Source organism: Coregonus lavaretus (assembly GCF_964263955.1).
Source record: "Coregonus lavaretus genome assembly, chromosome: 19".
Lineage (NCBI taxonomy): Eukaryota > Metazoa > Chordata > Actinopteri > Salmoniformes > Salmonidae > Coregonus > Coregonus lavaretus.
Genome location: NC_140006.1, coordinates 34,189,149 through 34,261,237, shown reverse-complemented (window position 1 = coordinate 34,261,237; position 72,089 = coordinate 34,189,149). Strand labels below are relative to the sequence as shown.

General features: G+C 42.0%; 4 protein-coding genes across 7 annotated transcripts in view; 1 reads left to right on the top strand and 3 right to left on the bottom strand.

Moving 5' to 3' along the window:
* Nucleotides 1-26,235: 26,235 nt before the first annotated feature.
* rwdd3 (RWD domain containing 3) lies at nt 26,236-36,614 on the bottom strand. The gene is made up of 4 exons (XM_084183153.1): nt 36,356-36,614; nt 33,660-34,126; nt 28,277-28,389; nt 26,236-28,054 (listed from the first exon to the last, which is right to left on the bottom strand). Exons 1-4 carry the CDS (start codon nt 36,438-36,440, stop codon nt 27,943-27,945), a joined length of 777 nt encoding a protein of 258 aa, XP_084039279.1. The 5' UTR covers nt 36,441-36,614; the 3' UTR covers nt 26,236-27,942.
* A 1,120-nt stretch (nt 36,615-37,734) lies between these two features.
* LOC311146584 (holocytochrome c-type synthase-like) lies at nt 37,735-41,670 on the bottom strand. Of its 3 annotated transcripts, none has more exons than XM_084183102.1 (7): nt 41,572-41,670; nt 40,025-40,176; nt 39,652-39,851; nt 39,227-39,375; nt 38,964-39,083; nt 38,712-38,798; nt 37,735-38,539 (listed from the first exon to the last, which is right to left on the bottom strand). In XM_084183102.1, the coding sequence occupies exons 2-7, from the start codon at nt 40,131-40,133 to the stop codon at nt 38,341-38,343; spliced, it is 864 nt and encodes a 287-aa protein (XP_084039228.1). In that variant the 5' UTR covers nt 40,134-40,176; nt 41,572-41,670; the 3' UTR covers nt 37,735-38,340. The 3 variants fall into 3 exon arrangements, with proteins under 3 accessions (XP_084039228.1, XP_084039227.1, XP_084039229.1); XM_084183101.1 differs by lacking the exon at nt 41,572-41,670 and adding an exon at nt 40,642-40,987; XM_084183103.1 differs by lacking the exon at nt 41,572-41,670 and adding an exon at nt 40,441-40,513.
* Nucleotides 41,671-42,072: 402 nt separating this feature from the next.
* LOC311147060 (TLC domain-containing protein 4-B-like) lies at nt 42,073-50,459 on the bottom strand. Of its 2 annotated transcripts, none has more exons than XM_084183673.1 (7): nt 50,212-50,459; nt 47,221-47,387; nt 46,881-46,970; nt 46,709-46,767; nt 46,511-46,605; nt 44,980-45,053; nt 42,073-44,022 (listed from the first exon to the last, which is right to left on the bottom strand). In XM_084183673.1, the coding sequence occupies exons 2-7, from the start codon at nt 47,373-47,375 to the stop codon at nt 43,707-43,709; spliced, it is 789 nt and encodes a 262-aa protein (XP_084039799.1). In that variant the 5' UTR covers nt 47,376-47,387; nt 50,212-50,459; the 3' UTR covers nt 42,073-43,706. The 2 variants fall into 2 exon arrangements, with proteins under 2 accessions (XP_084039799.1, XP_084039800.1); XM_084183674.1 differs by lacking the exon at nt 50,212-50,459 and adding an exon at nt 49,619-50,078.
* Nucleotides 50,460-70,352: 19,893 nt separating this feature from the next.
* LOC311146872 (calponin-3-like) overlaps nt 70,353-72,089 on the top strand; it is an 18,341-nt gene continuing 16,604 nt past the window's right edge. Inside the window, exon 1 of the mRNA XM_084183488.1 lies at nt 70,353-70,642. Coding sequence (XP_084039614.1) covers nt 70,586-70,642 — 57 coding nt within the window. The 5' untranslated portion in view covers nt 70,353-70,585. The remainder of the gene's footprint in view (nt 70,643-72,089) is intronic.

Sequence of the window (72,089 nt, the reverse complement as noted above, 5' to 3'; positions counted from 1 at the left end):
TCTTTTCTGTCTTTCTCACTTTTCTCCCCCTATTTATCGGTCATTCGTTGACTCAACCTTCTGTTAAAATAGGAGAAGGTGGGTTAAAAATATTAAGACACACAGATCCACTGAAAGAGCATTGGACAAACTTAGCTTAACACCTGACCTAAACTACACCGAACCACACAAGTTAGACACCATACGCGCCATGCGGCAAAATGTGACTGTACAGTCGAGTTTTTGAACTCCCAAGCCTTTTTTCACAAAATATTTAAAATGGTATCTTTAAAGCAAAAGCCTCAGATCCAAACACACACATTACCCATGTTTCTGTCCATCTGTAAAACACTGTTTTTTTGGGGGAGAGAGCTCACTCGATACACTTCGATAGTTGGTGGAGGGGTGGAGGGGAGGAGGCCAGGTGCCACGGTGTGGCAGCCCTGGGTTTGATGGTCTCAAACAGGTCTTCAGGACCCATTGAGAGAGGAAGTGGGGTTATATAGGGGAGGAAACACACAGCGGTTGGTGTGGACAGATATCTAACCTGCTGGGGAGAAAAGGAGGGTTTAAGCTAAATTCTCTGAGGGGGGAATAATTCAGCAGATATCAAAGATGGTTGTGATGACTGGGAGCAAAAAGCTGCCTACTGAAATCTCCACTACACCATTGTTAATTGGAAATAAAACTTTTGAATGTAAAGAAGTGCTTTTTTTATTTAGTAGTTAGGACAAATGTAACTCAAAGAGCAAGAATTGACACCATTTATTCATTTGGGAGGTAACGGTAGCTAACAAACTTTTGTACATCGCACTGTTACACCGTACAATTGACCTTATTTTAGCGCCCATAAAAACATAATACTTCCAGGTCAACTGTAATATGAATACCATTGTAAAGCACAATTTCTACCCTTTCCAGCAAAATCAATGACGAGACCTTCATGCTGCCAGTCTCTACATGATTGAAGAAGGCAATGAGCTCCGTCAGGTCTTTTTAAAAATGGCGGGTGGGGAAGCAAAACCTACTGCGTGATAGTGACAGGGGGAGATATTCCGTGTGGGGAAACTGCTTTTTTCACCCGATCTGTCCAACATATCACCTCTAAAATGTAAATAAAACACTATAAAGAGTTTATATAATGTATCATTACATACCTATTTGAAGGTTTGTGTCGAATTTGAATCAGGTTTTTAGGGCAGTGCTAAAGTTATCTTCAGAAGTAAACAGTGGCTGTCGCGGCTTTTGAGAGTCATGATGACTTGCAGTGATGACGCAATAAATGAATGCATTCAGTTGTACAATTGACTAGGTATCCCACTTACTCTGTCCCTGTCCCTTTCTTGTTTTTAATCTGCGAGAGAAGCTCTACACCTGGTGGAAAGAGGCTGTACGACACATAATGAGTTGCATAATGCATGCCGTACATTACAGCATGATACGTCACAATTTAACGTACAGCGTCAGAGGACCCATTTTTTCAACTTTTCTCCAATACTATCGGGCCAGTACCATGTCAATCAACACTTGAATAGAAACATAGTTCACACCCCGGATTTTGATGCCAACACAGACGCTACAGTCCCATTAGTTTTCATTGCAGCCTCGTTTGAATGCTGCGGTTGCACAAATTTGTACGGAATGGGGTTATCACCGTTACTTGTTCTAATTGAGTTGAAACATGATTACCTGAATAGATTTTGTCAATCTAACATAATAATTTTTTATTATTATTCCTCAGTTCAACAGTGTTTCAATAACACAATTAAATTAAGTAGATCTGTATTAATAATTTCATGTAAAAATAACCTGTTTCTATTAGGTGTAACTACTGTCTAAAATATCATTTCTGAGTGGAGTTCCCCTTTAACAGCAACCCAGGCTAACCCTCCTGAATCTAGATAGAACTTAATGGTGTAACTATGTATAAGGGAAATGCTACATTATCAATGTATCTGAGTGAGCATGTGTAGCCCTACATTTGGCGTAGTCGGCAGGATTCAATATTTATATTTATTAGTCCCCCACATTACACATGCAAACATTAAAGATCTATTCAACTCATATAGGTTTAAACAGTAAAAAGATGAGTCTGCCATATTTATGTTCTCATATATGAAGAGAGATTATTTTCTAAAGGTGGATATAGCATGTTGAAGTGAATAGGCCTCATCTTGTATTCAGGGAGAGAGGATATGTGACACTCAAATAAATCCATTGTGACAATCCATAAAAATGTGATTTAGAGGCCGAGTCAAATCCCAAATTATTAGATCATTCTGTCAAAAGGGTTACAGAGTCGGCATATAAATAATGTTAGATAATTTATTAAATTTTTTGCTGGACAGAGGATTTGAACGAATACCACAGCATTATCCAATAAGAACGGAATAAACTGATATCTTCAATACCATAGTCCATTGGTGTTAGAGAACAGCTTTATGTTAGGCTGTAGTAAAGAAGAGTTATATAGCTTGTACTGGAGAGAGAGAGAGAGAGAGAGAGAGAGAGAGAGAGAGAGAGAGAGAGAGAGAGAGAGAGAGAGAGAGAGAGAGAGAGAGAGAGAGAGAGAGAGAGAGAGAGAGAGAGAGAGAGAGAGAGAGAGAGAGAGAGAGAGAGAGAGAGAGAGAGAGAGAAAGAGAGAGAGAGAGAGAGAGCTGAAAGCTAAGGAAATTGATATGGTATATCTATGAGGCTCTGCTATGGTCCAGTCCACCTGGTTTCTCTCATCATGCATGACGGATTTCTCCGCAAGCTGCCACTTCCTGTTAAAGGTCTGTGATCGAGTGGGCAGGTCAGACTGCTGTTGTGTCTGCTTGAGTTGAGTCTCTCTCTCTCTCTCTATTTCTTTCTCCCCTCTCTCTAAAAGACAGTCTTATCCAGTCATCTCTCTGAACCTTCCACCGATCAATACCTTTCCCTAAACAAACTCTCTCTACCAAGTTTCAGATTCAGGTTGTCTGGGGATGTGAAAATCATGTTAGTCCTCTGAGCTAAAGCCCAGGCATTCGCTCTGGGACACCATCAAGACTGATAGAGACAGATGAGGATTACAGACCCACCCACTCTGTAATTATAATTTCTATAATAACCTCTAGCTACAATGCTCGTCAAAGGCTCCACTGCCTGGGCTGTAGCTCCAACTGTTTATGTGCTTTCCCTCTGTGTTTTGTATTTCTCTCCTTAATTTTCTCGCTCCCTCCGTTTTCTTTGGGGGCCTCCCACGGCTTGTTAAATCACAACATGTCACACGGCTTGATTGCAACAGTCAAACTTTAATGTATGCCACCTGTGGGTGTGCTTTAAAGCCTGTAAATTATATTAGCCCAATAAAACAAGATAAGCTGAAATAATAATGGTGTGGGTTTCATTTTTCCCATAAAGCTCCAATAAGCTATGTTTGAAGACAGGGAGATAGAGGGAGGCGGGTGGAAACAAAGCATGTAAAAGCAGGTTGATTGAGTGCAGCTGGGTTGTATTCTCTTGTGGAGACATGATGGGGTTTCTTTTTGGGAGAGGAGGGGGATAAAGAAACTGATGTGGCGTTGATGAACATGGAACTTAATTGCATGCCACTCGAATCGAGGTATATCTGGGTAACAGATTTCTTACGTCTCAGTATTTATCAAGGAGTACAGTATACTGTAAGCTAGCGCCAAACAGAAATATTGGCATCAAGTATGTAAGTGAACAGTGGAGTTGGTAAATAATGGATGTTCTGCTTCATCATTGTACAGTTATGTGTAGTATTACCTTGCACCTCATCTCCATGTGCTTGTGGAACAGACGTTTCTCCTGCTCAGGCAGGTGTTGGTTTTGGTAGCGGATGCTGGCCATGTGAAGGGACTTCCAGTGCCACTCACAATGCAAGATCTCAGAGAAACTTGGGAGGACCTGACCTAAAGTCACGCATAAAACCATTTCTTGATGTACCTCAATGCATTCTAAACATGGAATGTTGAGAAATTAACAAAAATAAGTAATGAACCAAATCCAATTAAGAATACACAGATTGATTCTTACCCCTTACCAGGTTTCCATACAAAGTTTTTATCAGAGTAAAATACATGTTGATATAAAAAATGTCACGACAGGCCAGACGGAAACAGTCTGTAAACTTTCCAAATGTAACCCCCCCCCCAAAAAAACAGTTATGATGAACTTCACAGGGTGGTGAAAGTGCACAGCGATGAGCTTGATGCTCCTTTCTAATAAATATCGAGGGTCTTATTCTGGTGACATGATGATTGATTCTTGGCTGCCGTTTTGAAAAATAAAAATAATCTTGCTCTTTTGTCCAATCATGTAGGCTATACCCGCACTGTATCTGTGAGCTGTTGGCTACAGTGCACGTGCCAAGACCAGAGTGGGAACATTCGCTACATAGCACCATTTTTTGTTGCGACAAAACCATCAGCAGAGTTGAAACCCCATTTAACTTGAACAGCAAAAGTAATTTTTATGTGCACTATGTCATCACACAGCCTTTAATCCGCAACAAGTACATTTGATGGAAACACATCTCTGGTGGGAAAATGCGCATATTGTTTTTATGCTGATTTTGTAATATTCGCATGAAAATCTGTCGCCAAATTGGGTGGAAACCTAGCTATTGATGATGATATTTGATGGTTTTACAGGAAGATACTGATGTTCCTGTGCTATCCATGGTACAGAGTGGTGAAATCGCTGGGTATTGAAGCTCATTGTCAAAATATATATAATTTTGGATAGCAGAAGCATAAACATCTAGGGTATTTCTCAAAATGCATACTACCGTGCTCCGAGCACACAAATTGGAGCACAGGAGGGTCGGAGTATGAGTCCAAATCAAATTTTTCTTGAAATCAATGGCAGACATTATTTGAGCTGAAGCGAGAGAAAATACACTCCGACTTCGGAATGAAATGTTGCCTATTCAACATATAGCTAGCTGATAGTTATGAAGTAAAACGTTTGCTTTGTGTTCAGTGCATTCGGAAAGTATTCAGACCCCTTGATTTTTCCAAATTTTGATACTTTACAGCCTTATTCTAAAATTGATTAAATTGTTTTTTTCCCCTCATCACATTACACAGTACTCCATAATGACATAGCAAAAACAAGTTTTTGAAATTTTTGCAAATGTATTAAATAGAAAAACCGGAAATATCACATTTACATAAGTATTCAGACCCTTTACTCAGTACATTGTTGAAGCACCTTTGGCAGCGATTACAGCCTCAAGTATTCTTGGGTATGACGCTACAAGCTTGGCACACCTGTATTTGGGGAGTTTCTCCCATTCTTCTCTGCAGATCCTCTCAAGCTCTGTCACGTTGGATGGGGAGCGTCGCTGCACAGCTATTTTCAGGTCTCTCCAGAGATGTTCGATCGGATTCAAGTCCGGTCTCTGGCTGGGCCACTCAAGGACATTGAGACTTGTCCTGAAGCCACTCCTGCATTGTCTTGGCTGTGTGCTTAGGGTTGTTGTCCTGTTGGAAGGTGAACCTTAGCCCCGGTCCTGAGCACTCTGGAGCAGGTTTTCATCAAGGATCTCTCTGTACTTTGCTCCGTTCATCTTTCCCTCCATCCTGACTAGTCTCCCAGTCCCTGCCACTGAAAAACATCCCCACAGCATGATGCTGCCATCACCATGCTTCACCGTAGGGATGGTGCCAGGTTTCTTCCAGATGTGACGCTTGGCATTCAGGCCAAAGAGTTCAATCTTGGTTTCATCAGACCAAAGAATCTTGTTTCTCATGATCTGAGAGTCCTTTAGGTGCCTTTTGGCAAACTGTCATGTGCCTTTTACTGAGGAGTGGCTTCCGTCTGGCCACTCTACCATAAAGGCCTGATTGGTGGAGTGCTGCAGAGATGGTTGTCCTTCTGGAAGGTTCTCCCATCTCCACATAGGAACTCTGGAGCTCTGTTAGAGTGACCATCGGGTTCTTGGTCACCTCCAAGACCAAGGCCCTTCTCCCCCGATTGCTCAGTTTGGCCGGGTGGCCAGCTCTAGGAAGAGTCTTGGGGGTTCCAAACTTCTTCCATTTAAGAATGATGGAGGTCACTGTGTTCTTGGGGACCTTCAATGCTGCAGAAATGTTTTGGTACCATTCCCCAGATCTGTGCCTTGACACAATAATGTCTCGGATCTCTACGGATAATTCCTTCGACCTCATTGCTTGTTTTTTGCTTTGACATGCACTGTCAACTGTGGGACCATATATAGACAGGCATGTGCCTTTCCAAATCATGTCCAATCAATTGAATTGACCACAGGTGGACTCCAATCAAGTTATAGAAACATCTCAAGGATGATCAATGGAAACAGGATGCACCTGAGCTCAATTTCGAGTCTCATAGCAAAGGGTCTGAATATTTATTTAAATAAAGTATTTCTGTTTTTTATTTTTAATAAATTTGCTAACCTTACTTAAATCCTGTTTTTGCTTTGTCATTTTGGGGTATTGTGTGTAGATTGATGAGGGGGAAAATAAATGTAATCCATTTTAGAATAAGGCTATAACATAACAAAATGTGGAAAAGGGGAAGGGGTATGAATACTTTCCGAATGCACTCTATATCTTGTTTCGTCTCTATTGTTGCCATTGTCCTGGCTGGAAGAAAGTTTAGTGAATGGGGAGGTGCAGCGTGAGGTAATACAGTACGGGAGTGCGAGTGCTTCTCAAGTGTAATGTTTTATGTGTTCTCCACTCTCTCGTCCTCACAAGAACGTACTCAAGAGAACGTCCTCAGAGAATGCACTTGGAGCATGAGAGTGTAGAGCACGGTAGCATGCATATTGAGAAACACCCCTAGTCTTGGGGTTGCTGCCACCAAAATGGAGTTCCAAATCAACCTTGGTGCCATATCAACCAAACATTCTAACATTCTAAATTCTACTCAAGTTGCTCTTTTCAATTGTGATATCATCATATTCCAATGTAATCAGCATGGCCATTTTTTTCACTTGATTTCAAATCAACACTGTTGCTTTTGTCAACCAAAAATTCAAAATTCAAACATTCTCCCAACTTTGCTTTGGTTGATTTTATATTTTTATGATCCAGAATTCTCATGATAATGAAAAAGAGTGAAATTAATTAATGTACTCTGTGCATAATGTTAAATCAGTTTTACATTGAACCCACACTGGCAAATTAAATTAACTTTAACACAGAAATGCACCAACCACCCAGATGTTGTGATCTCTATGCTTCATTTTAGAAGTATGACAAACTATACCAGTAAACAGTATACACACACACACACACCTTCACTATAAGGCAGCTTCTAAAGAGCCAGGTCACCTGACCATCTCCAGACCACATCCTGTTTGATCGTTGCTCCACAGAACACTTCAGGGTGCCATGGAAACAGTGGTAGGCAGCATTTAATGAACAATGGCCCCGTCGTGGGCCTCAGTGACGGTGGGTAAGGGCAGGAGAAGGGAGCTCTACAAGGAGAGTACCACTGTAACTACCAGGCCTGAGTTTGTTTGTCGCCCCGGGCGTGTGTATCCTTCAGCATCCTTCAGCACAGGCAAAATCCTAGAGGAAATCTTGGTTCAGTTTGCTTTCCAACAGACACTAGGAGACGAATTCAGCTTTCAGCAGGACTATTGCCTTAAACACAAGGCCAAATAAACACTGGAGTTGCTTACCAAGACGACATTGAATGTTCCTGAGTGGCCTAGTTACAGTTTTGACTTAAAACGGCTTGAAAATCTATGGCAACACTTGAAAGTGGCTGTCTAACAATGATCAACAACCACCTTGACAGAGCTTGAAGAATGTTTGAAAGAATATGCAAAGCTCTTAGAGACTCACAGCTGTAATCGCTGCCAAAGGTGATTCTATCATGTATTGACTCAGGGGCTTGAATACTTATCTAATCAAGATATATTAGTGTTTAATTTTCCAATAATTAAAAATAAAATGTTATACATTTTCTTTCCTTTTTGACAATATACAGTATTTTGTGTAGATCGTTGACCAAAAATGAAAAAGTCAAGGGGTGTGAATACTTTCTGAAGCCACTGTAGTATCAAAAGGGGACCATGGCTCTCTCTCCGATGCTTGGCTGGTGCGTAAAACCAACAAAAGGGGACCATGGCTCTCTCCCCGATGCTTGGCTGGTGCGTAAAACCAACAAAAGGGGACCATGGCTCTCTCCCCGATGCTTGGCTGGTGCGTAAAACCTGTGAATTCAGACAAACAAAAGGTGTGATGAGTCCGCACTAAAAAACATGTTGTTTAAAGCTTACCTTGTTTTTAATTTTATTATTTTCACTATCAGAAAGAACAGATTCGATGAGCTCTATTTCAAAATATCAAATTTTCCAATAATAACTGCTGTTCCATTTGCTCCACACATGAGCCTGCAGCGTCATATAGCCCAGGCTACTAAGCAGGTCATTCCTACAGTGCGGTGCCTTTTCTGTCCACAGGAAATATCGCTTATTTTAGTTTAAAATGCGGATTGCAAAAGGCTTTAAATCTAAGGCCAGGTGTCCTTTACCTTAAAAACACAAATATATTGATCTTTAAAGGGAATTATATGCATTTTGAACACTTTCTTTTCAGTGGATGTAGCTGTTTTTGCCATGTCCTCGAGTGTTATTCATCAACTTCCACGAGAAATATAAGCAAGACAATATTTAAAATATTTCTTATTTATTTTATAGTCCAAGTTAAATTCTCTCTCATCAATAACGTTTTTTTCATGATTATTGTATTTAAGATTTTCTGATGTCCCTGATATCACTTTCCACCATGTTAGTTTTTGGTAATTCTCCATTTAATTTCTTTGGTGGGAAAGCAATAGTTCAAATGTAAATGAATATAAAGTTTAATCAATTTTTCCATGTTTCATGTCGTTAGTCTGTATGTCCCACTCATAAATGTCCACCCTGTTAGGCAAAATTATAGAGAACGTTAACATTTTTTATTTTATTTTTATGGTAAAATATGTTTGATAGAGAAGTTAAAATCCAGTTTAAGTGTTCACCATTATGCTAGCACAATCTTGCTCACTTACAGAGCTATGGCAAACTTAGGCTCCAAATTTCTACACTGTTAAATTCCACCCTGTTAGGTTTATGCACCTAACAGGTTTGAAAATGCACCCCCAAAGAATTAAGTGCCTGAGCCAATATGTTTTTCTGAATGTCCTTTTTCTGATAGAATACAGTGGGGAAAAAAAGTATTTAGTCAGCCACCAATTGTGCAAGTTCTCCCACTTAAAAAGATGAGAGAGGCCTGTAATTTTCATCATAGGTACACGTCAACTATGACAGACAAAATGAGATTTTTTTTCTCCAGAAAATCACATTGTAGGATATTTAATACATTTATTTGCAAATTATGGTGGAAAATAAGTATTTGGTCAATAACAAAAGTTTCTCAATACTTTGTTATATACCCTTTGTTGGCAATGACACAGGTCAAACGTTTTCTGTAAGTCTTCACAAGCTTTTCACACACTGTTGCTGGTATTTTGGCCCATTCCTCCATGCAGATCTCCTCTAGAGCAGTGATGTTTTGGGGCTGTCGCTGGGCAACACGGACTTTCAACTCCCTCCAAAGATGTTCTATGGGCTTGAGATCTGGAGACTGGCTAGGCCACTCCAGGACCTTGAAATGCTTCTTACGAAGCCACTCCTTCGTTGCCCGGGCGGTGTGTTTCACACATCCCATTGTATAAAAACCAGTCACTTGTGTTTGTTGTTAGAGAGAGACTATTTCCGTATGTGAGTATGGACACTGTGGTGTCCTGTTTTTGTTTACTCACTAAGTTGCTGGTTACTCTGGTTGGTAATTTTGTTAGACTACTTTTTTGTATATGAGTAATGGATACTGTGATGTCCTGTGTTTAGAGTACTCATTAATTTGCTGGTTACTCTGTTTGGTAACTTTGTGTGTTTCTGGGAAAAGGGGAGTTTGAGCTAGCTGCCCTTGGGCATACATTTCCCGTAGAAAGAACTGTCTATAAACACTAGTTAGACCTGAGCGGACCACCCACTGTATTTTTTTATGAGTAGCAGTAGCCTAGCGGTTCTTGAGGCAGGCAAGATCAGTTTAGGGGTGTTTTACACTATTGTTTCATTTCTTGGGTCCTGCTCAGCCCTTTTTCCCAAACCTTTACCGTGTGTTCAGAAATAAACCATTTATGTTTGACGGTAGTTCATGGTTGTTGTGTAATTTTTGTTCTCACTGTTCCATGTCACACTCCTAATTTGCATGATTTATGTTACGGGTCTCATGTCCATCCACCCTAGATGTTTAGAGCCACGGGGTTCGTAACAGTGACCAAATACTTATTTTCCACCATAATTTGCAAATAAATTAATTACAAATAAAAAAAAAATCAATTTGTCTGTCATAGTTGACGTGTACCTATGATGAAAATTACAGGCCTCTCTCATCTTTTTAAGTGGGAGAACTTGTACAATTGGTGGCTGACTAAATACTTTTTTTCCCCACTGTATATATATTTTCAAATATATATTCTTTCAAATATATATTTTTTCCCCCATAGGTTATGAGGTCCAAAGGGCACCACATAGTAGGAATGAAGGCCGGTGCGGCTCCAAAAAACTGACTCGTGTAGGACTACTGAGAAGTCTTCTAAGTTATGCATTTCCTAATTTATGACTATAATGATTTGCAAGCACTTGTTAAAGCTAAATTATAAATAACTATTTAACATCCCTATCACCTCATATAGCCTACTGTAGTTATTAGTTATGAGTAGAAAATCACCTATACGGTGTTACCTATGGTAGAGTCCTGCACGGGTCAGCCTATTGGAGCCGCACCAGCCTTGCGTTGGCCACATCAATACCGATTTCTCATCGCAACCCGATCCACCTGCATAGAATTGTTCTGAGATCCGATCCTGTCAAATAACATCAATTTATTTCATTGTTTTTATGACTCCAGAGTATAGGCTATTAACCCCCTTCCCTGCCTGAATTAATTTGTCTGCATGTCTATTCAACATTTGGATAAAAGGAAACCATGTCATGAATTAAGAACAATGTATCTTTATTTTCACAATGTGTTGCGGCACATTGACAACTCAAATTGCTTTGACAAAAAGAGCCTTCTTACCTAATGAAAGCCTATAAAGTGACATAACAAAACAAGACCTTTACATTCAATATTGTTTAAATAATCAAATAGTTTAAATAAACGTATACATTCTCAGAATAGAAAATATGCTGCAAAAATAAATGTATTTAGTAGGCCGAGGCTTTTACCAGCCAGTTTAAACGTTATATGGCCTGCGTATGTTCTAAATGAAAGAAAGCCTGAATTAACACTAGAAAACCCTGGCTTTTTAAAATGTATTTAAATTGTACTACGTTACTAATCTTTCCTTAGTAGTATATGCTTCCACATGCTCACGTGTGGAGTGCATGGAACAGTGGTTATTCTTGTGTTTTGGAAATGCCTACTTTTGCAGGAAAACTGGCGCACGCATGTTTTGAGGTATATTTTGTACGTACGCAACGTTTATAAATGAGTCCCATGGACTAATAATTAATGGCTATCTGTCTGAACTCATTGCCTGACATTATCTTTGTTCACTGAGACACAGTGAGCACGGAGACCAGGCAGGCGAAGCTTGTCAGAGGAGAGAAAGGAGAATGAACATGAATTATGTAAAAGGAAGGCTTATGGCTCATAAGCAACCCATCATTGGCTGTTATCCCATTTTGATGATGTATGGCATAGAAATTACTATTGAGCCCATGGTGAAATGGAGCACACCGGCCGACTGTACTAGAAAAAGAGAGGAGGGTTAGTCTATTGTAATGTTATACATGGATATGCAGGCTATGCATTCCAATACACACACACACAGAAACTGTGGACCAATTTCTTCTCTAGAATGATAATAGTTGTCCTCAACAATCAATGCAGATGGAAAGTATACAGCGACATGGCTTCAGAAATCCAATTTGTGTTGCAGATGTAATTTGACCATGTTTGCCGAATACCCAAGTAAATCACTTGTCCTGTGTCTTACAGAGAATATTTTGTAATTAAGCGATGCCGTTGGTTGACGATAATTAAAATGTTGCTATGCATCGACGCTCCTGTCAAACATCAGCTTTCTCCGTCAAGCCTCACACACACCCTACCTGCTCTCCCACAGTCGCACTCAGAGCTATCTTTTCACTCAGTGAACCACAGCTCCCCTCTCCAAACACAAAACACACACACTGCCACAGTACAGGGGCTGGTGTGTTCGTGTATAGCTGTTGCATCTGTTATGGTTGATCTAACTTGAGCTAATCTCACATGTTCTGCATTGACTCAGCAGGTCACTGTACCTCCTCATCTCATCTCATCTCCCAGTCCTTATGAGTGTATCATGAATGACGTACAACCCTAATGTTGAACAACTGAAGAGTCCACTGATGAAAAACCTAATGAGCCAGCGGCACAACTGAATGTGATTGCTGAGATTATCATCAAAGTACTTTATGCAATGAGTTGACATTCCACTTTTCATAAAAAGTGGAACAATTATCTCTCTGGAAATATTCTGTTTGGGCAATTTTGTGAGATGGGAGGCATCACTGACTGCACTAGCTTGGTCCCAGAGCTGCATGTGTTTTAGCCAACTCCTCTGACTACTGTTGTTCTACCATCCAATCTGGCCTCATTGTAGTCTATATTCTCATCTGCAAGGCTTTTCCTGTACAGGATTCATAAGGTAAACTGAAACACTACGCTTAAAGTGGAACTGACAGCGGTTTAACTACTTTGCAGATATGAAACAAACATACAATCATAATATCAGTAAAATAATATAAAATTCCCAGTTTATGCTACAAAACCAACTTTATAAGAGATTTTAAAAATAGGTTCTATTTGCCTCAACATTCCATGACGTACACTACCCGTTCAAAGTTTGGGGTCACTTAGAAATGTCATTTTTTTTCATGAAAACATACATGAAATGAGTTTGAATAGGAAATATAGCAAATGAATAGGAAATGTAGTCATTGACAAGGTTAGAAATAATGATTTTTAATTGAAAAAATTATTGTGTCCTTCAAACTTTGCTTTCGTCAAATAATCCTCAATTTGCAGCAATTACAGCCTTGCAGACCTTTGTCATTCTAGTTGTCAATTTGTTGAGGTAATCTGAAGAGATTTCACACCATGCTTACTGAAGCACCTCCCACAAGTTGGATTGGCTTGATGTACCATACGGTCAAGCTGCTCCCACAACAGCTCAATAGTGTTGAGATCCGGTGACTGTGCTGGCCACTCCATTATAGACAGAATACCAGCTGACTGCTTCTTCCCTAAATAGTTCTTGCATAGTTTGGAGCTGTGCTTGGGTCATTGTCCTGTTGTAGGAGGAAATTGGCTCCACTCAAGTGCCGTCCACAGGGTATGGCATGGCGTTGCAAAATGGACTGAAAGCCTTCCTTCTTCAAGATCCCTTTTACCCTGTACAAATCTCCCACTTTACCACCACCAAAGCACCCCCAGACCATCACATTGCCTCCACCATGCTTGACAGATGGCATCAAGCACTCCTCCAAATCAAATCAAATCAAATTTTATTTGCCACATGCGCCGAATACAACAGGTGTAGACATTACCGTGAAATGCTTACTTACAGCCCTTAACCAACAATGCATTTATTTCTTAATAAAAAAAGTAAAATAAAACAACATCAAAAAAGTGTTGAGAAGAAAAGTGCAGAAGTAAAATAAAATAACAGTAGGGAGGCTATATACAGGGGGGTACCGGTGCAGAGTCAATGTGAGGGGGCACCGGCTAGTTGAGGTAGTTGAGGTAATATGTACATGTGGGTAGAGTTAAAGTGACTATGCATAAATACTTAACAGAGTAGCAGCAGCGTAAAAAGATGGGGTGGGGGTGCAAATAGTCTGGGTAGCCATGATTAGCTGTTCAGGAGTCTTATGGCTTGGGGGTAGAAGCTGTTGAGAAGCCTTTTGGACCTAGACTTGGCGCTCCGGTACCGTGTGGTAGCAGAGAGAACAGTCTATGACTAGGGTGGCTGGAGTCTTTGACAATTTTGAGGGCCTTCCTCCTGCATCTTTTCATTTGGTCTGCGTCTCACAAATGTTCTTCTTTGTGATCCGAACACCTCAAACTTCGATTCCTCTGTCCATAACACTTTTTCCCAATCTTCCTCTGTCCAGTGTCTGTGTTCTTTTGCGCATCTTAATCTTTTCTTTTTATTAGCCAGTCTGAGTTATGGCTTTTTCTTTGTAACTCTGCCTAGAAGGTCAGCATCCCGGAGTCGCCTCTTCACTGTTGACGTTGAGACTGGTGTTTTGCGGGTACTATTTAATGAAGCTGCCAGTTGAGGACCTGTGAGGCATCTGTTTCTCAAACTAAACACTCTACTGTATTTGTCCTCTTGGTCAGTTGTGCACTGGGGCATCCCACTCCTCTTTCTATTCTGGTTAGAGCCAGTTTGCGCTGTTCTTTGAAGGGAGTAGTACACAGCGTTGTAAAGGATCTTCAGTTTCTTGGCAATGTCTCGCATGGAATTGCCTTCATTTCTCAGAACAAGAATAGACTGACGAGTTTCAGAAGAAAGTTCTTTGTTTCTGGCCATTTTGAGCCTGTAATCGAACCCACAATTTACTGATGCTCCAGATACTCAACTAGTCTCAAGAAGGCCAGTTTTATTGCTTCTTTAATCAGCACAACAGTTTTCAGCTGTGCTAACATAATTGCAAAAGGGTTTTCTAATGATCAATTAGCCTTTTAAAATGATAAACTTGGATTAGCAAACACAACGTGCCATTGGAACACAGGACTGATGGTGGCTGATAATGGGCCTCTGTACGCCTATGTAGATATTCCATTAAAAATCAGCCGTTTCCAGCTACAATAGCCATTTACAACATTAACAATGTCTACACTGTATTTCTGATCAATTTTATGTTATTTTAATGGACAAATTTTTTTTGCTTTTCTTTTGAAAACAAGGACATTTCTAAGTGACCCCAAACATTTGAACGGTAGTGTACACTAAGGCATTGTTGACAGAATAGATGGATGCAGTTCAATGCATGATTAATATAATTCACCTATACATTTCTTGGTACTCCAAAAAATATTGCTATCAGGTTGTAAATCACAGCTGGCCTGGTACATTGTTTGCTGCCTCCATTCGGGATGCACTTTTCCAGTTTCAATGGCTCATTATTTTGGACAAAAACGGACAAGTCTGGGAATGTCAATACAATCAAACTAGCAAGGGCAATGATCACAAGTCAGTCATAACGTGGCTAATAGGCTAGCGTATCTATTTATGTAGCAAGCTAAAAAAACAGAGCCTAACATTATCTAGATAGCTAGCTAGCTGCTAGGAGGATGTCATGTCATGTCATTGGAGGAGTGGGTGAGTGACTGACCTTTTCATCTCATATCATTTTTCAGTGACTATACTGTACACAGCTAGAGATGCAGGTGTCATTTGGTTAGCTAGCGAGAACTTGAACGACTGTTATCCAGTTAGCATATCGCTTGCGTTCGCAAATTCACTCTGGCTATCTACTCCGATTTCAGAGTACTCTCGTTTGAGTGTGCCAGAGCGCAGAATAACTGATGAATTTACGACTGCGCAACACCCACTGAATATGACCAACCGGTGTCAGTAAACGTAGGCAAAGAAGGTAATAGTTTTCACGAACGCTCTAGAAAACATGTAAGCAGCCTAACCAGCTCTGCTACGGCGAGTGAAATGGTCAGAGTAAGTTGTTCTCTCATTTGTCTCTGGAAGTAGTTAGCTAGCAAGCTAGCCAACTTTAGGGTGCTTGGTTGGGACAAGCATGCATTGTTGGCAGGCAAGCTGCAGAAGGACACCTAAGCTACAATTCCCCATTGTTTATCAGTCCAAGTTTGCCAACTAACTGAAAAAGTTTGAGAGGGTTTTTTCTAATGTTCCTTCGTTAGATTTTAGCTCATCTTTCTCTAGCTAGCAATAGTTGTTTATATTTTTGTTGTTGATGTGCATAACTGAGGGGGAGATAGCCTACCTTTTGATGGTTGTTTGATCAATATGACTGTAAAGTTCCCAAATGTAAGAGGACTCCCAAGTGGTATTGACATATTTGCAGAAATCCATTCAGGTGTATTTTGTGGCTTTTGGCGTACGCATTCTAATTTTCTAAAGTTGCGCTGGTGCAACTGCCTGTAAACACACAGTCCAGGTCAAAGTGAATGATGGCAGGCCTGTGTGGCAAATAAAGGCCTACTGTAGCTCTGATTGGCTATGGCCCACCGTTCTGTGTAGACTCTGGTCCTGGACGAGACAGGTGCACTGATACTTGGTCTTTCCAGCTCCCCCACTAAACCAGAGGCAAATTACATCCCTCACACACAAGGGAGCCCTGAAGGAGCTCTCGCAGAGGTCAAGACAGGTCAGCTCAAACCAATAATTATTAACTGATACAGGTCACTATCTGTGTGATCAGCATGTGAATAGCAGTCCCTACTGTGTTTAGCTATTCCTATACCACAATATTAGTAATAGAAAACCATCTCCTAACTACTCACCTCTGACCTCTCCGGTAGAATTGCTGCTCATGGGAAGAAGTTGGTTGTGTATTTTTATTACACTTTTCCTTAAAACAACCAACTCAAGGGGATTTTGTTATTCAGCTAATACATCTAATACAGTATATGCAATGTGTTTCACTGGTTCATATCCGTCTCGAAGGACCATCGATTTTTCACTATGAAATTCTATGAAACTATGAAATTCTCAAAGTTAAATATGTTGAATAAGCTGTGTATTTCTGAACTGGTATATGGAGAGATATTTAAGGAAAATGTAGTGGTGAGAAAGTAGCAAATATCTAATGGAGTTCAGTTCAAGAGTTATTGATGCAATCTCCAAATATAGGCGTACCTAGCTAACATATTAGAAGGCTAACTTTTAATGTGGAATGATCTTCTGCTCTGTGTGAATTGTATTCCACAAGTCATATTATTGATCATTCATGATGACATTTGCCTTTAATTATCTTAGATATCCTGTAGGGTAAACATGGAGAGGTAGGCCACATGTTGTAATATCAAAGAGATTAAACTCCCTTCCTTATATAACCTTAAAACCTGAAAATCTATTCCTTAACTACTTTTTTTGAAAATGGCAAATATCAATTTCAATCATTTATTGGCATGTCCTCTTTTCCTCCCAACATTTTTAATTTCCAAATACTTAAAGTAAGATGTCTCACTGGTTCTGAATAAGTAAAACCTTGGCATGCTCCCAGTCCTCCCTTATCTTGCTTTAAAGAAGTGTAACTAAACTCTTATAAACTGGGTGGTTCGAGACCTGAATGCTGATTGGCTGACAGCCGTGGTATATCAGACCGTATACCATGAGTATGACAAAACATTTATTTTTACTGTTCTAATTACGTTGCTAACCACTTTATAATAGCAATAAGGCACCTCGGGGGTTTATTGTAATTGGCCAATATACCACGGCTAAGGGCTGTATCTAGAAACTCTGCGTTGCGTCAAGTATAAGAACAGCCCTTAGCCGTGGTATATTGGCCATATACCACACCCCTTCGGGCCTTATTGCTTAACTAGATTACAAGAACTGTGAACAACACTTAAAATGGCTTCCCTGCTGCTAGGAACAACAGTTAAAACGGTGGAAACCACAAACCACTGTATGTTGGAAATAAAGCAGAAAACACCCGTTGTAACCAGCATGTTCTCTCGACAGATTCTGAACAATAGAGCATTTGTTAGGTGTTTTTTATTTATTTTTTTTACAGTAAGTACACTTGGGGAGTTCAGAAGAGAAGGCAAGATAATTGGGGTAGATTTTGTATTGCCTCTGATTGTTGCAAATCCGCTGTCTGTTCCACCGTGTCTATACTGTGGTCAACATGATGGCCTGAAAAGTATGACAATCAATTTGTCTCCAAAACTATTTTTTCCTTTGTGGAAAAATCACCTGTTTTGGGGTCTTACCAATAGATGGTTAAATAAATTCCCATGAACAGGTTAACCACCAGTGCAGTATGAAGAGGCGGTTATCTGATATTTGCTGGTGCCGTATTTAAAAAGGGCAGTGTCTGAGGGAGTCCCAGTGGGGAGTAGCAGGCTGGAGGGTTTGACACTAATCCACGGTGATGTATCTGTTTAGTTAGATTCTCAGATGAGGTAGAGCGAACACACTGCATTCACTATCACTTTGCAGCACCTGCCATTTTATAAGCTGAAAATTTGCATTTATGAGGTACTCCAACAGCTCATTTAAGAAGTGTGTGTGTGTGTGTGTGTGTTTGTGTGTGTGTTTCCTATCCTTCTATTCTTGAGGAAAACAATTCACTCTAACGACTCTTTTCATTTATTTCCATTCTTTATTTTCCCAAGAAACCACCATTGAGGTGAATATGGGCGGCAGTGGCACATCAAAGACATACACGCGTGGCGATCTAGTCAGCATCTAATCTCGGGAAACTAAGGATTTAAGATGTCGTGACCAGGGAAGCATTTACAAACACTGAGACATGTCGCCATATTGCTGCAGTAGTAGGTATCAAGTAGCAACCTTTATGTGGACCTCTGTAGCTCAATTGGTAGAGCATGGCCCTTGTAACGCCAGGGTAGTGGGTTCCATCCCCGGGACCACCCGTACGTAAAAATGTATGCACACATGACTGTAAGTTGCTTTGGATAAAAGCGTCTGCTAATTGACATATTATTATGCCAGAAGCTAGACTTGCACAATAGCAGTTCTATTTTACCACGTAAGGCTTCAAATTGCCTACTGCAACCTTTATCCTGTCCATGCAAGAGCCCATTTACATTGCTCAAAAACAAACACTGTGGGTCAAAAGCAATGAATGTACATTAGAACACATGTCTACGGTAAGATATACAGTACAGTTTAGCCATGAGATTGAGCTCATTTCCGAGGAAGACCACAGTACAGCCCTCCTTCCCCTCATCCCTCCATTCCATTTCCATGACAGATGTGTATATTTGTGCGTCTCTGCAAGGCAAGGTGAAACATGGAGAAATTGTTCATTTAGCCGGCAGGTGGCTCAATTATCCTTTTCCCAGCAATTAGGCACAGCACATCGTCATCTTCAAGGGCACCATGGACAAATCTGTTATCCTGCTTGTTTTCCAGCAGCGCTGAGCCTGTCAGACCATGGCTTCTACCATTGTTGGATCCACTGTATGCATATAGTGTGATTTTGGGGGGAGGGGGACAAAATGCTAGTTCTGTTGTTTACAAGTAGGCCTGCTGTACTGATTAAAAGACCTTTCGGTCCCACTTTACAACAAAGTGTTGGAATTACTGGGGTATTCATTTGGTAGTTACATAGAGGTACAGTGTAATTACAATCTAAAACTGTGCCTGCCTTTGTAACTAACGTGTATCTACATTGTAACAACTTTTCTCCAATAGATATTCAACTAATTTGCTCATTCACCACCACAGTTAAGAAAGTAACACCTTCCCTTGCACCGCACACTTTTGTCCTGCACTGTATCCGTGGCAGATAACATTTGGAGAGGGCATGAAGACAAGAGAGCCGTGTTTCTCAGTCTGCACAGTTAATGATGTGTTGTTTTCAGATTAGACTCATCTAGTCAGAGAGGTGCTAGGGAAACAAGGTTGTCCTGTCTTTACATGCCTTTTCACAAACCGATTAATTCAAATATGCAGCAATGGCCAGGGAGAGCAGACAGATTTAGGAAGGGTCACTGTAGCACCCAATGAACAAACTCCAAAATAAAACTGTTGCTTGGACAACTTCTCAATATGTTTTTGAGTGCCAGTTCAAGCCAAGTAGACCTACACAATAGCACTGAGTATGAAAAGCAAGAAAACACTTGCTACGAAGTTGTTGTTTCGCAGTGTACCGAAAATCTCAGGTGATTGAGTTTTATCATACTCTATGTCTGCCAAAGGGGCAAGGAAATAGCCTCGTCCTGGCATGGAAGCTAGTGAAATGAGACCGACCTAATTGTATTGCCATTGATTGTTTCAACAGTCACTGTTAATTTGACTGACAGTGACCTCATGGGTAATGATCATTTGACCAAGGTAATGAAGAGATAGGATGCCTCGAAATGACACCATATTACCGGTATAGTGCACTCCTTGGTCAAAATAAGTGCACTATACAGTATAGGCCAGGGAATAGGGAGACTGGTGAAAAGTTATTCACTATATGCTGTAATTTGAGACGCAGATTCAGGGATTTGTCTTTACCATCTGTAATCACCTGCTGCGTTTGAATGATGACAACTGTATAATCCTCCTGTCGTTGTCATGTCATGCATGGCACATCCAGATCTGATCTGGCATCAATCTCGTAATGACCCGTCTTCCTCACTGTAAACCCAGAGGCTACAAGCAAAGCCTCAGAGAGAGTCAGGTGTGGCCGACTGCTGTTCTGAAGCATCGGGCGGAAACACTTAGTGTCCCCACAGACCTCTTCAATGGTTGGTAGAATCCTTGATATAACTTTGGTATAACTCATTAGATTAACTTTAATGTCTGCTGTAATGGTTGTTTTAGAAGGAAACCAAATTAAACATCATGATCATAATTATCCATTGTCTCAATTCACATCAGAATTAAAAAATGTGTGTCCTGTGGCTGTGGATGGAATAGTCCCTTGGTAAAGAACGATGGTGTCCTGTGGCTGTGGAGGGAATAGTGCCTTGGTAAAGCACGACAGTGTCCTCTGGTGGTTGTCATTTAAAAATCATACACCGTTCTGGTCTAAGTGTTTACAGATGCAAAATTGCACATTCTACACTTCTCTCTCTCTCTCTCTCTCTCTCTCTCACACACACACACCCTCTCTCTCCACTGATTATCTCCCTCTTTAACACACACACACACTCCTCTCTCTATCTCTCTCACACACACATCAATAGATTGTTTTTGAAGGCCTAAACTGTCAATCACCCCTCCCCAGTATCACAGCTTAGGCACTTTTAAAATACTTAGCGACTCACTGTGTCTATGTACTGAATACTTGTGTTATTTTTTCATTCCAGCTCTTTCATGTGAATATCAAAGACTTCATCAAAATGGAGTCCTATAAAGAAGTTATTGAGGTCTGCGCTGAAAATTACACACATGCATATTTGTGTGTCATCAACAATGAGACATGGGACACAGCACTGTGTGTGTTTGTCTCCACACACACACACACACACACACACTAGTGCATTCACCTCACGTGGTGGTTTGAATTTGAGTATAATGGTCTCTCCTAATTGACTCTCTAATGTTTGCCTACCCCTCTCAAGCATGTCAGCTGTCTTATCTTCTCCAGGATAATCAAATTGCCCTTGAATTTGTGAAGAACAGTGTTGGAAAATAAATGTTGGTGGCAGAGTGGGGCAAAATGACTTATTTTCTTGGTTTGACAATGACATCATGACTTGTTTGTTTGATTTGTCTGGGTGAATGGCTCTGTGAAGCAGGAGAGTAGGGTAAGTTTATCCATTTTTTTACATCCTGCATCACTCCGTCAAGGGAAATATCGTATTCTTTCTAACAAAGATATCTACATATATTTCATGATGTTGTGTATCCCTGGAAATAATCAGAATTCATGTAAACATTCATTTTGAAAACATAGCTTGTCCAAAAAAAGTGATCTCTTGGCACAACCCCAGGTATGGGGTAAGTTAAGCCGCCTACAAACTTCTTTACTGAATTAAATATTACCACTACCTTTTAAAACCATGTCTATATTTGTCTATCTTTATTTCCCAAACACAATTCAACAATCACTTTTTTATCTTTTAATAAATGAGGGCACACACTTAGTGTGCTGTGAAAACTGTTATGAATGTATTGTAATGTTTTTTAAAATGTATAACTGGCTTAATTTTGCTGGACCCCAGGAAGAGTAGCTGCTGCCTTGGGGATCCATAATAAATACAAACACAGGCTTAAGACCTAACAAACACTTTGTACTTTTAACATAGGCCAGGCCCTGTTGTTACCTCATATCCCTGACTATGCCAGGCATTACACCTGGGAAGAAAACACTTCAATTTGCTCAACCATTGGCTCAACTTACCCCAAGACAAACATGTTGACTATATTAGCCCACACAGCTCATATTGAAGCTTATACAGACCCCAACTGATGTATAGAACAATCTTAAAATGATCTACTTTGGTTTAGTTAGATACAAGCATCATGAAACCTCTAACACAATAAATGAAATTCACTGGACCTAACTTGCTTACCCCTTTTACATTTGGTTTCTTACTTCACAGACTCCATGAAATGATTACCTCTTCCTAAATATTTGGTCAACTGATACATTTTGTGTATTGTTTCCCAAAAACAAATGTGGCTCAACTTACCCCTTTGGCTCAACTTACCCCACTCTCCCCTACAAACATTGAAAATAAACTATTTATCTCAGGGTTGAAGTCACAGGAGTTACCAACTAACAACAACTATGCCTTGAATCACATTGTAAAGCCACATACTGCCGTGTTTCCCAACTCCTCGGGTACCCCCAACAGCACACATTTTTCTTGTAGTCCGGACAAACGCCTCATTCAACTCATTGATGGCTTGATGATTAGTTGACAAGTTGAATGAGGTGTGCTTGTCCAGGGCTACAACAGAAATGTGTGCTGTTGGGGGTACTGGAGGACTGGGGTTTGGAAACACTGGTCTACTGTACTGTATGACATGACATCCAAAAACATATTTTCAGGCCCTTTCCCTCACCCATCCCATTTCCACCAATCAGAATCATTATGCCCCGTCCCACCTTTTAATTTTGTTCCCTTGCTTTTTCTTAAAATGACAATAACACGTTTATCACTCACCTAAAAACCCTCTACTCCACTTTAATTAAAAAGGCCAATGTCCTCTAGCTGCATTACTCAGGAGCTAATGAGTTAGGGATAATTAAGAAGCCAAGCTCAATAATGGGGAGAGGAGTAGTAATGCCAGGGTAATTGAGGCAGGTGTGTGTGTGTGTGTGTGTATGTGTGTGTGTGTGTGTGTGTGTGTGTGTGTGTGTGTTGTCACCATTGCTGTGAGGGCAGCTCATGAGAAAGATAAGAGTGGCGTTACCACAGTCAGTTCAGGGTGAAATGCCACATTCATTATTCATTATGCTGATAAAGATTGCAGAACGTTGTGTGGGGTTTGGTATATGTGCAACAGAATTAATATTTGAAAATGTTGAGGAATTGAATGAATGCAGACACAGATAGTCCAAGTATATAAATATGTATATATTTGCAAAGTAAAGGTGTAAGGGAAAGGGTGAGAGAGGGTGTGTGAGGGTGATAGAGAAGGAGGGCTGTTGAGGGGTTACGAGACACATGTTATCGTGCAAGGTACCCATTGTGGAAGGTATTCATATGTACACACTATTTAAAGTCAAAAAGAGGTGTAAAAGAAATGGTGAACTTACGCCATGTTGATCCAACCCCTCTTCAATCGTGACACGATTCGCCACATCCCCGGCATATTTCACGAGCGTCTCGTATACAGAGAAAAAGTCCTTCCTGTCCTGTGTCAGGGGAAACAAGAGAGACCGTATTAACAAAAACAGCAATAGCGTATGTTGTTACTACTCTTCAAGGTTATTGAGCCTAAGTCCACTACAGGTCAGAGGTTATACCTTGTTCCCAGCAACAGTCCAGTCCAGTCCAGTCCAGTCCAGCCCAGCCACGCTGATAAGGTTTATGACATTTAGGACGGTCTATGGGACATAGAAGGAAACGTGAGGTCATGAAGAACTGTTCTTCTGATACACAGCAGTTTCTGAGTAAAGTGTTCTATAGGTATGCAAGAAGTTACAATTTAAGTACTCACATTGAAGGCCTCTCTCATGAAGGCCTCTCACCAAAGGCCCACAGAACAAGGGACTGCCCACTTTACGAATATCTCTTGGAACAGAGGGAGGACATACAATATGATGGATGGGTAAGTCTCTACTAACATGGATATATCTAGACTAAAAGGTGCCATAGTTCTCTTCTGGTGTGAAGTCTTACCTCAGGGATGTTCATGCAACACATTTCTGAAACCACCACTGAGCTTATAAATCAATCCTTATACTGATTTGAGGTTGAACAGACAAAATAGTTGCGTGTCATAATCTCTATTTCCTGACTGACTGGACCTGATGTCTCTGCTCTAAGCCCCGTTTTATCCAATGAAATGCCAGTAGGTGAGTGACATTTAAGCAGTGTTATTTGAGACTGTGTGTCAGGGAAAAGGGCAGGCCAGGTGGATTGATTGTCCGGGGCAGGAGGTGGTAAAGGTTTTGGAGTGAGTGGGTTTCATTAAGGTCTGGTATATCACTGAGAAAATAAATTACATTATATCCCTACGCCATTCACAAGGACTATCTCCTATACTAGGGGTACTACTATTTGAGAAGGTCCGGTCACAAACATTTCCTAGGAGGTCCGGATGGATATTGTCATTTATCGGCGAAGAAACAAACTACCACCTTGCAACCCATGTGACCCCAAACAGTTTCAACTGTTCACACCCCTCTTGTTGGCGGAGAGAACATTTTGCAGTTTTATAGCAAATTTCCTGCAATTCTACAAATTCTGAAATGGGGAGGACAGAAAATGTTGCCGTTTCAAAGCTAATTTCTTGAAATTCTGCCATGTCTTATTCATATGATACCTGAATTACTCAACAAAATCAATGGGGGCCCCCTGGGGGTCGAGGCCCCTGGCCACGTAATCTGGCCATGATAACTACAAGATTTAGATATATGGTTAGCCTAACTTATCTACCTAGCTAACATGGGCTAGTTGATCAACTGGACATTTCTGACAGGTTATAAATAGCTCTCCAAGGTCTGTCAGTGAATGACATAAGAGGAAAACTGTCCATGCACTACCAAAAAAAAGAACAAAAAATTAAACATTAAAAAGTCTGGACCCGCAGCCTGTATTGACCCTGTTCTGGGTCCGGATCGCAGTCTGCCAGTTGCGTATGGCTGCCCTTTACCATTCTGTACCTGTATAACATTCATACAGACACCATACCATTCTGTACGTATACCATTCATACGGACTGTACCATTATTTACGTATCTACCATTCATTCGGACACTCTCCGGTTCAATTCTATACATGTATAGTATACCATTCATAAAGACTATACCTTTCTGTACCTATATATTGTTTAATGACACGTCTCCTGTAACATTCTGTACCTGTACCATTGACAGTGACACTATGAATCTCTGTTTGTTTCCTATCAACAACCTTAGGAATTCAGTGCAGATACCCATGACAGCTCGTTAATAGGTAGGACAGGAATAAGCAGATATGATTGAATGTGCCTCAGAAAGGTAAAAGACATCCATCTTCCAATACGCAGCTGTTTTAAGACGATCAATAAAATTCTGCCTAATATTTAAATGGCCTCATTTGCAGGCCTTCTGTACGGGAGAAAACAATTGATATACAGGGAACTCTGAGTAATGGTTATGTTGCGGCCTCTATTTTATTTATGGACGGATGGAGGCAGGAATATATGATGAGTGGTTCTGTATGCTTCCCACAGTTTGAGATAAACTTTGCAACAACTTTTCAGTTCAGTATTTTTAAGTGACGCTAAATAAAACCCATGTATTTAAATGGCAGTTACATAGACATGAACAGTGTTATGGGACATGTTGTTACACAGCCCTACGTAGCTTCGGATCGCAACTAGGATGTTGTATACAGACAGCATCCTAGTTGCACATTGCTCCTGTTCCTGCCATCCGAAATTGATTACAGCCTTAATGTGTATGGACATTAAGTCGAAGAAGCAAGTATTTTCCAGTTGGAAAATGACAATAGTAGGCTAATCGTTGGAACGAAAGACCCTGGATAAAATCTGTTTTTGATAGCAGTCCTAGAGATTATAGATATGCCTTTGTTGACCGGAATCTTATATTTTTTTTGTTAAACTGTACACTTTATTAACCTTGTACAACCATCTGGAAGTCTTGCGAACTTACATTTGGTTTCGCTACACGGATTCAGCTAACCATTTACAGTGCATTCAGACCCCTTGACTTTTTCCACATTTTGTTACGTTACAGCCATATTCTAAAATTGATTAAATTGTTTTTTTCCCTCATCAATCTACACACAATACCCCATAATGACAAAGCAAAAACAGGTATTTCGAGATATTTGGAAAAGTTTTTTTTATTTAATGGAAATATCACATTTACATAAGTATTCAGACCCTTTACTCAGTACTTTGTTGAAGCACCTTTGGCAGAGATTACAGCCTCAAATCTTATTTGGGTATGACGCTACAAGCTTGGCACCCCTGTATTTAGGGAGTTTCTCCCATTCTTCTCTGCAGATCTTCTCAAGCTCTTGTCAGGTTGGATAGGGAGCATCGCTGCACAGCTATTTTCAGGTCTCTCCAGAGATGTTCGATTGGGTTCAAGTCCAGGCTCTGGCTGGGCCACTCAAGGACATTCAGAGACTTGTCCCAAAGCCACTCGTGCGTTTTCTTGGCTGTGTGCTTAGGGTCGTTGTTCTGTTGGAAGTTTAACCTTCGCCCCAGCCTGAGGTCCTGAGTGCTCTGGAGCATGTTTATATCAAGGAGGAGTGGCCACTCTACCATAAAGGCCTGATTGGTGGAGTGCTGCAGAGATGGTTGTCCTTCTGGAAGGTTCTCCCATCTTCACAGAGGAATTCTGGAGCTCTGTCAGAGTGCCCATCGGGTTCTTGGTCACTTCCCTGACCAAGGCCCTTCTCCCCTGATTGCTCAGATTGGCCGGGCGGCCAGCTCTAGGAAGAGTCTTGGTGGCTCCAAACTTCTTCCATTTAAGAATGATGGAGGCCACTGTATTCTTGGGTACCTTCAATGCTGCAGACATTTTTTGGTACCCTTCCCCAATCCTGTCTTGGCGCTATACGGACAATTCCTGACATGCACTGTCAACTATGGGACCTTATATAGACAGGTGTGTGCCTTTCCAAATCATGTCCAATCAATTTAATTTACCTCAGGTGGACTCTAATCAAGTTGTAGAACCATCTCAAGGATGATCAAGGGAAGCAGGATGCACCTGAGCTCAATTTCGAGTCTCATAGCAAAGGGTCTGAATACTTATGTAAATGAGGTATTTCTGTTTATTTTTAATACATTTGCAAAAATGTATAAAAACATGTTTTCGCTTTGTCATTTTGGGCTATTGTGTGTAGATTGATGAGGAAAAAATATATTTAATCAATTTTAGAATAAAGGCTGTAAGGTAAAAATTTTTGGAAAAAGTCAAGGGGTCTGAATACTTTCCGAATGCACTGTATGTAAGCTGAATGCTAAAACTGTATGGTCCGAAGCTAAGTCCTATGATGTAACGTCCGTGTAACATCAGGGTTTTGCGCACCACTTTATATACGTTTTTCTATATGACCTTAACCTTCATGTATTTCATCTGATGAAGAGGTACAAGAGGGAGGAACGAATCTGTCAGGAGTAGAAAGCAAGGCACAACTTTTCAACTAGGGAATAGCCTTACTGAATACCTGAGCTGACAAGGTGAAAAACTTGTCGATGTGCCGTTGAGCAAGGCACTTAACCCTAATTTGCTCCAGGGGCACCATACTACTATGGCTGACCCTGTATAACAACACATTTCACTGCACCTATCCAGTGTGTGACAATAAAAAACATTTAAATAAACAAACAACTTTACAAATCTCTGATTCAGATGGTAGACTTTGCCGCCATCAAGTGGATGGTAGAAAAAAGTCAAAGATGACAAAATAATCAAATCAAATGAACACCTTTTGATTACCTTTTACATTTTCAATGCACACATGTAACCCATAATTTAATGTTAATCAGATGTTTAGATTAGTCCGTCCGTTGACTGTCATACGGAAAGTATAAAGTTCACAATCTGCACCAGTCTGGAAAAGCATTGCTTGACAAAAGCTATGATGGCTACAGCAATGTGGGCACAAACTCTTGGTACAGTTCTAATAGTCCAACTTGCTCAAACTCCCTTTTCAGCTCCTCGAGGGACAAAAACTCTTTGACTTCAAAAGATGAGATCCTGTGAATGAGAGAAAGAAACACATTGAGGGATGAGAGAGTGGCGCAGTAGGAGAAATCAAGGACTGATTACAGTGAGTTCTTGGAATGCATGTGGCTGATGGCTATTGTCTGTAAAACCTTAAAACATTGCCAGAGACCTTTCCAATGCTCAAAATGTACAATTGCACAATGCCCACGTTATGACACAAATTCATATAGAAAAGCTGAGGAAACCCTTAACCTTTTGGGGTCTGAGACTTGAGTTTCGCAAAGAACTCTCATCATCTTCTCTTTGCATCTCTTTCCTGATGAATCCACGTCTACTTTCACAGTTCTCTGGAGATGGATGTATTCCTAGACGGAAAACAAACGGCAAACAGGGTGAAATATAAAATAGACTGTCTGTTTGAGGTCTTGATTTGTCTTGTGATTATAATTACCCGTCAAACCAGTAATCAATTAATACTGTTCAAGTACACATTTAGCATGGGTAGTAATTATTCCTGGTTGGCAAATTATGAAGAAGGCAGGGTAATAATGATCAATAAATGTATTGTATGATGTTGCAATAATTAAGTTATCAAGTCAACATGTCCCAACACTGTTTGTCTGAATTATATTTTCCAACTTCCATATTCAGTACAACTTGTTTTACATGCAGTTAATTACTGAACAAAGGAAAAGTGGAAAACAACACAGACATTTTGTGGACTGACATACTGGGCTTTTTCAGTCATTCATTTAGGTTCAGATGAAATATTAACAATATCTTTAAAAGAGTGGATTAGGCCTAAAACATATTATAAAACTGGGTGGTTCGAGCCCTGAAAGCTGATTGGCTGACAGCTGTGACCATGTACCAAGGGTATGACAAACATTTCTTGTTACTGCTCTAATTACATTGGTAACCAGTTTATAATAGCAATAAGGCACCTCGGGGGTTTGTGGTATATGGCCAATATACCACGGCTAAGGGCTGTGTCCAGGCACTCCGCGTTGCATCGTGCTTAAGAACAGCCCTTAGCCGTGGTATATTGGCCATATACCACACCCCCTCGGGCCTTATTGCTTAAACATACAGTGGGGAAAAAAGTATTTAGTCAGCCACCAATTGTGCAAGTTCTCCCACTTAAAAAGATGAGAGAGGCCTGTAATTTTCATCATAGGTACACGTCAACTATGACAGACAGAATGAATTTTTTTTCTCCAGAAAATCACATTGTAGGATTTTTAATGAATTTATTTGCAAATTATGGTGGAAAATAAGTATTTGGTCAATAACAAAAGTTTCTCAATACTTTGTTATATACCCTTTGTTGGCAATGACACAGGTCAAACGTTTTCTGTAAGTCTTCACAAGCTTTTCACACACTGTTGCTGGTATTTTGGCCCATTCCTCCATGCAGATCTCCTCTAGAGCACTGATGTTTTGGGGCTGTCGCTGGGCAACACAGACTTTCAACTCCCTCCAAAGATTTTCTATGGGGTTGAGATCTGGAGACTGGCTAGGCCACTCCAGGACCTTGAAATGCTTCTTACGAAGCCACTCCTTCGTTGCCCGGGCGGTGTGTTTGGGATCATTGTCATGCTGAAAGACCCAGCCACGTTTCATCTTCAATGCCCTTGCTGATGGAAGGAGGTTTTCACTCCAAATCTCACGATACATGGCCCCATTCATTCTTTCCTTTACACGGATCAGTCGTCCTGGTCCCTTTGCAGAAAAACAGCCCCAAAGCATGATGTTTCCACCCCCATGCTTCACAGTAGGTATGGTGTTCTTTGGATGCAACTCAGCATTCTTTGTCCTCCAAACACGACGAGTTGAGATTTTACCAAAAAGTTCTATTTTGGTTTCATCTGACCATATGACATTCTCCCAATCCTCTTCTGGATCATCCAAATGCACTCTAGCAAACTTCAGACGGGCCTGGACATGTACTGGCTTAAGCAGGGGGACACGTCTGGCACTGCAGGATTTGAGTCCCTGGCGGCGTAGTGTGTTACTGATGGTAGGCTTTGTTACTTTGGTCCCAGCTCTTTGCTGGTCATTCACTAGGTCCCCCCGTGTGGTTCTGGGATTTTTGCTCACCGTTCTTGTGATCATTTTGACCCCACGGGGTGAGATCTTGCATGGAGCCCCAGATCGAGGGAGATTATCAGTGGTCTTGTATGTCTTCCATTTCCTAATAATTGCTCCCACAGTTGATTTCTTCAAACCAAGCTGCTTACCTATTGCAGATTCAGTCTTCCCAGCCTGGTGCAGGTCTACAATTTTGTTTCTGGTGTCCTTTGACAGCTCTTTGGTCTTGGCCATAGTGGAGTTTGGAGTGTGACTGTTTGAGGTTGTGGACAGGTGTCTTTTATACTGATAACAAGTTCAAACAGGTGCCATTAATACAGGTAACGAGTGGAGGACAGAGGAGCCTCTTAAAGAAGAAGTTACAGGTCTGTGAGAGCCAGAAATCTTGCTTGTTTGTAGGTGACCAAATACTTATTTTCCACCATAATTTGCAAATAAATTCATAAAATATCCTACAATGTGATTTTCTGGAGAAAAAAAAATCTCAATTTGTCTGTCATAGTTGATTTGACCTATGATGAAAATTACAGGCCTCTCTCATCTTTTTAAGTGGGAGAACTTGCACAATTGGTGGCTGACTAAATACTTTTTTTGCCCACTGTACACTCCACTCCATATGTATTTGGACAGTGAAGCTACCATTTTTTATTTGGCTCTATACTCCAGCATTTTAGATTTGAGATAGGATATTTTATATTAAGCGTCAGTACAGAATGTCACCTTTTATTTTAGGGTATTTTCATACATACACTCCCCGTAATTATTTATTTGGACAGTGAAGCTAAAACTTTTAATTTAAGATCAAATGTTTTATATGAGGTGACAGTATACAATGTTACCTTCTATTTTAGGGTATTATCATATATACAGTGGGGAGAACAAGTATTTGATACACTGCTGATTTTGCAGGTTTTCCTACTTACAAAGCATGTAGAGGTCTGTAATTTTTTATCAGAGGTACACTTCAACTGTGAGAAACGGAATCTAAAACAAAAATCCAGAAAATCACATTGTATGATTTTTAAGTAATTCATTTGCATTTTATTGCATGACATAAGTATTTGATCACCTACCAACCAGTAAGAATTCCAGCTCCCACAGACCTGTTAGTTTTTCTTTAAGAAGCCCTCCTGTTCTCCACTCATTACCTGTATTAACTGCACCTGTTTGAACTCGTTACCTGTATAAAAGACACCTGTCCACACACTCAATCAAACAGACTCCAACCTCTCCACAATGGCCAAGACCATTGTGGAGCTGTGTAAGGACATCAGGGATAGAATTGTAGACCTGCACAAGGCTGGGATGGGCTACAGGACAATAGGCAAGCAGCTTGGTGAGAAGGCAACAACTGTTGGCGCAATTATTAGAAAATGGAAGAAGTTCAAGATGCCGGTCAATCACCCTCGGTCTGGGGCTCCATGCAAGATCTCACCTTGTGGGGCATCAATGATCATGAGGAAGGTGAGGGATCAGCCCAGAACTACACGGCAGGACCTGGTCAATGACCTGAAGAGAGCTGGGACCACAGTCTCAAAGAAAACCATTAGTAACACACTACGCCGTCATGTATTAAAATCCTGCAGCGCACGCAAGGTCCCCTTGCTCAAGCCAGCGCATGTCCAGGCCCATCTGAAGTTTGCCAATGACCATCTGGATGATCCAGAGGAGGAATGGGAGAAGGTCATGTGGTCTGATGAGACAAAAATAGAGCTTTTTGGTCTAAACTCCACTCGCCGTGTTTGGAGGAAGAAGAAGGATGAGTACAACCCCAAGAACACCATCCCAACTGTGAAGCATGGAGGTGGAAACATCATTCTTTGGGGATGCTTTTCTGTAAAGGGGACAGGACGACTGCACCGTATTGAGAGGAGGATGGATGGGGCCATGTATCGCGAGATCTTGGCCAACAACCTCCTTCCCTCAGTAAGAGCATTGAAGATGGGTCGTGGCTGGGTCTTCCAGCATGACAACGACCCGAAACACACAGCCAGGGCAACTAAGGAGTGGCTCAGTAAGAAGCATCTCAAGGTCCTGGAGTGGCCTAGCCAGTCTCCAGACCTGAACCCAATAGAAAACCTTTGGAGGGAGCTGAAAGTCCGTATTGCCCAGCGACAGCCCCGAAACCTGAAGGATCTGGAGAAGGTCTGTATGGAGGAGTGGGCCAAAATCCCTGCTGCAGTGTGTGCAAACCTGGTCAAGACCTACAGGAAACGTATGATCTCTGTAATTGCAAACAAAGGTTTCTGTACCAAATATTAAGTTCTGCTTTTCTGATGTATCAAATACTTACGTCATGCAATAAAATGCAAATTAATTACTTAAAAATCATCCAATGTGATTTTCTGGATTTTTGTTTTAGATTCCGTCTCTCACAGTTGAAGTGTACCTATGATAAAAATGACAGACCTCCACATGCTTTGTAAGTAGGAAAACCTGCAAAATCTGCAGTGTATCAAATACTTCTCCCCACTGTATGTTTTACCGTTTAGAAATGAATGCACTTTATGTATCTAGTCCCCCCATTTGAAGGTGTCATAAGTATTCAATTTAGTCAAAAGTTTAGTATTTGGTCCCATATTCCTAGCACGCAATGACTACATCAAGCTTGTGACTCTACAAACTTGTTGGAAGCATTTGCATACAAACTTGTTGGATGCATTTGCAGTTTGTTTTGGTTGTGTTTCGGATTATGTTGTGCCCAATAGAAATGAATGGTAAATAATGTATTGTGTTATTTTGGAGTCACTTTTATTGTAAATAAGAATATAATATTTCTGAACACTTCTACATGAATGTGGATGCTACCATGATTACAGATAATCCTGAATGAATCGTGAATAATGGGTTAGGGTTAGTGATGAAAAGATCATGCCCCTAAAACACGATAACCTCTCACCATTATCAATAACAGGGGAGGTTAGCATTTTGGGGTGGAATAAGAAATGTATGCCTCTAACTTTCTCACTCATCATTATTCACGATTAATTCAGGATTATCCGTAATCATGGTAGCATCCACATGAATGTTGAAATGTTCAGAAACATATTCCATTCTTATTTACAATAAAAGTGACTCCAAAATGACACAATACATTATTTACCATTCACTTCTATTGGCACAACATAATCCGAAAGTCACAAGATTGATGTAGTCATTGCATGCTAGGAATATGGGACCAAACACTAAACTTATGACTACTTTGATATACTATAATCCTTATGACTTCAGATGGGGGGACTAGACACAAAGTGCTTTCATTTCTAAATGGTAAGAAAATACCCTTAAATAAAGGTGACATTCTGTACTGTCGCCTCATATGAAACATTTAATCTCAAATCCAAAATGCTGAAGTATAGAACAAAATGTAACATTTTAGCTTCACTATCCAAATAAGTTTGGAAGGAAGTGTACATGACATCATTATATCCACCATATTGTGACGTGTACATCATATTCATTATTTATCATGAGTGTTGTAGCTGATCTGAAGAGACGTCATTGCATCAGCTAGTGTCTAAAATCTATCCAAACTCTATACTACCTTGATACTCCTCCTTGCGCCTTGCAGAAGGACCAGTATCAACTTCCCCAAGAACAGTCTTCCGGTGAGCCCCAATTCCGAGCTCCACTTTTCAATTGTCTTTATATATTTAGTTTTGGACCTCATATGGTCTATTAGAAAAAGAGCTATCCACGTCTCCTCCTCACCACCCTCTTGCACCTCCTTCACCTGGGACTGTTCATTTGAGGTGAGTTCAGTGAAGTTCTGTTGGAGCCACAGCAGTAGTTCATGAACCATGGGCTCTGGCTCCAGTGCTGAGGCCTTTTCCAGTAAACTCTGCTTGATGTGTTGGCACTGTTTCCTGGAGAGCTGTTCAGAGCTGACACATATTTCTGGGACACAGTGGGGGTACTCGGTTGGCAGCTGGAAGAGGAGACTCAGAAGAGTTCTCTCACTGGTGGCTTCTTCCACCTCCATCTGGATGCGGAATACAAGTCCCTTTTCAGCTGTGAAAACAATAACGTATTACACACGTGTTCAAGTAACTCATAAATGTCACACCACATGTAAAATACTACTAACTATACATAGCTAGCATCTAGGCTAGCCAGCTAGCTAACATAAAGTAAAAACTCTAGCTACAGTGTACATACTGTATGGAGTTGCCAACGCCAAGTACCTTAACTACACGATGATATCATCCATGGAGTTGAGCGCAGACTAGTTTTGTAAAATAACCACCGACACCTTCGAGACGCTATGCAGTTGAAACTTCAAAATGTAAATTATTAAACCCTTACAGTGTACCTATGTTTGTCCTTTGTTGTTGCATGCCTTTCTTTGTTTTATAAAAAACATATGGATTTCCGCAATCAAAAACAACCACCGACTGTTTCCTTGTTGAGTTGCCATCGGTGGATGTATTTGATTAACGTTTTATTTAAAAGTATGGATTTCAGCAAACAAAGAAAGGCATGCAACAGAGGACAAACATAGGTACATGGTAATGGTTTAAGAATTTACATTTATGAAGGGTTCCCCAACTGGGGTCATTTTATTTGGCTCCCCAAGTTTTCTGAGCAAAAAAATTATACTTGTAAAAAAATTTTTTGACATAAATGACTAAAAACACCAGCAAATCAGCTCCAAGTTATTTTAATTTTGGAAATCTGTTCCAAAGTATTCCCACGCATAAGAGAGATAAACACTCAGTGGCCTGTTTATTAGGTACATCACCCAGTTCACGAAAAATGGTTCGCTTCTACAGACATTTACATTTTAGTCATTTAGCAGATGCTCTTATCCAGAGCAACTTACAGTTAGTGAGTGCATACATTATTTTATTTTTCATACTGGCCCGCCGTGGGAAGCGAACCCACAACGCTGGCGTTGCAAATGCCATGCTCTACCAACTGAGCTACATCCCTGCCGGCCATTCCCTCCCCTACCCTGGACGACGCTGGGCCAATTGTGCGCCGCCCCATGAGCCTGGATTCGAACCAGGATCTCTAGTGGCACAGCTAGCACTGCGATGCAGTGCCTTAGACCACTGTGCCACTCGGGAGGCTACAGACAGTGAGTCATGTGGCCGTGGCTTGCTGTATAAAGCAGGCAGACAGGCATCCAGTTACTGTTCGATTGAGCATTAGAATGGGCAAAACGATTGACTTTAAGCGTAGTATAACCGTCGGTGCCAGGTGCACCGGTTCCAGTATCTCAGAAATGGCCAGCCTCCTGGCCTTTTCAGACATGACAGTGTCTAGAGTTTACCAAGAATGGTAACGACAAACAAAAAACATCCAGTCAGCGGCAGTCCTGTTGGCGAAAACAGCTCGTTGATGAGAGGCCGAAGGAGAATGGCACACCGGGTTCCACTCCTATCAGCTAAAAACAAGAAGAAGTGGATCCAGTGGGCACGCAACCACTAATACTGGACAATTGAGGAGTGGAAAAACATTGCCTGGTCTGACGAATCCCAGTCCCTGTTGCGTCATGCTGATGGCAGTCAGGATTTGGCGTAAGCAGCATGAGTCCATGGCCCCATCCTGCCTGGTGTCAATGGTACAGGATGGTGGCGGTGGTGTAATGGTATGGGGAATGTTTTCCGGGCACATGTTAGATCCCTTGATACCAATTGAGCAACGTTTCCATGCCACATAGAATTCAGGCTGTTCTGGAGGCAAAGCAGGGTCCAACCCAGTACTAGATGGGTGTACCTAATAAACTGGCCAATGAGTATGAGATCATATACAAATGTAAGCAAGTTTTGAAATGTTTATGTTTTAAATCAAATCAAATTGTATTCGTCACATACTTCGTAAACAACAGGTGTAGACTTAACAGTGAAATGTTTACTTACCCCCCCTTCCAACAATACTGAGAGAAACAAAATTGAGAAATAATAGAAAAGTAATACACAATTAGTAACAATAACTTGGCTATATACAAGTCGTACCAGTCAAATGTTATATCTGTTTGGGTTTCTTGCGGTCAATTTGCAGTCCACAAATTATTTGTAATTATGTTCCGGCCCCCTGACCATACGCTCAAGAAGAAATCGGCCCGCAGCTGAATCTAGTTGTTGAGCCCTAGCATAGCGATTCGAAGGAGTCGGAGTTTCATTTTGAAAAGTATAATCTGCGCCCATCTCCGTGGATGACATCCTCGTGGAGTTGAGGTACTTGGCAAATCCTGGTGTAGAGAAACTCAGCTAGCTAGCTAGCTCAAAATCTTGCCTGATTCCTCAAGTAGCTCAAATTCGTCCTTTTCACAGTATATTGCTGATAAAACTGACATTTCATCCAATGCCAGCTCAGACATTTCAAACTACAACTGTCATTCAAAATATCTAAAAGAAATCACTGCTTCTCCCACTCATTTCATAAAATGTTTAACATGTTGGAAATGTGTACTTTGTGTTTATATGTCCGATGTGCTTCAAGTCCCTATTTTTAGTTCCGCCCACATCCAGACCAAAAACTCAGTCAAAAAAGCTTATTTACTTGCAGCGTTGGGGAGTAGTGAACTACATGTAGGCCATTCTACTGCCAATGTTTGTCTATGGAGATTGCATGGCTGTGCGCTCGATTTTATACATCTGTCAGCAACGGGTGTGGCTGAAATAGTTTAATCCACTCATTTGAAGGGGTGTCCACATACTTTTGTAATGGTGTACATTTTGCAGTAGCTTGTAGTGATGGGAAACCGAGGCTTTCTGAAGGCGCTTTCACAAAATTGTGACAATAGTCCTCTTTGCTAGCTAGCAACATCATTGTTAACAGTACTGCGGGAAAACAGTGCCCGACAGGCAGAGGCAAAAGACACTCTACCGTTGTTGCGCCCCGCCTCTTCTTCTTCTGTGGTGTTTACCGGCGGTTGGCATCGACGTTACAGTGCATTACCGCCATCTACTGTACTAGAGCGCCCCTGCCTCCCACCTATGTCCTGGAGTCATGGCTTAAAAATTGACCAATACAAGTATAAAGAGGGGTTCCTGCAGATGCAGGAATGGCCACATACAGGAACGCCCCGAATTGCGGGCTGCAGTTGCACCCTTCTCAATTGTGCCGAAAAACTGTTCATTACTCAGAGCGTCAATATCTGTTCACAATGCACATTAGTGACATCTGTTGGTCAGCAATAAATAGTGTGTGATCGTTCCCATTTACATTTTAGTCATTTAGCAGACGCTCTTATCCAGAGCGACTTACAGTTAGTGAGTGCATACATTTTTCATACTGGCCCCCCGTGGGAATCGAACCCACAACCCTGGCGTTGCAAACGCCATGCTCTACCAACTGAGCTACACGGGGCCCAGATATACGTTTTATTCTCTCCTGTTTTCATCTGAACTCCGTGGCGCAGCGGTAAAGCCTGGTTCACATTTTCAGTCGTTGGCTTTAGTAGCCTATAATCAGTTGGAATATCATGCTTGCCTTTTGGCCAAGTTTACTATTTTTCAAAAGTGGAATCTATGGTATTATTTAGGATGCTTAAGACAGAAGCTTATACTATACTAAATAAAACAAATTATTTCCTCTGGATTTAACTAAATGATGACAGTGAAGAAAGAAAACATTCAACTGTGTGTTGCATTGAAACTCAAGTCAAAGGGTACCCATGAACCTGTTTTATCTGCGACAAATGGATTATCAATTTGTCTTCATTGAGTCCATTCCAAATGGTTGCTTCCATTGACCTGGGAGTTGTTGCGTTTAGTCATTGAGACACTTTAAATACATGTTAGAAGCCCACAAGTACAGAATCCCTCCCTTTAACTTAAAACAACACCATAATACTGGATACAAATAACACACAGTTCCATCTTATCAACTTAGGATAATTGATTCACTAAAGAAAAGCCACCAATTAGTATGTCCTCCCAAACAAACAATTATTACAGTAAGTCAATATACATGGTGATTGCGTGTGTGGACTCAAAGTCAATCAAAACAGTTCACTTCAAGCAATGAAGACAATCTGTCAATTAAAAGTTTAGTTATTAGCAGAGTGCCAGAGTCTGGTCAATAAATACATTAGTACTCCCTCAAATCAATGAAGGAGAACATAGCGACTGTATTCAACCCTGTGAATCTAAAGTGGTAGTGGATAGCCTGGTCCCAGATCTGTATGTGATTTAGCCAACTCCTCTGACTATCATTGAATGGCATGACAACATACAGATCTGGGATCAGGCTATTACTGTGGGGAGTGTTGGGGTTTAAGAGGAGGTCCAGCGCCACCAGGCCACTCTCATACGGTCCCACACGGCGCTGAGGGAGTCGAAGGCAGGACGCACGTCCAGGATGGTGAAATTCTGCTTATCGATCTCACCGCCGTCGTAGTAGTCAATCACATAGCGCACCTCCTTTCCACAGCGGTCTACGATCCAGTCGTGCCTGTCAAACGGTAAGCCATACCTGCAAAGAGTAGAAGACAAAATGAGGTCATATGATCTAATGTATTATACATTGAAACAACCAGACAAAGAGTGCTAGTTGTACTTGCTTGTGCTAGGTCTGTGTCAAGGAAATGTATATATTTTTGCATGTATGTAACTTCCACTCACAACTGTTTACACCAAAAACTCACCCCATCCAGTGGCGAAACCTGGCTCTAGGAGTGAATTCTTTTGCTTTGCCTCCAAACCGTAACAGGGAGGGTCCGCAGGGACATTCCCTAGAAAGAAAGAAATCAAATACAATTCACATATCTGGTATGGCATACATATCGTGACATGCACTTGTCATTCAGGGGTAATTTGAAACGTCAGTAAAAAGCGCTCAACCTTACATGGTTTTGTACCAGAGTCTGAGATGTTGATTGTTCACTGAGTTTACTCACTTCTTATGGAATTGTTCCCATTTGAGGATCTCCTGCCATGCCTGTTCATTGTTCTGGTTGTGAATCTTGATGATGTTCGTCATGTCTTTTTGCCCAAGATCTTCATCTTTCCAGTGCCATCTGTGAAACAATTTTAATGAGTCAGTACACAGCAGTAGAAACCCTAAACCCCATAGAGATAAAACTATAGGTTCTATCAATTCTATACATTCTATCTCTATGCCCAAGCCATCTTTCTTCAGTGTTCTGATTGGTCGACTGACCCTTTCCTCAGCATGGCATTCCAGAACATCTGTTCCGAGGGGTAGACCCAGTTCTGTTCCGTACCACCCCGGGGGATCTGGGACTCCTCTCTGTTCACTGACAGATCAAAGGGCTGACCTGGGGCGGGCTGCTGGTTGGGTGGCGGCATCTGGATAAAGAGAAATAACAGAACAAAACTGGATGCCTTCAGAGTTTTAAGTCTCATCGATATATGCTCTATTGGCATCTATCTCCTAATTGACTGGTTTTCATTTGATTTTAGCCTATTAGTCAACCAGTTCCTGGGTTATGAAAAAAGATAGGTACACTAAATAACATTCAGTACATCAGTTTATTAAAAAACTCTAACACTTTAGTGTTCTTATCACTGTGTAATTACACAGTAGTAAGAATAATACACAAGTATTTTAGCTGCTTTTCGTACCATGTTTGCAATATCAATGTCAGACACAAATTTCTCTCTGTTGGCTGCTTTCATGGGGCACTCCACAAACTCGTATGCCCGATCCTGATGTGTTGACCCTGCCTGGTCTGAAGCTGGGGCTACTGGGGGGGAAGTGGTCTCAACCTGGGCTGGGACGGACGCCTTGTGCATGGGACACTCTGATTGTGGTACAGGTGCACCTGAGAGGACAGGTCAAAATACATTAGTACAATGAAAAACAATATCTGCTTTGCTATTGTTATTCAAGGTGTGCCAGCTGATGGGGTTAGGGGTATACACTGCAGACAACAGAGAACCAATAGACAAACGCAAACACCAACCGTATCAACCTGACACAGCTGAAGAGACTTACTTAGTTTGGTCTCCTTTTGCATGGGGCATCCCTGGGGTGGAGAGCCAGCATATGGGTGAGGGACCACAAAACCCTCTGCTTTAACTGTTGAACCGGACATGGGGTCCATTCTGCCTGACAAGTTAGTCACTGGATAGGACTACACCCCAGACCTGTCAGCGATGTAACAGATATTAGCGTTAAGAAATAATAAATGTGTAAAGGTTCATGAATTCTTGCCATGCCTCATAGCTAGCTCATCTCACATCTAGCCTATTAAATAACCAGTCATATAGCTAACGGTCAAAGAGTGAAACAACAGCACCCCTAGCTTGTTATTTCCATGTCTGTAACACATGACAGTTGTCCTAAATGGGATATTACAGTAACTGTTGAAATTAGCATTGCTACAGCAGCGATTATGTAATTCTTACGACCTTGCATGCACTCTGGACCACATCAGCTGCCGGATACTGTAGCGGTAGGTCTCCCATCCCATGAGCACATATGCTGGTTTGACATTAGTTTAGAAATGACAGACTCATATTATGACTGAACTCGTCGCCTATTTCTTGAAACATATAAAGTAAAACAAACGATTTTACTATGGATTAACCTAGTAAATATAAACTAGTTACCTTGATGAAAGCAGTGCGTCTATGCTGCAATGACGTGAAAGTTGGCAAACACTACACCCACAATGCATTGCTGGAATGTTCTGGTTACATGATTGGTTACTTTGGGAGAATCTCAATTGCATACACTTCGCGTCCTCTCCACTGAGGTATAACAGAGAATGATAGAGACCGGGATTCCTATGGGTTGTAGCCTCAATGGCGCTTCCCATTCCCATGCTGTCACATACGCTACATATAAAGATGAGTCCTGTATCTATCTCTATGGGTATAAAGCACAAAGAACGGTTCTTGACTCTCTCCTCAAAACCCACTGGAAAAGGTCAGAGAGGAGGGACCCAGTCAGTCTGTCACAATTTACCCATGATACATCACGGTTTTGATGCTCGTGTTCGAGAGCATCAAAACCAAATAGTTTTTAAACCAACTTCCGGGCCAGTGTTGCCAACTTAGCGGCTTTGTCACTATATTTAGCGAGTTTTCAGACCCCTCTAGCGACACATTTTCAAAAAAGCGACTAGTGACAAATCTAGCGACTTTTTCTGGTGTTATTGGAGACTTTTGGAGACTCTGACGTGAAAGCACATATCCTTCTTACTCTCAGCGAGCAGCGGGGGGTGCTGCCGCCCACCCCCGTCCCAAAGCACTCACCCCCCACCCCCGTCCCAAAGCACTCACCCCCCACCACCGTCCCAAAGCACTCACCCCCCACCACCGTCCAAAGCACTCACCCCCCACCACCGTCCAAAGCTCTCACCCCCCACCCCCGTCCAAAGCACTCACCCCCCACCCCCGTCCAAAGCTCTCACCCCCCACCCCCGTCCAAAGCACTCACCCCCCACCCCCGTCCAAAGCACTCACCCCCCACCCCCGTCCAAAGCACTCACCCCCCACCCCCGTCCAAAGCACTCACCCCGGTCCCAAAGCACTCACCCCCGTCCCAAAGCACTCACAGGCGGCCCAGTCCTGCGCAGCAGTCCCTCCCAGCTGCAGTCAGAGCAGGAGATGTTCACCACTCCACGTCCAGACTGCAAATGAATCCCGCCCTGGCTTACATTCAGGGCGGGATGTAAATGTAGTATGTTTTTTACTCACTTTTTGTCTCTCCCACGACGTTATTTCTCCTACAGCTTCCATCACAATGACATGCACATGGGCAATTATGCAAATTTAGCAAACCCGATGATGTGTTTCTTCGCCCGAGTTTAGCGAACCAACGTCGCCATGATGAGATCACCTACAAGTGTGATCGGGAATTTCTATTGGAGAAGCAGTTTCTGCCTATCTTCATACTGTACCGTCTTTGTCAAAACTGTTCGAGAGCATCAAAACCGTTATGTATCATTGGTATATTATGCCAGACTTGAATGATCTAGAAATAATATTGAGTAGTCATTTAGGATACAGGTTATTTGTAGATCAATCACTCTCAACTCACCTTTATCCCATTTAATTCAATCGTTTTTAATTACAAGCATAATTGTACGTTTTTACATCCATAGTTGTACGTTTTTATCTATACTTTAAGAGCCAGAGGTAATAATGGTGGGCAAAGTAGCCAAAGGTATGGGACTTTAAGAAAACAATGTGATGACCAAATGATGCCAAACCAAGGTTTTAACATTAATCATTTTTTTATGAATATTTCTCAATGCTCATTGACCACTGTATCCTCCTTTTGAGGGGATGTTTGCAGTCCCGCATTGTCTCCACAAGACGGCAGTAGCAGACAAGTGTTGTCATGTTGTCTGCTGACAACAGTCTGAAGATAATCAAAGCATGTATGAAAATTAGGTTAATAAATCACTTACTTCAACTTACTCAAAGAAGAGTACATTATTGAAATACATTTTTTAAATGAAATATTAAAACTATCATGGCTGTAAATGTCACAATAAATAGCTTGCATATTCTCACCCAGAGATCCAACAGGGAAACCTTAAAGGCATAATGCGAGATTCTGGCATTTAAGGCCATGTTCTATTTACCCGGAGTCAGATTAATTTGTGGATACCATTTTTATGTCTCTGCACGCAGTATGATGGAATAGCGGTAGTTTAGCGAGCCAATACTAACTGGCGTTAGCACAATGACTGGAAGTCTTAAGGTACAGTAGCATTGCTATTCTAACTTCATACAGACATACAAGTTCATCGGACTCTGGGTAACCAGAAAAAGGGATTAAATGCCAGAATCTTGCAGTATCCCTTTAATGACATTTTTCACATTACATTATGAAGCTTGAGACTTCTGAAGTTTTATCTGTAATTTGTAAACCGTGCAAAGATGCTTGTGTGAAGTTATAGTGTGGGTGTGTCAGTTAGACATAAGTGCACTTTTATTGCTGTTATCATAAATCACACTCAGTAAGGTCACTTCTAGAGATAAAATGACAATACATTCTGGCATTTGTTTGCTGTGGTTTGTCTAAATCTACCCTGATACTTTATGTGCATGACTAATATTTCCTAGGCCTACTGCATGAGCAGGCTCCTGAGCAGAGAGACTTCAGTAGTCTGACAATATATGCATTTTACACCCTAATGCTGGTGAAAACACAGATTTCAAGTAAGGATTAAATTTTCATACAATATCTCATGATATTTGTACAAGAGCCATCTTTATGGCTTTATAAACATTACAAAACTATGTGAGCTCCTTTTACATTCTCTTCCATGTCAGTTCATGTTATTGTGGCAATACACACAAGACACCTTTAGGTGGACATATACAATTTACAAACAAAGGGTCCAGCAGACAAGAGGAGCTGTGCTTTAGAGTATTGTCTGTTTGTTTCCATCCACTTCCTCCATTTCTAAGGACCAAGAGGAGATGCAGTCCAATGGCTTTTACCATGTCCCCTCCCATCATGGTGGAGGACTGTAGCGCTTGTTTAATTGGCAGTGTTCTGGGCAAATAAGTGTAGTGGTACACAATTTACCTGGTCACGGGATACTAGGGACTCTCAAGACATTTCCAGTCCATGAACCATTTGATCCAAAAATGTCCATGAACCATTTGAACCAGACATAGAATAAAATAACTCCACCATTGCCTTTTTCAACCCCTCAGTGCACTTTCCCATTCTGTAGCTTTTCCACTTTTACCTTTCCGGGAGAGCGCAGGACACTAATGCAGCCACGGGCCATTTTATGCATCCACATGACGTTCATAATGTCTAGACAGAAACTGGGGCCCATCCAGGCACAACGGCCACCAAAAGTCACCCGGTAGAAGGGTTCCGTCCCGTACACAGCGTACATCCGGGTGTAGTACATCGGCATGACCGCTATCCTCACCAGGAAGAAGGATGCCGTCATGGCAATTCCGTTGACCATATTTGGTAATGATTTCTTTGGGTAACCAAGCACTTCAAAGAACCAGCTGAAAGATAGACACAGTTAGTACAGTTATGGTGACAGAGTGAGATGGCAGTTGAAGTTGGACTCAATTGTAATGGAGTCATGGATATCAACTGGCATTGTTCCAGTAAGATGACTCACTTTACACATATCTACAGTATACCCAGCACTTAAAGGTTTTAAGTACAATTCCTCAGGGAACTGCACCTCCCTACCTTCAGGCTATGTTCAAACCCTACACCCTAACCCGAGCACTCTGTTCTGCCACCTCTGGCCTCTTGGCTCTCCCACCCCTATGGGAGGGCCGCTCCCGCTCAGCCCAGTCAAAGCTCTTCTCTGTCCTGGCACCCCAATGGTGGAACGAGCTTCCCCCTGACGCTAGGACAGCAGAGTCCCTGCCCATCTTCCGAAAACATCTGAAATCATACCTGTTAAACTAACACTCACACTTGACTCTTTTTCTACTAGCACTGACTTTGCTGATAGTAAGTATATTTTTACTCAAAGTAGCTATGACTGAGATATGTGGTTGTCCCACCCAGCTATATTAAGATGAATGCACTAACTGTAAGTCACTCTGGATAAGAGCGTCTGCTAAATGACTAAAATATAAATGTAAATGTTTAACAGTGAATCTGTATTTTGTCTTTGTTGGATTAAATCAGGATAATAGTATACAATTGGAAATGTATGTGACTCAAAATGTATTATTAAGTATGAAACATGTGTCTCTAATGATGTAGTTCAGACACTGTTCAAGCTTTCAGCTGGGTGTAACTGGTCTGACTCACTATAAGTAGTTAAACATTAACGGTCAATAGTGTTTCTGAAACGGTTGAATGCACTACTACCAACGACAAAAGCCACTATTCATATACTGTAAGGGCAAATAAATTGTTATTTTACGAGGTTCCCTCTACTTCCCAGTAAAAATTATGTTTGTGTGTGCGTGGGTCTATTTGACACAGAGGTTACCTACCGCTGGTTCACACAAGGAGTGGAAAGCTCTGCGACCAGACGGAAGTTAGCAAAATACGGCAACATTCCTATGCTCTAAAAGAGAAAGAGACAGAACAAAGTGCAAAGAAAATAATGGCAAGAGAAGTACCTTCAATAATATGCGAATTCATGATACATCATGATCGTAAACCTACCGTACGATCCATAAAAAATTTAAAATCTAGGTGTACTTACTGGGGTTCTGACACGGTTAATCAAGTTGGGTCACATAGAAATGTTCAAAATGTGTTCAAAAATTGGTGGTGACAATCCAGCAGTGCATGCTTGTACCTCTATGTACTGGTAAGTCCATACTGTTATTAGGCAACATGTGCTCTATGTACCACAACAGAATCCACTAGACAAGATAGGAAGGGACCCCTTCTATAGCCAATTGACCCAGGCCTGTTCTTTTTTAGGACCTTTTTTCATGTACTGTATTGTTAGCAGATTAGAGACACAAGACTGGGTTAATTGATCACACATGTAAGTGGAGGAGAGACATGGAAATAAATACCTAAACAGAAGAAAAGTGCAACTAGTGAGATCTGGCACCATTAAAAGCCCCCATCCCAACATTGAAGAAGAGAAAAAACATTCTAGAGAAAAAAAAAAAGATATGGACTAACTATGTGGATGCTGTTAATGTCTCAATATCCATTTCAAAACCTTACTCTATAATCCATTCTAACATTACCCCCAAAAAGGACTGGAAATTATCCAGTACATTTTACTAAGAAAAGTCAGTGGTGATTTGGAAAAATGAAATGAGAGGAGGACCCTGTCTTTGTATTGGTGTATAGGGTCTAGGGTCAAAAGGTCGAAACAAGCAAAAAGGCAGCATGCACCAATCACCATCATTACAGATTGAGAGAAGTAAGAGAATACATTATGCACAGAAACTCTACAGTCCGGTTTCCTGGAGACATGTTAATCGTTTTTGGTCAAAAAGACCGCAAAATATCCAGGAATTCAGCTAAAAATGTGTTTATTTTAGGAAATCTGTTCAAGTATTCCCAAAAATAAAAAAAGAGACTGAATGTAATCAAGGTATGAAATTATTGTTATTTTTTAAATACAATCTCTTTGTGGGCTTAGTTGTGGTCAATTTGCAGTGTACAAAGTTTGTCAACCATTTTCTCCAACAAAAATCGGCCCACGGCTGAATCTACTTGCCTAACCCTGGTTTACAGTGTTCTATTACTGTGTAATAACCCTAGTAAGTACAGCAAAACAACTGAGTAATAACACTTATAGCACTGTATTTATAGGTCAATAACAACACTGTAAATCAAAGTGTCTCACAACACTATATATCAAAGTGTTCCAAATATAGGCCTACACATATTGGGGATACTGAATGTAAATTGGAACCAAACTATTTCGTCCCTGATTAGCACTTTGTTATCCATTCTAACCCACCCCATCAAACTACATGGATGTTCACCCTTGGCCCTTGTCCCTTCCCCAGCTTGCCTGCACATTCTGCTCTGGGTCAGTAGGGAACTCACCAGTACATAGTAGTAAGCATACAGTGCTGCCAGGTGGTGGATTACAAAAAACTTGTCCCCTATCGCCAGCCAATAGTAACATATGAGCAGCATATCTGCAAGACAGACAAGGGAGATAGCTCACTGTATGGGTCAAGATAATCCATGGAAATATACAAAGTAATACAGGGGTTAAATATGTTTGAAGTGGAGACCCACCTGATATGAGGTAGCCACAGGTTATGGCCACATTTATTTTCACCAGTGACGGATCTCCCCTATTGGTAAGAAGGCACAAAGCACATGTGGAAAATATAGGGAAATATTCCAAATATAAGATTATATCAAGAATATCAAGAATTGCACACTTAGCAGTGACGGAGATTCTTACCAGACTGGGTCTTCATTGACGGCATTGTCAAATAGTAATATGTAGAGACAAAAAAGCCCCACTATCAAGGCGTGAAATGTAGACACAGTTCTAGAAAAAATATCACAGAAATACAGATACACATACTCATAAAAGCATACTAACTTAAACTTGACATTTGGTGGTAGCTGTGGGATTCCATGCCATGGAAAAATGCTACACAACGATATTTGAAAGGGTCTACGCTCAGAAAAGTACTTTAACTGGGAAAATTATAATCCAATATGTATTCTGATAGGAGCTTTGAATGACATGATTGAATAATACCAAAATATCACTTCTCAGTCTCCTGATGCTGTACCTGGAGTTCCATTCTACGGTGTGTCTGGGGCTGAGACGGCGGTACCCAGGGCAGAACTGAGCAGAGATCCAGGGACTGACAAAATGGAACAGACACTGGAATGTCACAAAGCTGGTGGCAGCGATGGACAGGACCAGCGGAGAGAAGCTCGCCATTACCACTCGTTACTGAGAGAGAGAAAAACACACAGGGGAGTATAAGTTCATAGTAGAGATGCAAATAGGAACGTGAGATATACACCCGTACAGTAGAGTAAGTCAGACTTTTACCTACATCATGCACTGAATCATGTCAATAGGAGTTTGACAGATATTCTGCTACTGTACCTGTAGGCCTGTGAGCAGTGAGCACAAAGGGACGAATCCTGACTTGAAATCTACAATACCAGTGTATGATTGACACCGTTTTGGCTATAAAGTAGTTAACCACTAGAGCCCACAGCAACAGACTGTAAACTGAACTTGACTTGATTTACAATGTATAAATAAAACACCTTTGTGGGTCAAAGGACAGATGTGCTGTAACAATTGGCATGCTTAGAACAGTGCTGCACGTTAAAGCATTTATGGTGTCTTTTTTAGTGTACTGTACAGTACAGACATGGTATCACCAACTGTAGATACTGTATACCCAACTATGTCAACACCTACTTCTGTAGTATCTGACCTCAGGCCAGGACCCATGTATTTACCCCCGGCGGACCCATGTATTTACCACCGGCTGCCTTGCAACAGTTGGGAATATTTGTTGATTTAGTTTTATTATCACATTTTTTACATTTACATTTTAGTCATTTAGCAGACGCTCTTATCCAGAGCGACTTACAGTTAGTGAATACATTTTTTTTTTTTATACTGGCCCCCCGTGGGAAACGAACCCACAACCCTGGCATTGCAAACGCCATGCTCTATCAACTGAGCTACATCCCTGCCGGCCATTCCCTCCCCTACCCTGGACGACGCTGGGCCAATTATGCGCCGCCCCATGGGTCTCCCGGTCGCGGCCGGCTGCGACAGAGACTGGATTCGAACCAGGGATCTAGTGGCACAGTTAGCGCTGCGATGCAGTGCCTTAGACCACTGCGCCACAGGAGCTATCACGTTGTCATGGGTCAGCCAAAGTGCATGTACTACTACTACGCCCCCCCCATATTTCATGCAAGGATTTATTTTGCAAGGCATTTTAGGAGGAAGCGAAACTGTATGGCAAACGGCGTTCTTCAATGTTACTTGAAATGTTGCAGTTCTAGTTCTTCTTCATAGAACAACTCTCATCAATTCTGCTCCCAAAAATAAGCTGATCCCTGCCCTACTAAGAATAACATGTCCGATTCGAAGTACTGTGTTGTTTCTTCGCCAAAATGGTGAAACATTCCTCCTAGTGCCCTTGAGAAAACGGTTGAATGAAACGAACCTCACCTTCAGCTAACATGTGTGGTGCAACCAATCATTGGCTAGTTCTGGAAAGTAAACACAACTCGTTGATCCCGTCTGTGTCGTCACTAGTTACCACAGTCATAAAGTAATACATCTGGCTAAACCCCGCCTATTTCTACAATGTCTCTTCTTAAAATCAGATTTTAAACCTAACCACACTATTAACCTTATGCCTAACCCTAACCCTAACCTTAAATGAAGACCAAAAAGCAAATGTTTGTTTTCATGAATTTTTACGCTAGAGACAATTTTGACTTTGTGGCTGTGGTAACTAGTGACAACCCTCGTCTGGCTCTGTGTCAAAATCACTGACGGTTTGTAACTAAATACTGAGGCACACGTTTATCCCCATACATGTCCCCACAGCCCAAACCCAAACCTGGGGGGAGCTCCAAGCTTTCCTCAAGTGTCTGGTCAGGTAGTTGTTGATCACAAGTGACCCTGTCTGAAATAGCCAATAACTGTGAGAAACGAACGTTATATCATATTGTGAAATACCCTAAATTGTTGCGGGTGGCAGGTCGCTTAGTGGTTAAGAGCGTAGTGAAGGTAACCGAAAGGTCGCTGGTTCTAATCCCCGAGCCGACTAGGTGAAAAATATGTCGATGTGCCCTTGAGCAAGGCACTTAACCCTAATTGCTCCTGTAAATCGCTCTGGATAAGAGCGTCTGCTAAATGACTAAAATGAAAAATGTTGCCAGACAGGAAATCTGAACAGCTGATCTGTTTTAAGATCAAGTATTCACAACCTACTTTTTCTAACTAAAGCATGAATAACTACTGTACAATAAAACAAGATCTCTACAGTAAACATTGACTACAGTATACTGTAGTAGTAGGTTATGATGGTAGATACTGTTTTGGCAGCATAAGAGAGTAGCACCATTGAAGTGTGATAGGCAGACAATTTTGATACAAGGCAAGCAAATTGTACATTATTGACAGAAGCATACTGTACTTACACTCAAGTCACCGACCTAGTTTCTAAGAAATTCTATATTCCACCGCGTACAGATACAAAATGTTTGAGTAATTGGCGACACTGACGCCTGCTCAGTAGATCTGGCACAACATTGCACTGGCAATGACGCCCTATACTAACCTTGCCGTCATTGTGTGATACCGAAGCGCGATAACGACAAGTGCATTTCAAGGGGAGCACCATTTCCCGAGATATAAATATCCCCCGTGATGTCGAAACCCAGCCTGTGTACAAGAGGCGTTGGTCGTTTTAAGGACAACTGTTACCGGCTACGCTACACCTTGGCTGAGAAACTGAATTTGGAAAAACGCTTAAAACTGGTTGACCGACATATTTACGCAAAATTACTCCACATTGAAACGCACATCGTAACGCAGGTCGTCTACAAGCCTATTCATTAAAACTATTCTGTTGCAAAACGTTTCTTAAACGAAAGCAAACGGAACGAAACGTGGAGGGACCTACCTGAATTTGGGAAAACGCGTAAAACTGGTTGCCCGACATATTTAGGCTAAATGCTGGAGAAATGTAAACAACCCTGGTTTGCATACAATAGTGAAGCTGTTCACTTACCTTGTTTTTCACATAGCCAATGATGCGAACGGAATGGATTTTAAATAGCCTAATCATAAAGCTGACTTTCAATATTTTAAAGAATAAGGTTGCTAAAATACAAGCTATATTTGTAATGACTATTCCTTTGTGGCTTTGTTTCCCCGAAATGATGTAAGCCTGTTTTGAAAGAAGCTATGGGCGATGAATTCATCTGATGTTTGATAATTGTAGCCTGATGTGGGAGGTACCATATGGTTGATAATTGTAACCTGATGTGGGATGTACCATTAAGCAAGCTTCTTCTTTAAAAAACCAATATGTTTTATAGTCTCTCCTTGTCTTCTCCTCCCTCCATTTCCCCCCTCTCTCTCCCTTTGTTTGTGTGTACGTGCGTTCGTGTGTGTATTGATGGTATGGTATGACGAAACAACATTGCTAGAGCTGGGTCGCATTCAGCAGGACTCAACGTTTTGGAACGTTCAGATAGAAATAGGATATGTAGAATAAACATGCCTCTCTGACATATAGAATAGGAATCACATCGGCTCTTTTCATGGCATTTCTATCTGCAATGTTCGGAAACATTTGGCAACTGAACATGGGCCAGGATTTACTGTGCTTTGAAAACATCTCGGAAACTCGGAACCTCCGAGTTAAACATTTGCGTTGAGCTTCCTATTTGTTGACACTGATTCTTTCCAAGTGGGAAACTCTGAGCTCATCTTTCTGCCGCGTTCGCGTCTTTCGGAAACTCAGACATTTCCGACTTGCTTACTCGTAGAAAAATGATACCTGAGTTCCTCACCTGGGAAGTGTCAGAATCAACCAATAGGAAGCTCTATGCAAATAACTTAAGTTCATTTAAACTCGGAGGTCCCGAGTTTCCGGCATCTACCACGAGTTTCCAAGTCAGGTAATCATGTTTCAACTCAATTAGAACAAGTACCTCCCAAATAAATCAATTGTGTCAGTTCTTGCTCTTTGAGTTGTAGTTCCGAGTTGCCGTGAACGTAGCAATAGAGCAGGGAGGAGTGTCATACTACTACTGTATGGCGGTGTTCCGGAGCATCAAAACCGTAATGTGTCATGCGTGATCTACAAATAATAATGAGTAGTTATTTGTGATGCAAGGTTATTTGTAGATCAGTCAGTTGGCTGTCGGCTGCTATGTCGAACAAGCCTACAGTCGTGGTCAAACGTTTTGAGAATGACACAAGTATTGGTCTTCACAAAGTTCGCTGCTTCAGTGTTATGAGATATTTTTGTACTGAAGTATAATTACAAGCATTCCATAAGTGTCAAAGGCTTTTATCGACAATTACATTAAGTTTATGCAAAGAGTCAATATTTGCAGTGTTGACCCTTCTTTTTCAAGACCTCTGCAATCTGCCCTTGCATGCTGTCATTTAACTTCTGGGCCACATCCTGACTGATGGCAGCCCATTCTTGCATAATCAATGCTTGGAGTTTGTCAGAATTTGTGGGTTTTTGTTTGTCCACCCGCCTCTTGAGGATCGACCACAAGTTCTCAATGGGATTAAGGTCAATCAATCAATCAATTTTATTTTATATAGCCCTTCTTACATCAGCTAATATCTCGAAGTGCTGTACAGAAACCCAGCCTAAAACCCCAAACAGCTAGTAATGCAGGTGTAGAAGCACGGTGGCTAGGAAAAACTCCCTAGAAAGGCGAAAACCTAGGAAGAAACCTAGAGAGGAACCAGGCTATGAGGGGTGGCCAGTCCTCTTCTGGCTGTGCCGGGTGGAGATTATAACAGAACCATGCCAAGATGTTCAAAAATGTTCATAAGTGACAAGCATGGTCAAATAATAATCAGGAATAAATCTCAGTTGGCTTTTCATAGCCGATCATTAAGAGTTTGAAAACAGCAGGTCTGGGACAGGTAGGGGTTCCATAACCGCAGGCAGAACAGTTTAAACTGGAATAGCAGCAAGGCCAGGCGGACTGGGGACAGCAAGGAGTCACCACGGCCGGTAGTCCCGACGTATGGTCCTAGGGCTCAGGTCTCTCAGTTGGCTTTTCATAGCCGATCATTAAGAGTTGAAAACAGCAGGTCTGGGACAGGTAGGGGTTTCGTAGCCGCAGGCAGAACAGTTGAAACTGGAATAGCAGCAAGGCCAGGCGGACTGGGGACAGCAAGGTGTCATCATGCCCGGTAGTCCTGACGTATGGTCCTAGGGCTCAGGTTCTCAGAGAGAAAGAGAGAACGAGAGAATTAGAGAGAGCATACTTAAATTCACACAGGACACTGGATAAGACAGGAGAAGTACTCCAGGTATAACCAACTAACCCCAGCCCCCCGACACATAAACTACTGCAGCATAAATACTGGAGGCTGAGACAGGAGCGGTCCGGAGACACTGTGGCCCCATCCGAAGAAACCCCCGGACAGGGCCAAACAGGAAGGATATAACCCCACCCACTCCGCCAAAGCACAGCCCCCGCACCACTAGAGGGATATCCCCAACCACCAACTTACAATCCTGAGACAAGGCCGAGTATAGCCCACAGAGGTCTCCACCACAGCACAAACCAAGGGGGGGGCGCCAACCCAGACAGGAAGATCACGTCAGTAACTCAACCCACTCAAGTGACGCACCCCTCCCAGGGACGGCATGAAAGAGCACCAGCAAGCCAGTGACTCAGGTCTGGGGAGTTTCCTGGCCATGGACCCAAAATATTGATGTTTTTTTCCCCGAGCCACTTAGTTATCACTTTTGCCTTATAGCAAGGTGCTCCATCATGCTGGAAAAGGCATTGGTCGTCACCAAACTGTTCTTGGATGGTTGGGAGAAGTTGCTCTCGGATGATGTGTTGGTACCATTCTTTATTCATGGCTGTGTTCTTAGGCAAAATTGTGAGTGAGCCCACTCCCTTGGCTGAGAAGCAACCCCACACATGAATGGTCTCAGGATGCTTTACTGTTGGCATGACACAGGACTGATGGTAGCGTTCACTTTGTCTTCTCCGGACAAGGTGTTTTCCGGATGCCCTAAACAATCGCAAAGGGGATTCATCAGAGAAAATGACTTTACCCCAGTCCTCAGCAGTCCAATCCCTGTACCTTTTGCAGAATATAAGTCTGTCCCTGTTGTTTTTCCTGGAGAGAAGTGGCTTCTTTGCTGCCCTTCTTGACACCAGGCCATCCTCCAAAAGTCTTCGCCTCACTGTGCGTGCAGATGCACTCACACCTGCCTGCTGCCATTCCTGAGCAAGCTCTGCACTGGTGGTGCCCCGATCCCGCAGCTGAATCAACTTTAGGAGACGGTCCTGGCGCTTGCTGGACTTTCTTGGGCGCCCTGACGCCTTCTTCACAACAATTGAACCTCTCTCCTTGAAGTTCTTGATGAGCCGATAAATGGTTGATTTAGGTGCAATCTTACTAGCAGCAATATCCTTGCCTGTGAAGCCCTTTTTGTGCAAAGCAATGATGACGGCACGTGTTTCCTTGCAGGTAACCATGGTTAACATTTACATCATTTAGCAGACGCTCTTATCCAGAGCGACTTACAAATTGGTGCATTCAACTCATGATAGCCAGTGGGACAACCACTTTTTATTTTGTTTTTTTTTGTTATGGGGGGGTGGGGGGTGGGGGGGGTAGAAGGATTACTTTATACTATTCCAGATATTCCTTAAAGAGGTAGGGTTTCAAGTGTCTCCGGAAGGTGGTCAGTGACTCTGCTGTCCTGTCGTCGTGGGGGAGCTTGTTCCACCATTGGGGTGCCAGAGCAACGAATAGCTTTGACTGGGCTGAGCGGGAACTGTGCTTCCGTAGAGGTAGGGGAGCTTGCAGGCCAGAGGTGGATGAACGTAGTGCCCTCGTTAACAGAGGAAGAACAATGATTTCAAGCACCACCTTCCTTTTAAAGCTTCCAGTCTGTTATTCTAACTCAATCAGCATGACAGAGTGATCTCCAGCCTTGTCCTCGTCAACACTCTCACCTGTGTTAACGAGAGAATCACTGACATGATGGCAGCTGGTCCTTTTGTGGCAGGGCTGAAATGCAGTGGAAATGTTTTTTGGGGATTAAGTTCATTTTCATGGCAAAGAGGGATTTTGCAATTAATTGCAATTCATCTGATCACTCTTCATGACATTCTGGAGTATATGCAAATTGCCATCATCAAAACTGAGGCAGCAGACTTTGTGAAAATTAGTATTTGTGTCATTCTCAAAACTTTTGACCAAGACTGTATTGTCATTCACCCATAGCATGTCATTAAACCAGCCATATAAGGAGACAGTGCTGTGTGAACTCTATTGCCCCCATTATGACCAACATACATTCAGTTGCTCTCCTGTACAGCTGTTTATAATCACCACTAGATGGTAGGATTCCCTTTCTGTTTTTTTACTCTTGCTTTTTTTCACAAACGTTTTTCACTGATGAATCTATACACTTTCTTGAGTAGTCTCAGACAAGATAAGGCATTTTGACAATGCATAGCTATCTTATGTGGTATAATATCAGATTAAAGTACAACACCAACCATGATGTGTCACATAATGTATGATTAATAGGCTACTTTCTGCATTATTTCCTTGATCAATGAGTTAATCTCGGTTAACCCAGAACTAAAGTCTTGCGTAATTGGTCAGATGCTCTATTAAGTTCTGGGCCCATATTGCTGTGTTTAGACAGGCAGCCCAAATCTGATCTTTTTTTCACTCATTGTTTTTTGACCAATCAGATCAGCTCTGAAAAAGAGCTGATGTAAAAAGATCTGATGTGATTGGTCAAAAGACCAATTAGTGGAAGAAATATCAGAATTGGGCTGCCTGTCTAAACGTAGCCTTTGTGTTAAGAGAAGAGATCGGAACCGGTGTTATTATACTGAGGAGTACACCACATCAGTCACTGGCTTCATCAATAAGTGCATCGATGACGTCGTCCCCACAGTGACCGTACGTACATACCCCAACCAGAAGCCGTGGATTACGGGCAACATCCGCACTGAGCTAAAGGGTAGAGCTGCCGCTTTCAAGGAGCGGGACTCTAACCCGGACGCATGTAAGAAATCCCGCAATGCCCTCCGACGAACCATCAAACAGGCAAAGAGTCAATACAGGACTAAGATTGAATCGTATTACACCGGCTCTGACGCTCGTCGGATGTGGGAGGGCTTGAAAACTATTACAGACTAAAAAAGGGAAGCACCGCCGCGAGCTGTCCAATGACACAAGACTACCAGACGAGCTAAATCACTTCTATGCTCACTTTGAGGCAAGCAACACTGAAGCATGCATGAGAGAATCAGCTGTTCCGGATGACTATGTGATCACGCTCTCCGTAGCCAATGTGAGTAAGACTTTTAAGCAGGTCAACATTCCCAAGGCCGCAGGGCCAGACGGATTACCAGGATGTGTACTCAGAGCATGCACTGACCAACTGGCAAGTGTCTTCACTGACATTTTCAACATGTCCCTGACTGAGTCTGTAATACCAACATGTTTCAAGCAGACCACCATAGTCCATGTGCCCAAAAACACTAAGATAACCTGCCTAAATGACTACCGACCCGTAGCACTCACGTCTGTAGCCATGAAGTGCTTTGAAAGGCTGGTCATGGCTCACATCAACACCATTATCCCAGAAACCCTAGACCCACTCCAATTTGCATACCGCCCCAACAGATCCACAGATGATGCAATCTCTATTGCATTCCACACTGCCCTTTCCCACCTGGACAAGAGGACCACCTACTTGAGAATGGTATTCATTGACTACAGCTCAGAGTTCAACACCATAGTTCCCTCAAAGCTCATCACTAAACTAAGGACCCTGGGACTAAACTCCTCCCTCTGCAACTGGATCCTGGACTTCCTGACGGGCCGCCCCCAGGTGGTAAGGGTAGGTAACAACACATCTGCCATGCTGATCCTCAACACGGGGGCCCCTCAGGGGTTCATGCTCAATTCCCTCCTGTACTCCCTGTTCACCCATGACTGCATGGCCAGGCACGACTCCAACACCATCGTTAAGTTTGCCGAAGACACAACAGTGGTAGGCCTGATCACCGACAATGATGAGACCGACAATGATAGGGAGGAGGTCAGAGACCTGGCCGTGTGGTGCCAGGATAACAACCTCTCCCTCAACGTGAAATAGACAAAGGAGATGATTGTGGACTACAGGAAAAAAAAGAGGACTAAGCATGCCCCCATTCTCATCGACGGGGCTGTAGTGGAACAGGTTGAGAGCTTCAAGTTCCTTGGTGTCCACATCACCAACAAACTATCATGGTCCAAACACACCAAGACAGTCATGAAGAGGGCACGACAAAGCCTATTCCCCCTCAGGAGACTGAAAAGATTTGGCGTGGGTCCTCAGATCCTCAAAACGTTCTACAGCTGCACCATCGAGAGCATCCTGACTGGTTGCATCACCGCCTGGTATGGCAACTGCTCGGCCTCCGACCGCAAGGCACTACAGAGAGTAGTGCGTACGGCCCAGTACATCACTGGGACCAAACTTCCTGCTGTCCAGGACCTCTATACCAGGCGGTGTCAGAGGAAGGCCCTAGAAATTGTCAAAGACTCCAGCCACCCTAGTCATAGACTGTTCTCTCTGCTACCACACGGCAAGCGGTACCGGAGCCTAGGTCCAAAAGGCTTCTTAACAGCTTCTACCCCCAAGCCATAAGACTCTTGAACAGCTAATCACGGCTACCCAGAGTATTTGCAATGCCCCCCACCCCACCCCAACCCCCTCTTTTACGCTGCTGCTACACTGTTTATTATTTATGCATAGTCACTTTAACTCTACCCACATGTACATACTACCTCAATTACCTCGACTAACCGGTGCCCCCGCACATTGACTCTGTACCGGTACCCCCTGTATATAGTCTCCCTACTGTTATTTGATTTTACTGCTGCTCTTTAATTATTTTATTAGCTATTTTTTACTTATCTATTTTTTACTTATCTATTTTTTACTTAACACTTTTTTTTATTTTCTTACAAACTGTATTGTTGGTTAAGGGCTTGTAAGTAAGCATTTCACTGTAAGGTCTACACCTGTTGTATTCGGTGCATGTGGCAAATAAAATTTGATCAAATTCAAATTTGATTTGATTTTTCACCACAGATGGTTTGTTTATGTTTCTACAGTTGTGGCTAGATGGAATAGGCATATAGCGCCATCTAGTGGTTGCGTCGGGGACAACAGTTGTTGACAACTGTAGCATTGTAGCTAAGCATAACCTTAACCCTCTTCCTAACCTTAACCTCATTCTCCTAACCTGCTATGTTAATTCACCTAACCTGCTGCGTTAATTATTTGAGCCTGCTACGTTAATTCACCTAACCTGCCACGTTAACTATCCTAACCTGCCACATTTTTTTATTTTTTATTTAACCTTTATTTAACTAGGCAAGTCAGATAACCTCTACGGGATCGGTGTCCCGTATACGGGACGGTGCACTAATGTGATTAGCATGACTGTTGTAAGTAACAGCAAACTTTCCAGGACATATGGGCAGAAAGCTTAAATTGTCGTTAATCTAACTGCACTGTTCAATTTACAGTGGCTATTACAATGAAAAAATACCATGCTATTGTTTGAGGAGAGTTCACAACAACAAAAAACGTATCACGTCAACTGGTTTGATACATTCACCTCTGAAGGTAAATAATGTACTTTCATTCAGTAATCTTGCTCTGATTTGTCATCCTAAGGGTCCCAGAGATAAAATGTAGCATAGTTTTGTTTGATAAAATCAATTTTTATATTCAAATGTAGGAACTGGGTTCTACAGTTTGAACCCCTGCTGTCTCTAGCTCCACACCCACCACATCCGGCCATCTAGATGTGTGAAAGTTAGTGTATAAGCTAATAATCCATAATGTATGATATTCCTGGGAGTATGTAAACTTACATTTTGTATTACCATATCATTTTTGTATGTTCTCTATAGTTATGTACTTGAAAATGTATCAATTGACCAATTCGTCACATTTGGGCAGACTTCATACAAAATAGTCCAGTATTGCAATGCTTCACTGGATCAATCTGAAACATTGCACACACACTGCTGCCATCTATTGGCCAAATTTTAAATTGCGCCTAAACTGCAATATTATGTTGTGGCCTTTCTCTTGCATTTCAAAGATGATGAAGAAAATAAATACATTAGAAAACACATGTTTTTTTGTTTGTATTATCTTTTACCAGATCTAATGTGTTACATTCTCCTACATTAATTTCACATTTCCCAAATTTCAAAGTGTTTAATTTCAAATGGTATAAAAAATATGCATATCCTTGCTTTAGGTCCTGAGCTACAGGCAGTTAGATTTGGGTATGTCATTTTGGGCGAAAATCTAAAAAAGGATCCGATCCTTAAGAGGCAAGAACAAATTCTTATTTACAATGACGGCCTACCAAAAGGCAAAAAGCCTCCTGCGGGTACGGGGACTGGGATAAAATAAATAAATATATATAAATATAGGACCAAACACACATCACAACAAGAGAGACAACACAACACTACATAAAGAGAGAACTAAGACAACAACATAGCATGGCAGCAACACACGACAACACAGCAAGGTAGCAACCCAACATGAAAACAACATGGTAGCAGCACAACATGGCAGCAGCACAACATGGTAGAAGCACAAGACATGGTACAAACATTATTGGGCACAGACAACAGCACAAAGGGCAAGAAGATAGAAACAACAATACATCACGCGAAGCAGCCACAACTGTCAGTAAGAGTGTCCATGATTGAGTCTTTGAATGAAGAGATGGAGATAAAACTGTCCAGTTTGAGTGTTTTTTGCAGCTAGTTCCAGTCGCTAGCTGCAGCGAACTGGAAAGAGGAGCGACCCAGGGATATGTGTGCTTTGGGGACCTTTAACAGAATGTGACTGGCAGAATGGGTGTTGTATGTGGAGGATGAGGGCTGCAGTAGTTTTTTTTTTTTTTTTTTTTTTTCTTTTTTTTTTTTTTTTTTCTTTCACTTTTATTTAACCAGGTAAGCCAGTTGAGAACAAGTTCTCATTTACAACTGTGACCTGGCCAATATAAAGCAAAGCAGTGCGATAAAAACAACAACACAGAGTTACATATGGGGTAAAATAAAACATAAAGTCAAAAATACAACAGAAAAATATACAGTGTGTGCAAATGTAGCAAGTTATGGAGGTAAGGCAATAAATAGGCTATAGTGCAAAATAATTACAATTAGTATTAACACTGGAATGATAGATGTGCAAGAGATGATGTGCAAATAGAGATACTGGGGTACAAATGAGCAAAATAAATAACAATATAGGGATGAGGTAGTTGGGCGGGCTAATTTCAGATGGGCTGTGTACAGGTGCAGTGATCGGTAAGGTGCTCTGACAACTGATGCTTAAAGTTAGTGAGGGAGATAAGTGTCTCCAGCTGTCATAGGCTGATGTGGATGCGGTGTTGGAGTCAGGCGCAGGACACAGAAGCTTAGTCGATCCGACTTTAATAGTCACAGAGGCAAAATACAAAACAACGGGCCTCAACAAACAGGAGGCGAGCGATTACGCAAACAGTGCGTAAAGTGCGAAAAGCACGAACAACAAGAAAACAATAAACCTACACCAACGGACAGGCGTACAACAACACACAACTACAAACAAAACCAAAGGAAACTTATAGATGACATAATCAATACATGATATGAAACAGGTGCACCAACCAGACAAAACCAAACAAACACAGAGAACATCAAACGGTAGCAGCTAGTACTCCGGGGACGACGAACGCCGAAGCCTGCCCGAACAAGGAGGAGGAGCAGTCTCGGCGGAATTCGTGACACCAGCTTCAGAGATTTTTGCAATTTGTTCCAGTCATTGGCAGCAGAGAACTGGAAGGAATGGCGGCCAAAGGAGGTGTTGGCTTTGGGGATGACCAGTGAGATATACCTGCTGGAGCGCATACTATGGGTGGGTGTTGCTATGGTGACCAATGAGCTAAGATAAGGCGGGGATTTGCCTAGCAGTGATTTATAGATGGCCTGGAGCCAGTGGGTTTGGCGACGAATATGTAGTGAGGACCAGCCAACAAGAGCGTACAGGTCACAGTGGTGGGTAGTATATGGGGCTTTGGAGACAAAATGGATGGCACTGTGATAGACTACAACCAATTTGCTGAGTAGAGTGTTGGAGGCTATTTTGTAAATGACATCGCCGAAGTCAAGGATCGGTAGGATAGTCAGTTTTACGAGGGCATGTTTGGCAGCATGAGTGAAGGAGGCTTTGTTGTGAAATAGGAAACCGATTCTAGATTTAACTTTGGATTGGAGATTCTTAATGTGAGTCTGGAAGGAGAGTTTACAGTCTAACCAGACACCTAGGTATTTGTAGTTGTCCACATACTCTAGGTCAGACCCGTCGAGAGTAGTGATTCTAGTCGGGTGGGCGGGTGCAAGCAGCGTTCGGTTGAAGAGCATGCATTTAGTTTTACTAGTGTTTAAGAGCAGTTGGAGGCTACTGAAGGAGTGTTGTATGGCATTGAAGCTCGTTTGGAGGTTTGTTAACACAGTGTCCAATGAAGGGCCAGATGTATACAAAATGGTGTCGTCTGCGTAGAGGTGGATCTGAGAGTCACCAGCAGCAAGAGCGACATCATTGATATACACAGAGAAAAGAGTCAGCCCAAGAATTGAACCCTGTGGCACCCCCATAGAGACTGCCATAGGTCCAGACAACAGGCCCTCCAATTTGACACATTGAACTCTATCTGAGAAGTAGTTGGTGAACCAGGCGAGGCAGTCATTTGAGAAACCAAGGCTATTTAGTCTGCCAATAAGAATGCGGTGGTTGACAGAGTCGAAAGCCTTGGCCAGGTCGATGAAGACGGCTGCACAGTACTGTTTATTATCGATCGCGGATATAATATCGTTTAGGACCTTGAGCGTGGCTGAAGTGCACCCATGACCAGCTCGGAAACCGGATTGCATAGCGGAGAAGGTACGGTGGGATTCGAAATGGTCGGTGATCTGTTTGTTAACTTGGCTTTCAAAAACATTCGAAAGGCAGGGCAGGATGGATATGGGTCTGTAACAGTTTGGATCTAGAGTGTCACCCCCTTTGAAGAGGGGGATGACCGCGGCAGCTTTCCAATCTCTGGGGATCTCAGACGTTACGAAAGAGAGGTTGAACAGGCTAGCAATAGGGGTTGCGACAATTTCGGTGGCTAGTTTTAGAAAGAAAGGGTCCAGATTGTCTAGCCCAGATGATTTGTAGGGGTCCAGATTTTGCAGCTCTTTCAGAACATCAGCTCTTTGGATTTGTGTGAAGGAGAAGCGGGGGGGGCATGGGCAAGTTGCAGCGGAGGGTGCAGAGCTGGTGGCCGGGGGTAGTGGTAGCCAGGTGGAAAGCATGGCCAGCCGTAGCAAAATGCTTGTTGAAATTCTCGATTATTGTATATTTATCGGTGGTGATAGTGTTTCCTAGCCTCAGTGCAGTGGGCAGCTGGGAGGAAGTGCTCTTATTCTCCATGGACTTTACAGTGTCCCAAAACATTTTGGAGTTAGTGCTACAGGATGCAAATTTCTGTTTGAAAAAGTTAGCCTTTGCTTTCCTAACTGCTTGTGTATATTGGTTCCTAACTTCCCTGAAAAGTTGCATATCGTGGGGGCTATTTGATGCTAATGCAGTACGCCACAGGATGTTTTTGTGCTGGTCAAGGGCAGTCAAGTCTGAGGAGAACCAGGGGCTATATCTGTTCTTAGTTCTGTATTTTTTGAATGGGGCATGTTTATTTAAGATTGAGAGGAAATTACTTTTAAAGAACAACCAGGCATCCTCTACTGACGGAATGAGATCTATATCCATCCAGGATACCTGGGCCAGGTCAATTAGGAAGGCCTGCTCGCTGAAGTGTTTTTGGGAGCGTTTGACAGTGGTGAGGGGTGGTCGTTTGACCGCGGACCCGTTACGGATGCAGGCAATAAGGCAGTGATCGCTGAGATCCTGGTTGAAGACAGCGGAGGTGTATTTAGAGGGTAAGTTAGTCAGGATGATATCTATGAGGGTACCCATGTTTACGGATTTAGGGTTGTACCTGGTAGGTTCGTTGATAATTTGTGTGAGATTGAGGGCATCTAGTTTAGATTGTAGGATGGCCGGGGTGTTAAGCATATCCCAATTTAGGTCACCAAGCAGTACGAACTCTGAGGATAGATGGGGGGCAATCAATTCACATATGGTGTCCAGGGCACAGCTGGGGGCTGAGGGGGGTCTGTAGCAAGCGGCAACAGTGAGAGATTTATTTCTGGAAAGGTGGATCTTTAGAAGTAGAAGCTCAAACTGTTTGGGCACAGACCTGGATAGTATGATAGAGCTCTGCAGGCTATCTCTACAGTATATTGCAACTCCACCCCCTTTGGCAGTTCTATCTAGACGGGAAATGTTATAGTTGGGGATGGAAATTTCAGAATTTTTGGTGGCCTTCCTAAGCCAGGATTCAGACACTGCTAGAACATCAGGGTTGGCGGAGTGTGCTAACGCAGTGAATAACTCAAATTTAGGAAGGAGGCTTCTGATATTTACGTGCAGAAAACCAAGGCTTTTACGGTTACAGAAGTCAACAAATGATAGCTCCTGGGGAGTAGGAGTGATACTGGGGGCTGCAGGGCCTGGGTTAGCCTCTACATCACCAGAGGAACAGAGGAGTACTAGAATAAGGATTCGACTAAAGGCTTTAAGAACTGGTCTTCTAGTGCGTTGGGTACATAGAATGAAGGGGGCAGTTCTCCGGGCGTTGTAGAAAAGATTCAGGGCATTATGTACAGAAAAGGATATGGAAGGATATGAGTACAGTTGAGGTAAACCTAAGCGTTGGGTAACAATGAAAGAGATAGCATCACTGGAGGCACCGATTGAGCCGGTCTCGGCGTGTATGGGGGGTGGAACAAAGGAACTATTTGAGGCAGTTTGAGAGGGACTTGGGGTTCTACAGTGAAATTGTATAATAAGAACTAACCCAAACAGCAATAGGCAAGGCATATTGACATGGGAGAGAGGCATAAAGCAATCACAGGTGTTATTAGAGAGAGCTAAGACAACAACTGGTAATAGCGATAAAGTTTGGGCTGAGGCTAAACAGAATAAACAGGACAGGGTACCGTGTAAAGGAACAGTCCAGCAGGCATCAGCTGTGCAGCTGAGTGATCATAAGGTCCAGTGAACAGCAATATGTGAGTCCGAGAGCAGTTGAAATTGGTGCTTCAGCACAGCTAGCAGGGAGCACAGTTGTAGTTTGCGTGTGCTAGCGGGCCAGGGCTAGCAGATGGATCTTCGTGGTCGTCACAACGGGAAGCCTGTTGAAACCACATCAGACGATTTCGTCGGCAAACCAGTCGTGTTGGATCGGCGGGGCTCAGTGTCAACACTAGGAGGTCCCGTCCGGTTGACAGAGAGGTAGATAGCCGGGAGATGGGCCTGAGGCTAGCTCAAGGCTAACTGGTGCTTGATATGGGGCAATGGTAATTAGCCAACAACAGGTTGCAGCTAGCTGGTTGCGATGATCCGGCGCTAGGGTCCAGTGATTCCGGCAGAAAGTCCGATATGCTCTGGGTCGATAGCACGCTGTGCAGACTGGCCGACGAATTGTCCAGGCTAGAGCTAGAGCTGGCTGGTGGATAGTGTAGGCCACGGACAATGGTGAAGACGCTAACGGTGACTAATAGCAAGTAGCCATTCAGTTGCAGCTACACTAGTTTCAGCTTAAGGTTCTTGATGAAAGTTATAAAGAAATAATAGAATCCTTTCCACGTTGGGTGAGGCGGGTTGCAGGAAAGTATATTTAGTTAAAGAATGAAAAGTAAAATTGAGAAATATATACAAAATAGACCAAAAAAAACAAGAAACTGGATATTTACACTAGGACACAGAATAAAACCACGACCACACTGCTACGCCATCTTGGACCTACTGTATCTCAGATAGGGGGGAGTGAGGCCTAAGGGGGTTTTGTAAATAAGCATCAACCAGTGGGTCTTGCGACGGGTATACAGAGATTACCAGTTTACAGAGGAGTATAGAGTGCAGTGATGTGTCCTACAAGGAGCAATGTTGTGCTGGTAACGAACATCTAGCCGCTCGAGAGCACCCTTACCTGCCAATCTATATATTACGTCTCCGCAATCTAGCATGGGTAGGATGGTCATCTGAATCAGGGTTAGTTTGGTAGCTGGGGTGAAAGAGGAGTGATTACGATAGAGGAAACCAAGTCTAGATTTAACCTTAGCCTGCAGCTTTGATATGTAATAAGAGAAGGACAGTGTACCGTCTAGCCATACTCCCAAGTACTTGTATGAGGTGACTACCTCAAGCTCTAAACCCTCAGAGGTAGTAATCACACCGGTGGGTAGAGGGGCATTCTTCTTACCAAACCACATTACCTTTGTTTTGGAGGTGTTCAGAACAAGGTTAAGGGCTTGTTGGACACTAAGAAAGCTTTGTTGTAGAGCATTTAACACAAAATCCGGGGAGGGGCCAGCTGAGTATAAGACTGTATCATCTGCATATAAATGGATGAGAGAGCTTCCTACTGCCTGAGCTATATTGTTGATGTAAATTGAGAAGAGCGTGGGGCCTAGGATCGAGCCTTGGGGTACTCCCTTGGTGACAGGCAGTGGCTGAGATAGCAGATGTTCTGACTTTACACATTGTACTCTTTGAGAGAGGTAGTTAGCAAACCAGGCCAATGATCCCTCAGAGACACCAATACTCCCTAGCCGGCTGACAAGGATGGAATGGTCTACCGTATCAAAAGCTTTGGCCAAGTCAATAAAAATAGCAGCACAACATTGCTTAGTATCAACGGCAATGGTGACATCATTTAGGACCTTTAAGGTTGCAGTGACACATCCATAACCTGAGCGGAAACCAGATTGCATACCAGAGAGAACACTATAGACATCAAGAAAGCCAGTCAGCTAAATGTTGACAAGTTTTTCCAAAACTTTTGATAAACAGGGCAAAATAGAAATTGGCCTATAACAGTTAGGATCAGCTTGATCTCCACCTTTAAATAAAGGATGCACCATGGCTGCCTTCCAAGCAATGGGAACCTCCCCAGATAGGAGAGACAGGTTAAAAAGGTCAGAGACAGGCTTGGCGATGATAAGGGCTGCAACCTTAAAGAAGAAAGGGTCTAAACCATCTGACCCAGATGGTGTTTTGGTGTCAAGTTCATTATCCTAACCTGCTATGTAAATAAACCATCTGTGCCGACAAATTATCAGCATCACCACACCAGAACTAATGGTGCTTTCTAGTCAACTCAGAAACTCTGAGTTAAAATGTATGTACCTTTTTTTGCGTATAGCTTCCTATTGGTTGATTCTGATATTTTCGAAGTGGGAAACTGAGCAAATTCTTCTACAGCGAGTTTCCAAGTTGAAAATGTCAGAGTTTCAGAGTTCCGAGTTGTCTTGAAAGTGGCATAATGCTGCTCATTATCTCACGCATCCTGTTGTATCATGACAGATGATGTTTACGTAGTCTGTCCTCAAGATATTTTCAATTAGAATACCTGAGGTGCCTCTACATGAGTGAATATGAATATGATTCGAACATGGTTTTATATCCAATGTTATGGCATGAGCTAAAGTATATGACTAGTAAACTATCTCTACATGTACCCCAGGCCTACCTGTTATTACTGTAAATGAGACCACACATCTGATGAAGTACTTTGGATTAAGTGTTACCTTAATTATGCAATTTACTCAAATTGGGTCATTACTCTGGATGTGTGTTACTGTGCCAATGTTATTGGATTGGATTCTATCTACTATATTGTCTGTTTGTGGGTGGTAAAAAAGGTAGTCATCAGGCAACATAATCAAGTCAAAGAGAATCCATTATACTTGGGGGAGGGGAGGGGGGGCATGATCTCTCTCTCTCTCTCTCTCTCTCTCTCTCTCTCTCTCTCTCTCTCTCTCTCTCTCTCTCTCTCTCTCTCTCTCTCTCTCTCTCTCTCTCTCTCTCTCGTAGTAATAGTAGTAGTCGGCATGGAGCAGAAGGACGACCAGGGGAAAATAGTGTCACATTTCTAGGCTGGGTACAGGGGGAAGTATTTGTCTGAGCTTTACAGTTGTTCTACTCTACATGGGTCAGGATCTCAGTAGCAGTGTGAAGCACCACATATGTCAGTGTCATCTGCTGATACAGGACCTCAGTCACCATTCTAAGTCTCTAGTTTTTTCCGCAGTCAGTTTCTCCATATCTAATAGGGATCCGAGTCCATGTTTGTTTGGAAGGAAACCATGCGTGACAGAGGGGGTCAAGATCCACAGCTGGGGAGCATTTACAATAGAGTTGGAACGAGTGGGATGGTTGGGTCACCATTATGGAGAGGGAAAGTTGGTGGAGAGAGAAAATTCCCATCCCTTCTTTCCCTAGTCTATGCAACTTGAAATGTTCAATAGGATCTGGCTCCAGCAGATACCTTCCCACACCACAGACGCTGGGAAACATACGAGATGAGACAGGATGTCGAATGGTGCCAGATAGGATGGTGCGTTACCGCCACCAACAGCACAGGCAGAGAACTAGCTAGCTAGCTAGTGCAGTGTTTCCCAAACTTCGTCCTGGGGACCCCAAGGGGTGCACGTATTGTTTTTGCCCTAACACTACACAGCTGATTCAAATAATCAAAGCTTGAGGATGACTTGATTATTTTCTGTGTAGTGCTAGGGCAAAAAACAAAACTTGCACCCCTTTGGGTCCCCAGGACCGAGTTAGGGAAATGCTGAGCTAGTGTGTACTAGCTAGAGTGTCTGCTAGCTAGCTAGTGTGTACTAGCTAGTGTGTACTAGCTAGCTAGCATGTACTAGCTAGCTATTTAGCTAGTGTGTACTAGCTAGCTAGTGTGTACTAGTAACAGTGGTTAACATAACGCCCTGGACCAGAGCTAGTGTGTCAACCGATATGTGTGTAGCACATTGACGCCATGGACCAGAGCTACTGACTCACGAGATACACTAGACCAACAAATGTCGACTTTTCAAGCGCACATACCGTTTGAGACACACGCGCATGCGCTTTGAGGCTCGCAGACCACACAGCGTCAGCGCGCATAGTCTGCAAAAAAAACAACATTTGTTGATGTGCCCTTGAGCAAGGCACTTAACCCTAATTGCTCTGGATAAGAGCATCTGCTAAATGACTAAAATGTACTGTATGATGCTCAATGTGTCACAATGGCTTTTTGGTTTCTAGTAAATCATAAATGACAGTAGGCCCAATGGCCACAGCTGGGGAGAATTCCGAGTTGGGATGGGGGTCTCACTGCATAGGAGAGGGAAACATGGAATTCCCAGAAATGTGATGACCATACAAGGGCATTTGAAATAAATCATGAGATAAGTACTTAAAGTACCAGTACTTTAATCCTAAGAAGCCCAGACATGGTCAGTACTATCTTTGCCAGTGGGAGCTATTCTCATGCTGGGAAAGATTGGAAATTGTGTTTTATTTTACTGGGTAGTATTTGACGGAATATGGCTAGTTGCCAGTTCTCTACTCTGCTCTCCTCATTTTGGATTGGAGTTTGAGCACTACACACACACACACACACACTCACACACACACACATGCAAAACAAATCTCTTTCTGCCCATTTTTAACCCTCAGCAATAAAGATCCATGCCATGTATTTGCCGGCAGGACCTGATGTAGAGAGAGACAAAAATGAATGATTGACTTAACATTAAATGTCTTGGCATTATGATGTGGCTTTCTGCCACTGCTGAAATAAGCCCACTGACAGTTTTCATGAGAAATGTCTTGCAGTGGCGATTTTAGCATAGGGCAAACAACATTTGTATTGTTATTTTTACATGCATGCCAGCAAAGCCACTACACAACACAACACAACACTAAACAATACATGAATTGCACTATAACGGTGACAAACGGTGCACACAAACTGTTAGGGCCTACATAAAGCTGTCCCAAAAGCAGAGTCCCAACAGCAGTCCCAACACCTTACCACTGCTACACATGGCTATCAGCAGAGCCTTGTCTGGCAGCGAAACTGTTCATTCAGCCTCATTTACTGCCTTTAAAAAACCCATAGCTGATATGGCTGACTTGCATAAACAAATGTGGTGTCTATTGACAATTGAGAAGTACAAACTATGGCATAAGGGGATGACGAGCGGATAAGAGGCAATCTGTAATTTCGATTAAGACATTAATGAGCGAGCTAGGACGGACGTAGTCAATAAAACTATTTGTTCAGCACTTTTGAAATGTACAGCGACAGAATTCAGAACATTGGCCGTTCTTACAGTATTCTCCCTGTACACCAAGTCAGAACCGTAGGATAAATAAAGGGGGCATATAAGCAGACAATGAAAGCTCTTACAATATTCGATGATGACATTTCTCTAAAACAGGCTATAGGCTACATGTGCACCACCAAGTCAGAACAGTAGGCGACATTAAGAGGGGAAAAGGGACCAAACTATTAGTGTGAGGCACATGGGCTACTAACAGCTTACTACACAACATACACTTAGTATTATTTTCTTAGCTACAGTATACATATCTCCCTGGCATATTACATAATTTATGCAGCAGCATAAAATACATTTTTGGCTCTGCCCCACTTGCCCTGAATGATGGGTCGCCACTGGATGTTTGTGATTTGGGCAAACACATTCATTTTTCAGGAAACTGAAAGTCTTAGCTGTCTCACTTCCTTCCTAAGGAAAAACACAACGGTTAACAGCCATTGCTTCAGTGTAGTGTGCCTACAGCATTTAGTAGTACACTACCTACAATACCTGTGCCGTTGGCAGTTGTTGTTGGTGAACAAAAAATTATGCACAGTAATAATTATTCAACAGGTTTAACAGGAACAAGAGCTGAATAAGATCAGTGGAATCTGTATAGTTTTACTGCTTGTGCAAACACGCAGGATAAATGACTGGAAAAAGGCAATTGAATTTCCATTCACAGTTACTTTTTCTCTTTTGTGGAAACTGTTACCTACCTAGGTGAATACCAATTCTCTCCCTTACTTGTTTTCTCTTCATCACCTAAGTAACAACCAAAACAATGGAATCATTCGCATGAATATGTTTCATGTTTCAGCATGTTTCATATACAGAATGAAAATATTAGATATACAGTACACCCTTAGAAAAGAAAGGTTCTGGATAGAACCAAAAAGGGTTCTATGCTTGCTTCATACAGTACATGTCACCGCTTAAGGTTCTATATAGAACCGAAATGGGTTTCATATAGAACCCTATATGGAACACAAGGGTTCTGTATGGAATCAATTTTGGTTCAGTGAAGAAAGGGTTCTATATATAACCTTTAGGGGTGCCATACATGAAGCAAACAATATAACATTTTTTGGTGTGTACCTTACACTCAATAAAACATGAATAATAACAAACACTTCAATATTTCTATGAGGCAAATGTACAGTGTTGTATATTTCCTCAACCTTTCAAACGACCTTTCCTCAGAAATGTAACCCAGAACTATTTCGTGAGTGTAAACAGACTTGTAGACTAGGCACTGCTCAATGGGCAGGAAACACATGGAAAGAGGAAGGGGGAGGGAGGGATGGAGGAAAGGATTTGTTTGCATTCAGCCAGCAAATGTAGAGATAGTATAGACAGAGACTAAGGTATTCTTTACTATAGGCTATTTTTAGAGCTGATCTCAGTCTAAATGGAAACTTAACTTATTGTCATTTCCCAATGATTTGTAGAAGGAAGCAGTATTTATGTCACTCCCATGCTTTGCGTTTCTATTCTAATCCATGTTTTTGAGGAAAATAGGCAGATATTTCATGACATGTAGCCTACTATAATGAAATGATATATCTTCATAAATACTTTTGATTGTTTGTAATTATCGTTTAATTCGATTTTTGATGACATTGGGATATCAATGCAAATGTATCGAAAGGTAGGAGTGTCATATAGCCTAATCAGGGGAAACTTGACAAAACAAATTGTGAATCTGTTATTATGAATGTTCGAAGGCTTTCTTTCTAACATCCTTATATTCAGCGCTATCCATAGAGCTATCCTCCATTTAACAGTAAACGAGCGCAGAGAAAATAAAGGCTTCTGATTGGCTTACCGCAGATCTCTCTCGCGCTGCACACTTTTTTTTGGGTCAAAAGAGGAGCTACTGCAACTCAAACTTTCTATGCAAACGCAGATCCTTTCTCTCTCTCTATCTGCTCACCGAAGAAGCAGACTATCTCGGTTTAGGAGGTTGACGGTTTCACATTGTTGCACGGAATTTGTTACTTTGTAACAGAGGAAACTTGGAAGAAGCTGCAACTTTTGTTGCAAATTATTGACACTGTTTTACGTTTGCAAAACAAAGGAACATGACTCAATTCAACAAGGGACCAGTGTACGGGTTGACTGCAGAATTGAGAAGCAAGGTAAACGTAACTATTAGGACTATACAATTTTACCTATCAAATTGATGCAATTAGATTTTTTAAATATTTTTTTTTAGGAAACTAATTATTTGCATTCATCAAGTGACCCACGTGAAACTGCTTCGCATCAGTCGGTGCATTAATGTCCCTCTCGATACGACCTGGAACTGGTTTTCCTTTTATGGAAAGTGTGTGATGGCAAATGGCCACGTACTTCAGTAGCAAATGAATTATGCTCAATTTGTCAATCAATGTGCCCTTTGTCTTGTTGTACATTTTGTCCTGAAAAGAATAGTCTACCAGGTTACAGGGTGCAGAATACTCCGCACAACACATTTCAAATAGGTTGTGATTTAATGTCTTCAACATAATTAATCTGCACTGAGAATGTCTGTTTTGGAACACTACCTTGGAAACTAGGAAACACACATCACCAACTAGGCTGTAATAAAAATATGTCCATTCTCGGTCCCCTTTTCCCAGACTTTAAACAAATGCAACCTTTAATTAGGCTACACAGATATGTGGGATGAAAAAACATATATATATACATTATGTACAATATTCCTTTATGATCTAATTTGATGCTACTGGTTCATGTCAAAGGAAAGGATGAAAGCTTCATGAATGAATGGCAAGGCCAACAACTCATTGTTGCTCCACATAGTGGGTGGAGCCTGTATGGGCGGTGTAGGGCCCCTATACTGCTGAGTGAAGTCTGCACTACTAGACAACATCCTCCTCAACAATGCTTTCTCCTTGTCTGACCTCACTGTAGTTTATTGAACTTTATACACAATCTAAAGCTGCAGCATTGCCTTCATTGTCAGACCTTATCTCATATGGAATCAACTTGCTACTATTAGATGTACCATGCAGCTCAGCTTGAATAGATGAATGATAGGCTGGGCCCCCTGCCAAGTTTTCCATGTTTTCTTGGCTTCTGCTTAGGGCTGGGTGATATGGCCTAAAAATTATATCCCTTTTGTTTTATTTTAAACTTATTCACGATATACAGTACCAGTCAAAAGTTTTAGAACACCTACTCATTCAAGGGTTTTTCTTGATTTTTACTGTTTTCTACATTGTAGAATTATAATGAAGAAGAAGAACAGCTCAAATAAGCAAAGAGAAACGACAGTCCATGATTACTTTAAGACACGAAGGTCAGTCAATACGGAACATTTCAAGAACTTTGACATTTTCTTCAAATGCAGTCGCAAAAACCATCAAGCGTTATGATGAAACTGGCTCTCATAAGGACTGCCACAGGAATGGAAGACCCAGAGTTACCTCTGCTGCAGAGGATAAGTTCATTAGAGTTGCCAGCCTCAGAAATTGCAGCCCAAATAAATGCTTCACAGAGTTCAAGTAACAGATACATCTCAACATCAACTGTTCAGAGGAGACTGTGTGAATCAGGCCTTCATGGTCGAATTGCTGCAAA

Bases quoted from the DNA above. Each gene is read 5' to 3' on its own strand.
- LOC311147060 (XM_084183673.1), bottom strand. From the start codon at position 47,375: ATGGCGAGCTTCTCTCCGCTGGTCCTGTCCATCGCTGCCACCAGCTTT. The intron at 46,606-46,708 runs GTGGGTCTCCAC...TCTGTCTTGCAG, and splicing joins CTGTGGCTACCTCATATCAG to ATATGCTGCTCATATGTTAC. The intron at 45,054-46,510 runs GTGAGTTCCCTA...TTTCTCTTTTAG, and splicing joins ATGCTTACTACTATGTACTG to AGCATAGGAATGTTGCCGTA.
- rwdd3 (XM_084183153.1), bottom strand. From the start codon at position 36,440: ATGTCTGAGCTGGCATTGGATGAAATGTCAGTTTTATCAGCAATATAC. The intron at 34,127-36,355 runs GCAAGATTTTGA...TTGTTTTCACAG, and splicing joins TGAGCTACTTGAGGAATCAG to CTGAAAAGGGACTTGTATTC. The intron at 28,390-33,659 runs GTAGTATAGAGT...TTTTCCGTCTAG, and splicing joins GCGCAAGGAGGAGTATCAAG to GAATACATCCATCTCCAGAG.
- LOC311146584 (XM_084183102.1), bottom strand. From the start codon at position 40,133: ATGGACCCCATGTCCGGTTCAACAGTTAAAGCAGAGGGTTTTGTGGTC. The intron at 39,376-39,651 runs GTACGAAAAGCA...CTCTTTATCCAG, and splicing joins ACATTGATATTGCAAACATG to ATGCCGCCACCCAACCAGCA. The intron at 39,084-39,226 runs GTCAGTCGACCA...ATTGTTTCACAG, and splicing joins AATGCCATGCTGAGGAAAGG to ATGGCACTGGAAAGATGAAG.